The sequence below is a fragment of the Pseudoliparis swirei genome, chromosome 4 (assembly GCF_029220125.1).
Source record: "Pseudoliparis swirei isolate HS2019 ecotype Mariana Trench chromosome 4, NWPU_hadal_v1, whole genome shotgun sequence".
Lineage (NCBI taxonomy): Eukaryota > Metazoa > Chordata > Actinopteri > Perciformes > Liparidae > Pseudoliparis > Pseudoliparis swirei.
In genome coordinates this window covers 1,679,208-1,751,296 of record NC_079391.1, presented here as the reverse complement: position 1 = coordinate 1,751,296, position 72,089 = coordinate 1,679,208, and the positions used below count along the sequence as shown (strand labels likewise).

Here is a 72,089-nt window from a genome sequence, read left to right as displayed (position 1 = left end):
CAGGAAAGGGTCTTTGTTGCAGCAGCGCCCCCGTTAGTCCAGGGGTGACGCTGCTGCTAATGTCTAGTTTTGCCCCGTGAATTAATGGTTCTCTCAACAACCAGAACAGAGAGTCAGACTGTGGGCACCTTTCGTGCTTAAAAGGGGCCACGACTTAAAACACCCTGATAAAAGGAGGCAGCCCACTTAGTTTTAAAAAGCTGGGGTCTATTAAAAACAGAGCAGTATCCAGCCCTAGGTTGTCAGCACGTCTGAGGATGCAGCTGGCCACGTCTCGCCACACTAAAAACCCCGGACTCGTTAAAAACTTCTGAACAAACTGTAATCTAAAAGTGGCCGTCCGGCTGGCCAGGTGGACAAGGCCCTGTCCCCCCTCCTCTCTGGCTAAAAACAGCACCCCCTGTGGCACCCAGTGTAGACCCTCCCAAAAGAAATCTACCATCTTCTTTTGTATGTTGGCTAAGAAGCCCGAGGGAGGGTCTAAAACTGTCAACCTGTGCCACAGTTGGGATGCAATAAGATTGTTTAAAACCAGTACTCTACCTTTAAAAGACATCTGGGGAGCAGCCACTTCCACTTGGAAAGTTTCCTCTATCTTCTCTGTGACGCCTCCCAGTTCTTCTGGACCATGCTCGGTTTCCCAGGTATATTCCTAAATATTTAAAACCGTCCGTCTTCCATATGAGTTTTGTGGAAGAACCGAGGTCGCCACGCCACTCCCCCACAGCGAGGGCTTCGCTTTTCTTCCAGTTCACCCTCGCTGATGATGCCGTGCTAAAATCCTGTACTATTCGATTTAAAAGGTTTACATCATTTTGATTCTTGATAAAAACAACAACGTCGTCGGCATATGCCGATAAAATCATTCCTTTACTAAAACCAGGTAAAACCAAACCATGTAGGCTAGAGCGTATTTTAATGAGGGGCTCGAGGGAGAGTGCGTAGAGCATCCCGGACAGAGCACAGCCCTGCCGGACCCCTCTACCCACTCTAAAAGGAGCACACAGCCTGCCGTTTATCTTCAGCACACTCTCAACATTACTGTACAACACCTTGATCTTAGCTATGAAACCAGCGCTGAACCCAAACTTCCCCAGAACTTTCCAGAGGAAGCCGTGTTCAACGCGGTCAAAAGCCTTTTCCTGATCTAGAGAAATCAGACCAGTATCCATACCCAACGAGTTGGAGACCTCCAAAACGTCCCGAATGAGGTGGACGTTGTCCACCATGGACCTGCCGGGCACACAGTAGGTCTGGTCCCGATGGAGGACCTGCTCCATAGCTCCCCTCAGCCTGGAGGCCAGGACCCTTGACAGAAGCTTGTAATCCACACACAGCAGAGACACAGGGCGCCAGTTACCGATGTCCTGCGGGTTTCCTTTTCGGCAGTAGCGTCAGCACTGCCCTCCGGCAGGACATCGGCATGGAACCAGAGGCCAGACTCTCATTGAAGACGTCTAGGATGTCCCCTCCGAGGACATCCCAGTATTTCTTGTAGAATTCAGCGGGGAGGCCGTCGATTCCGGGGGCGCCCTCCTGCATTCCCTGCAGGGCAGCTTTCAGCTCTTGGGGGGTTATGGGTCTGTCGAGCTCCTCATTAGTCTCCTCGGAGACCTGAGGCAGCTCCCCACAGAGCCCCTCCGCCGACTCTCCCTCCTCCCTATACTCAGTGGCATAAAGGGGAGGTAAACCCCACCGCCGCTTCCGGATCTGGCTTGGCTCCACAACCGACTGCCCTGCGTCCGTCAGCAGTGAGTGGATCACTCGCCTGCCCACTCCTCTTCTCCAGGCCGAAGAAGAAGCTAGAGGAGTGTCCATCTCGCGATGGTCTGGAATCGGGACCTGACCAGTGCGCCTTGCACTTTTACTTGAACAGGTCGGCGAGAGCCGCTTTTTACTTTTTGAGGACTTCAATATGTCCTCGATCTCCTGTGGACTCGCTTAAACTTTCTAGGTCCACTATCTCAGTCTCCAGGTCCTTCATAGATCTGGTGACGTCTCTAGTGACGTTGAAAGTGTGCTGCTGACACAGGAGCTTAATTTCCACCTTACCACGGTCCCACCACTGCCTAAGATTATTAAAATCACTCTTCCTCAGCCTAAAAATGCCCCAAAAATAAAACAACACCTCTCTAAAATTCCTATCGAAAGTTAAAACTGTATTAAAATGCCAATATGCACTCCTGGGTAAAAAATTCCTAATAAAAACATGACATAAAACCAAAGAGTGATCAGTAAAACCAGCCGGAACAATGCTGCACATTTTAAAAATATTAAAATGGTGCTTAAAACATAAATACGGTCTAACCTGGCTGAGGAGATCCACCCTCCCTAACGTGGGACCATGTGTACTGTCGGCAGTCCGGATGCATCCTTCTCCACACGTCCACCAGGCCGTGAGAATGGACCAGCCTCCTCAGCACCTGCTGTGAAGCTGGATGTGGCTCTGTGTGGTTTCTGTCATTAAAATCATCCTCTGTGCAGTTAAAATCCCCCAAGAATAAAAATCCTCCGAGGCACAGTCATTTAAAACATCATTAACTTTGGATAAAACAGCTGCCTCTCTGTCCCAGTTGTTGGAGCATAGATATTTATAAAACCACGTTAAAAGGTCGAACCGTGCTTTCACAAAGAACAGCCTCCCTCCACGATGTGTTTGACCTCCAGTGACCGAGGGCTGAAGGCCCTGGAGAAGAGGAAGCCCACTCCTCCGCTGAGGTTGGTGTTGTGGCTCAGAAGGACTTCCCCCCCCCACTCCCTCCTCCAGTCCGCCTCGTTGGTGCTGTCGCTGTGCGTCTCTTGTAAGAAGAGAACATCGTTGGCCTTCATCTTGTTAAATTCATAAATAGATGTTCTCTTCTTACTGTCCCTCGCTCCATTTACGTTTAAAACTCCGACTCTGAATGTGTTCATTAAAAGAAAAGAGTTTAAAAAACAAATAAAACTTAAAATCAACAAATCAAATAAAACCCACATTGGAGCTCTCCACCTCCTCCTGCTGGATGCACTCCTTTACTTTGAGTAAAATCTTTTTAATCCTAAAAACCTCTTGCTTTTCAAACTTTTTCTTTTTCATATAATATCGGCAAGACTGTACAAAGGTCACGAGGTCAGGGAAGTGATCCCTGACCTCCACTTTCCTTTTGTTTTTTGTTCTGTGTAAAAACTGGCTTATTTCATCCACTGTGTGAAGTTTTTGAGTTTGACTGCTTGTTAAAATTAGAGGAGAGTCGCTGTCGTCTGCCCCCTCCTCATCACTACTGTCCTCCACCGGCCCCGCCCCTTGGCTCCTCCTCCTCCTCCACCCTGCTGGCCTTGGCCTCGCTGCCGCACTCTGGCCGCTCTTCTTTCTTTGGGGCCCCTTTCTGCCCCCCTGCTTCCTCCTCATCCATCTCTACCTGCTCCGCCCCCTCTTCCTCTGCACCGTCCTCCTCCACCTCTTCGCCTCCACCCACCTGTCCTACCCCCTCAATGGGCTTCTCACCACCCTTGTCCTCGTCTTTATTTCCCTTTTCCTCCTCTTTCCCACTTTCCTCTTTATTCTCCACCCCACTCCCCATTTCCACCTCTAAGCCCGTGCCACCATCACCACCATCACCAATATTTTTTGTTGTTTTTTTAATCTTTTTTTGTTTGTTTTTTTCCCCTTCTTTTTCTTTTTTTCCTTCTTCCTCCCCACTTCCCACCTCACCCACAGCCTCTACCCCACTGCTCTTGGCAGATCCCCCCACATCCCCTCCATTTTCTTGGTCCTCACTGCCCTGTCCAGCCTCCCCACCCTCTTCCCCCCCCTCGCCACCCTTACCCCCATCGCCACCATCACCACCACCATCACTCACTCCCTCATTCATACTCACCACATGTGTGTCGGGTGCAGCAGCAGTGACGCCGCTCGCCGCGCCCTCCGTTGGAATCGGCGGCCCCGCAGCCGCAGCGCCGGCCGCCGCTTCGGCGGCGCCTCCTCTCAGAGACGCCGCCGCCGCGAGCCCCGCAGCCGCGGCAGCGGCAGCCGCCTCACCTGCTGTTCCCCACGCTGGTGCAGCGCGGCGTGACGCGCCGGACGGACCCGAGCCGCCCGGACCAGCTGGTGCAGGGTCGCCTCGCTTCGAACAGACTCTCGCGGTGTGCCCCTCCTCCCCGCAATGAAAGCATTTCATCGCCGATGAAGACGCGTAGACGTTATAGTTAACATCATCTACTCTGACGCTGAAGCGCAGGTTTAACTCCGCGCTCCGGTCGTCGAGTATCATATAAACCGATCTACGGTAACTCATGATATGCTTCATCGAGCTCTCCTTGAACCCCGATGAGATCTCTCTCATCGGGGAGACCAGCTTTCCGTGCCGGGAGAGCTCTCTGCTGAGAAACTCATCGGAGATGAGCGGAGGGACGTTTGAAACGAGGACTCTGGTGGACGGCTGATCCAGCGGAAACACCTGCACAAACAAATCTCCCACCGAGAGACCCTCCTCTACCACGCGGCTTACCTTCGCCACCTGATCCAGGAAGATCACGACCGAGCCGTTCATCTTGGCGGCGGACTTCACGCTGCTGAACCCGACTTTCTTCCCGACTGCCCGAGCCAATTCCTCCACGCTGCACGAGGAGTCACCGGCAATCTTCATACCGTGTCTCCTCGTGAGCAGCGGGGGGGGAATCGGGCAACATTTCCGTCGCCCGAGCCCGGTGAGGCACCGGCAGCGGGAAGACACCCAGAGAAAAACCCAAATAACCACCAAACAAATTAACCTACTGTGAAACCAACTAATAAACCACATAAACTAAATACACACAACTATGAAAGAACAGAAAAGAGAGAAACACACAGACAACGCTCCACAGCTCTCACACACACCCTGTCGCTCTGACGCTCAGCGTGAACTGAGAGAGAGAGAGAGAGAGAGAGAGAGAGAGAGAGAGAGAGAGAGAGAGAGAGAGAGAGAGAGAGAGAGAGAGAGAGAGAGAGAGGGGAGAGAGAGAGAGAGAGAGAGAGAGAGAGAGAGAGAGAGAGAGAGAGAGAGAGAGAGAGAGAGAGAGAGAGAGAGAGGAGAGAGAGAGAGAGAGAGAGAGAGATTTTTTGATTTTTGAAAAACACTTTATTTACATTTTTTCCATCACAACGTTTTTCTACAAATAAAGTGTTTTAAAAATCAGGTTATTTAAAATAAAAGCAAACAAACAAAACATTAAAAACATTAAAAAAGAAAACATGTTTTACCGAATAAAAAGTGGTGCAAACTCCAGCTCCTCCTCTACCACAGAACAAACAATATCTTTAAAACACCAGCGTTGTTTAAAAGCATCCAGGTCTCCAATGTGTTTGTAAAACCTGAACTCCAGCCAGAGTCTGGCTCTGATGTTACAGAGCCACACTGCCTTGGCCTCCTGCCCCTCTCTGTTTTCCACCCGGGACTTCCTAGTTAAATAAATTGCCATTTTTGCTTCACCGGATAAAAAATTTAGGAGCTGCCACTTTTCCTTTTCTGTTTTTGTAGGCAGCTCCATGATAAAACCTTCTGTAAAACCACATTAAAAGACTAAAACCACTGTTAAAAGAGCGAAGAAACTCAAAAGTCTCTTACACTCGTTAAAAACATGGTAAATAGTCTCCCGGAGGTCACAGAAGGGCACTGGCTCAGGACAGCGGGATTGATTACCGAAATAAAAGCGTTGGACGCGACAGCACTGTGTAAAATCCGCCACTGGAGGTCAGCGGTCCTTTTCTTTAGGGGAGGCTTGTATAGGACCCCACTGCGGCCAGGGCCTCGATGCCCAAGTCTCTCTGACCACACAGTGGGCGGTCTGTTGCACAGTCTGGACCTGTTGATGCTCTTCACGAGGTTAAAATACAAAGTCTTCTTGTCTGCTTTGTTCAGTGTGCAGTTTTCTGGGTGGCTCGTTCTTAGCAGGGGCGGTGAGTCCCCTAGCCCCGGGCTGAGGGAGATGTCTGGGAAGGGTCTGCAGGGTCCGGCTCTGCTCTCTGCTGGCTGTAGTCGTTGAGGAGGCTCCTCTCCAACCCGGTCAGCCTCTGCCTCCACAGCTCCAGGAGCCTCCTCGCCACCCGGTCGGAATGCATCCCCAGCAGGGAGCCCAGGGCCGGGGTCGCTCAGCGTCGGCCCCACTGCATCCACCAACTGCTGCAGGAAAGGGTCTTTGTTCGCAGCAGCGCCCGTTAGTCCAGGGTGACGCTGCTGCTAATGTCCAGTCGTGCATTATAAATTAATGGTTCTCTCAACAACCAGAACAGAGAGTCAGACTGTGGGCACCTTTCGTGCTTAAAAAAGGGCCCACGACTTAAAAACACCCTGATAAAAGGAGGCAGCCCACTTAGTTTTAAAATGCTGGAGTCTATTAAAAACAGAGCAGTATCCAGCCCCAGGTTGTCAGCACGTCTGAGGATGCAGCTGGCCACGCCTCGCCACACTAAAAACCCCGGACTCGTTAAAACTTCTGAACAAACTGTAATCTAAAAGTGGCCGTCCGGCTGGCCAGGTGGACGAGGCCCTGTCCCCCCTCCTCTCTGGCTAAAACAGCACCCCTGTGGCACCCAGTGTAGACCCTCCCAAAAGAAATCCACCATCTTCTTTGTATGTTAGCTAAGAAGCCAGAGGAGGGTCTAACACGGTCAACCTGTGCCACAGTTGGGATGCAATAAGATTGTTTAAAACCAGTACTCTACCCTTAAAAGACATCTGGGGAGCAGCCACTTCCATTTGGAAAGTTTCCTCTATCTTCTCTGTGACGCCTCCCAGTTCTTCTGGACCATGCTCGGTTTCCCAGGTATATTCCTAAATATTTAAAACCGTCCTTTTCCATATGAGCTTTTGTGGAAGAACCGGAGGCCACGCCACTCCCCACAGCGAGGGCTTCGCTTTTCTTCCAGTTCACCGCTGATGATGCCGTGCTAAAATCATGTACTATTTGATTTAAAAGGTTTACATCATTTTGATTCTTGATGAAACAACAACGTCGTCGGCATATGCCGATAAAATCATTCCTTTACTAAAACCAGGTAAAACCAAACCATGTAGGCTAGAGCGTATTTTAATGAGGAGGGGTTCGAGGGAGAGTGCGTAGAGCATCCCGGACAGAGCACAGCCCTGCCGGACCCCTCTACTCACTCTAAAAGGAGCACACAGCCTGCCGTTTATCTTCAGCACACTCTCAACATTACTGTACAACACCTTGATCTTAGCTATGAAACCAGCGCTGAACCCAAAACTCCCCAGAACTTTCCAGAGGAAGCCGTGTTCAACGCGGTCAAAAGCCCTTTTCCTGATCTAGAGAAATCAGACCAGTATCCATACCCAACGAGCTGGAGACCTCCAAAACGTCCCGAATGAGGTGGACGTTATCCACCATGGACCTGCCGGGCACACAGTAGGTCTGGTCCCGATGGAGGACCTGCTCCATAGCTCCCCTCAGCCTGGAGGCCAAGACCCTGGACAGAAGCTTATAATCCACACACAGCAGAGACACAGGGCGCCAGTTACCGATGTCCTGCGGGTTTCCTTTTTTTGGCAGTAGCGTCAGCACTGCCTCCGCAGGACATCGGCATGGAACCAGAGGCCAGACTCTCATTGAAGACGTCTAGGATGTCCCTCCGAGAACATCCCAGTATTTTTGTAAAATTCAGCGGGAGGCCGTCGATTCCGGGCGCGCCTCCTGCATTCCTGCAGGGCAGCTTTCAGCTCTTGGGGTTATGGGTCTGTCGAGCTCCTCATTAGTCTCCTCGAGACCTGAGGCAGCTCCCACAGAGCCCCTCCGTCGACTCTCCCTCCTCCCTATACTCAGTGGCATAAAGGGAGAGTAAACCCCACCGCCGCTTCCGGATCTGGCTTGGCTCCACAACCGACTGCCCTGCGTCCGTCAGCAGTGAGTGGATCACTCGCCCTGCCCACTCCTCTTCTCCAGGCCGAAGAAGAAGCTAGAGGAGTGTCCATCTCGCGATGGTCTGGAATCGACCTGACCAGTGCGCCTTGCACTTTTACTTGAACAGGTCGGCGAGAGCCGCTTTTTACTTTGAGGACTTCAATATGTCCTCGATCTCCTGTGGACTCGCTCAAACTTTCTAGGTCCACTATCTCAGTCTCCAGGTCCTTCATAGATCTGGTGACGTCTCTAGTGACGTTGAAAGTGTGCTGCTGACAAAGGAGCTTAATTTCTACCTTACCACGGTCCCACCACTGCCTAAGATTATTAAAATCACTCTTCCTCAGCCTAAAATGCCCCAAAATAAAACAACACCTCTCTAAAATTCCTATCGAAAGTTAAAACTGTATTAAAATGCCAATATGCGCTCCTAGGTAAAAATTCCTAATAAAAACATGACATAAAACCAAAGAGTGATCAGTAAAACCAGCCGAACAATGCTGCACATTTTAAAAATATTAAATGGTGCTTAAAAACATAAATACGGTCTAACCTGGCTGAGGAGATCCTTCCTCCCTAACGTGGGACCATGTGTACTGTCGGCAGTCCGGATGCATCCTTCTCCACACGTCCACCAGACCATGAGAATGGACCAGCCTCCTCAGCACCTGCTGTGAAGCTGGATGTGGCTCTGTGTGGTTTCTGTCATTAAAATCATCCTCTGTGCAGTTAAAATCCCCCAAGAATAAAAATCCTCCGAGGCACAGTCATTTAAAACATCATTAACTTTGGATAAAAACAGCTGCCTCTCTGTCCCAGTTGTTGGAGCATAGATATTTATAAAACCACGTTAAAAGGTCGAACCGTGCTTTCACAAAGAACAGCCTCCCTCCACGATGTGTTTGACCACCAGTGACCGAGGGCTGAAGGCCCTGGAGAAGAGGAAGCCCACTCCTCCGCTGAGGTTGGTGTTGTGGCCCAGGAGGACTTCCGTCTCCCACTCCCTCCTCCAGTCCGCCTCGTTGGTGCTGTCGCTGTCGTCTCTTGTAAGAAGAGAACATCGTTGGCCTTCATCTTGTTAAATTCATAAATTGATGTTCTCTTCTTACTGTCCTCGCTCCATTTACGTTTAAAACTCCGACTCTGAATGTGTTCATTAAAAGAAAAGAGTTTAAAAAACAAATAAAACTTAAAACCAACAAATCAAATAAAACACACATTGGAGCTCTCCACCTCCCCCTGCTGGATGCACTCCTTTACTTTGGGCAAAAACTTTTTGATCCTAAAAACCTCTTGTTTGTCTAATTTTTTTCCCCTCATGTGGAAATGGCACGAGTGTACAAAGGCCACGAGGTCAGGGAAGTGATCCTTGACCTCTACTTTTTTTTCCCTTTTGTTTTGTGCAGAAACAGCCTGATCTCATCATCTGTGTACAGCTTTTGCGTCTGACTATTTGTTAAAAACAGAGGAGAGTCGCTGTCCTCTGACCCCTCCTCGTCACTACTGTCCTCCACCGGCCCCGCCCCCTGACTCCTCCTCCTCACTTCCACCCTGCTGGCCTTGGCCTCGCTGCCAGCGCTCTGGCCACTCTTCTTTCTCTTTGAGGCTCCTTTCTGCCCCCCTGCTTCCTCCTCGTCCATCTCCACCTGCTCCGCCCCCTCCTCCCCTGCACCGTCCTCCTCCACCTCTTCGCCTCCCCCCACCTGTCCTACCCCCTCAATGGGCTTCTCGCCACCCCTGTCCTCGTCTTTTTTTTCCTTTTCCTCCTCTTTCTCACTTTCCTCATTATTTTCCACCCCACTCCCCACTTCCACCTCTAAGCCCGTGCCACCATCACCACCACCACTATCACCAATATTATTTTTTGTTTTTTTAATCTTTTTTTGTTTTTTCCCCCCTTCTTTTCTTGTTTTCTTCCTCCTCCACCCTTCCCAGCTCACCCCAGCCTCTACCCCACTGCTCTTGGCAGATCCACCCACATCCCCTCCATTTTTTTGGTCCGCTTTTCCTTCTTTCCTTTCCTCTCACCGCTCCCAACTCCACCCACAGCCTGCCTTTCACTGCCCTGTCCAGCATCCCCACCCTCATCCCCACCCTCACCACCCTTGCCCGCATCACTCCATCACTCACTCCCTCATTCATACCCACCACATGTGTGTCGGGTGCAGCAGCAGTGACGCCGCTCGCCGCGCTCTCCGTTGGAATCGGCGGCGCCTCCTCTCAGAGACGCCGCTGCGAGCCCCGCAGCCGCGGCAGCGGCAGCCGCCTCACCTGCTGTTCCCCACGCTGGTGTAGCGCGGCGTGACGCGCTGGACGGACCCGAGCCGCCCGGACCAGCTGGCGCAGGGTCGCCGCGCTTCGAGCAGACCCTCGCGGTGTGCCCCTCCTCCCCGCAATGAAAGCACTTCATCGCCGATGAAGACGCGTAGACGTTATAATTAACATCATCTACTCTGACGCTGAAGCGCAGGTTTAACTCCGCGCTCCGGTCGTTGAGTATCATATAAACCGATCTACGGTAACTCATGATATGCTTCATCGAGCTCTCCTTGAACCCCGATGAGATCTCTCATCGGGAGACCAGCTTCCGTGCCGGAGAGCTCTCTGCTGAGAAACTCATCGGAGATGAGCGGAGGACGTTTGACACGAGGACTCTGGTGGACGGCTGGTCCAGCGGAAACACCTGTACAAACAAATCTCCCACCGAGACCCTCCTCTACCACGCGGCTCACCTTCCCCACCTGATCCAGGAAGATCACGACCGAGCCGTTCATCTTGGCGGCGGACTTCACGCTGCTGAACCCGACCTTCTTCCCGACTGCCCGAGCCAATTCCTCCACGCTGCACGAGGAGTCACCGGCAATCTTCATCCCGTGTCTCCTCGTGAGCAGCGGGGGGGGAATCGGGGCAAACATTTCCGCCTCGCCCCGAGCCCGGTGAGGCACCGGTAGGGATGGGCATCGAGAACCGGTTCTGTTTTAGAACCGGTTCCCAGTGAACGGATTGTTTGGGATCGTTAGCCAAATTCTTTAACGGTTCTGCTAACGGTCCTCTGTGGCGTTGCGCATGCGCGAACTTTTTTAGTTTCTTCAGACTGCAGCAAACATGGCAACGAGGCAGAAGCGCTCTAAAGTTTGGCTCTATTTCACACGACAAAATGACAACTACGCCACTTGTAACGTGTGTCAAAAATCTATTTCGTCGAAGGGAGGAAATACAACTAATATGAATAAGCATTTGAACACAGCGTGGAATTAAATGACAGGAATGTCATGTGTTCGATGCAGCAGCTCAGCTAACGCCGGCGCTTCATCTCTTTCTGTCCAAGGTAAACTCCTCCAAAGTGATCACAACCACTCACTGTGTGAAGCCATTTGCCTTTATTGTGTGTAGTCGATCAAGTTATCTTCTGTCCCGTCGTTTGAAGCACACATTTGAGCTCCGGCATTGGTCTCCCATTATCGATCACTTCACGCTTGGATTGGAAGTCCAGTTTTGTCTAATGTTTGATCGTAACGGTATTAATTATTGAGGCGGTGTTATCAGCAAACGTTCGCGTTGTCGTGTTAACCCATTATTAAACTGAGCATATCGATTTTTAATCCATTATTAAATTTAGCATATAGCTACGCTAGCTTAGCTACAGAATCTTCCATTGTCACCCTACATTGAGGCAGAGGTAGTGTTTGCCTCCCCTCTTAATGTGGCTTTATGTCAGCTCAGCAAATTCAGCGATTTTGTTAGTGCCATTTGTTTCATTGTGTAAACCAGCTTTCACTCTATAAATAATCTCCATTGCCATCCAATTTAGCTGATGAGGTTCAGAGTCAGACCGGTTCAGAGGCTGGTAGTTTGTCTGGGTCACAGGCTACAGCACGTCTTGTACACCTCCTCATATCTTTGTGTTCAGGCATCCTCCACCCCATCTGAGAGAGTGTTCTCCACGGCTGGAGACACAATAAGTCCTGAGAGATCGCGTATCCTCCCGGAGAAAGCAGACATGCTTATTTTTCTGCACAAGAATTGTTGATGATCCATACAATTGATGGTGCACACTTGGTATTTGCCACTGCTAGTTTCATTTTTGGCAGCTCAGTTCATATACCCTTTTAAAAAGGAAGGAGCACTGTAATTTCTAGGAACATGTTTAAATTAAACAGAATACATTTTATTTAAGTTATGTAAGTTTTATTTTAAGTTCAAGAGTAATATCGTATAAATGTTTTTGCTTATTTAAAAAAAGTAAATGTGTATGTATACATACTGTGTGTGTGCAGCATTATATAAAAGAAAATTAATGTGAATAAACCCGTTTGTGCTCTTTTTTTCACCCCTTGCCCAAAAGAATCGATAAGGAATCGAATCGATAAGCAGGAATCGATAAGGTATCGGAATCGTTAAAATCTTATCAATTCTCATCCCTAGGCACCGGCAGCGGGAAGACACCCAGAGAAAAGCCCAACTAATCACCAAACAATTTAAACTACTGTGAAACCCAACTAATAAACCACATAAATTAAATACACACAACTATGAAAGAACAGAGAAGAGAGAAACACACAGACAACGCTCCGCAGCTCTCAAACACACACCCTGTCGCTCTGACGCTCAGCGTGAACTGAGAGAGGGAGAGAGAGAGAGAGAGAGAGAAAGAGAGAGGACTGAGTGAGCAATTGGCTGCTCGACAACTCCTCCTGACCTGTGTTCTCTGAGGGTGAAGCACACCCGTCCGTATTTTACCAGCACAGATTAGATTTGAGGGAATCGATGTAAACTTGAAAGAATTTGCGATTCAATAAATCGATTATCCTTTAAAGGTAAATATGTCGGTCCGTCGGGCCGTGTGGCTCCGCCTCCTCCACAACTACACCGATCACTTTTAAAGGGACAATATGCCCGAAAGGGGAAGTCATGCTCAGGGGCCGCGGCGTTGTGTTCCTCGACTCAGTTGTTTTATTCTTCAGTGATCTAGTCTTGATCGAGTCAATCTGATCCATATTTACTCCCACATAATGTTGTTGACGGTTATATGTAAATGTCCACGACTGTCATATGAAGAGGAGTTCATGACGCTCCATGAGAACCAGGACTGGAACGCCATGGATCCAGTTTAACAATATTTACCGGCAAGAAGTTGAACTAAGAATCCCGATGGTGGGTTGGTAGTGATCCGGGCTACACAGGTACGAGCTAAAGCTAAAGCTAGCCAGTGTTGCCGGCTAACGGAGGTAAAGACGAAAGAGAGACTTCTCGGCCAATCAGCTGTCCTCAAAAGTTAATCCTTTGTTATTCAGTCATGCATCACCTTCTCGTTTGGCTAAACGTATGCTATCAAAATGGAGAGGTCAAGGTCACGACCCCGGGTCACTACGTCACTTCCGGTCAGACTACTAAAAAAGTCCCTTCACAATAAAAGTCCCGTCTGTTATTCTCCGGATTAAAATCACGTCACGGGCTCCAACCGGCTTCCACATTCCTGAAATACTAACTAACATTCATCCCCATGCGACATACATATAAACATACATATAAACATCACCTCTTATCATCACATACAGTCAATACAGTAAACAGTGCATTTTTAATGCTCTATAGTAAATCCATAATACAGTCATAATAATATTCTCCCTAATTCTTCCTGTTATAATATATTTCTGTATTAATTTAGAGCATAAGACTTCCTCTGTACATGTGCAAAATTAAAATAAACTATTACAACTTAACAAATACTACACACGCCTTTATTGTTTATCCTATTTCCTTTGTTGTAAACTTTGTTCCAGGTTATCCTTGATGTGTAAAGTATGTTCACATGAGTCTCATAGATGCAATGTTCCAATATGATGGATATAATAACATTATAAAGGAAATTTAATTTGCATGAAAAAAAAGTCCACAAACTCTGAATTTATAATGCATCTTATTTCACGTATTATTGCATCATATTTTTCAATCATGATATCTGTGAAAGTGGATCTGACCAATAGCCTTGAAAGTTAGCTGCTGTGTGTGTGTGTGTGTGTGGAGTAATGGCGCCTCCTTCTGGCCAAAAAGTGCTAACAACAAGCTTCAGCCACGAAGGCTAATTCTACATTTAATATATATATATACATATATGTATACATAAATACATATATACACATATATATACATACACATATATATGTATATATTTATAAATATATATATATATATACATACACATATATATACACGTATATACACATATATAAAGTTCCACAGAGACATCAAAGAAAAAAGAGACTGTATGTAAAACTGTGCAAAATCAGGCTTTATTCTTCTTCTTTTTTTCATCATCATCATCATCATCATTGTCGTCAACATCATCTTTGAAAGCGTCACTCACCGGAGAGAATAGATTCTCAAAGAGACTCAAAAACTGCCAATCAGCTATCAGCCAATCAGCTATCAGTCATCAGCAGTACGACGAGCCAGCTGCACACGTCCACTTCTTTCTGGACGATGCATTGCAACGACGTCCAAAGTCTTTTCACCCGATTCTCTCTCGGCGCCTCGAAGTCCGTCCAGCAGTCAGAACCTTCGGCTCCGGAGGAGCCAGAAGCCTCGAGTCTCTCGTACAGACACGGCTGAGCTGATGGATTTTACATCTTGTCCATAAATTGTCCATTTCTCCAGTTTAGGCAAACGTTGAATAAGTGCAATGTCTAGTATAATGTCGAGAAAACACAAACGCACATAAGTACATAAGTACGTACAGTACATGACTAACTGATAAACTTGAGTAGCTATACAAGGGTTGCCATTCTCAATAGAGGTACACATTGATGACAGCCGGGGTCCGTCCAGGGGGGGGGGGGGGGGGGATGTGAGCTCACCTGCACTGGATGCTAGATTGTTTGGTAAAATGTTCCATGAATCTGTACAGTGGCTTTTTTAAAGTTGTGATTTCATTTTAGAACGTAAAGAAAAAGGGGACGAGTACGTTCACGAAATGCTGACACGGAGGTTTTTTGAACATAGGCAACAGATATATAACATGTGCACAGATTAAATCCACTGCTGTTGATTTATTATTTTTATATTTGATGATAGTTCGATAGAAGTCATCTTTGTCTGTTTGCCACTTGTAGACTGAGAGGGTTTGAAGGTGCGTGACTCATGAGAACTGCCTTAATTATGTAAAGCAAATTGGACATTTGATAATGTTATCAAAAAACAAAGTGCCTGTTTATATAACGTGAGAAAAAGCCACACCTCGCTTATTGGGGAACAAGGACACAATGACAGAGTAGTGCTGGCCCCTCAGGTAACGATGTCACCGACCTTAATTCATGTCATCAGTCAAATCATATGAAATAAACGGATCAGAGACGCAATCAAATAACAAACTTCTGTGTGCATATAAATCCATCACTTAGTTGTCGCAAAAGGGATCTAATTATTATTTGGAATGATTATTTTTTAAGTAGATTTTCACAAAATTTAAATAATAAATAGATTAATGGGGAAAAGAAAGGAGAAAGCCCAGTCTCACCAGGGTTTGATGTGTGTTTGATGTGTGTGTGTGTGTGTTCTTGTACGTCTATGCCGGTGGGGACTTCAAACTGACTGCACACATACCCATGAGGTCTCATGTTTAGGTGGGGACCTAAAATGAGGTCCCTACGGGCAAACCCCTCCCACAAGCTTCAGAACAGTGTATAGACACGCCCCATGCTATGTGTCTGTGTGTGCGTGTGTGTGTGCTCTTGTACGTCTATGCTGGTGGGGACTTCGACCTGACAGAACACATACCCATGGGGACTCGTGTCCCGGTGGGGACCTAAAATGAGTTCTCCACAGGCAAACCCCCCCCGTGAGCTTCAAAACAGTGTATAGACACGCCCCTTGCTAAATGTGTGTGTGTGTGTGAGCAGGCTGACTCTAACCAGGTTGAATCTGAACATGTAATGTGTAACAAATAAAGGGGCGAGGAACCCGAGAGGACCAGAACACACCGACTTTAGAAACAATGTGCTTGAGAGCTCCCGCAGCCTCCGCATCGAGGCCTTGCAGTCAGCTCGCCCCAGAACATTCTCCGTCCGCCCGCCCGTGCGCCTCCTCCTCCGCCAGAGAGACGTGTTGGAAAAGCCGCCATTAGCTGGAGTAGATCTGGGTCCCGATCACACGCATGATCTCCTTCTGCACCTTCGGCTCCTGGGTGTTGATGTTGGCGTCTCCGACCTGGCCGTCCTCATACCTGCACACACACATACATGAGTATGCTTTTCTTCAACTTTTCATCAAGAGCATCAGGTTTCATCGCCTCCTCCTGCTCACTGCCTCAATGTGTTCTACTATTTGCAGACGGCGTCGTGAGGCCTTATTGTTAAAAATGTTTGTGAACTTGTTTCTCACGTGAACACGTTATTTATAACTCTAACATGCTACATGTGTGCGTGCCTTCTGGTTAATTTGTTTTCTCCCCCTTTAAATTACAATCCAATAGCCAATCATTATACTTAATGATACAACCCCCGGGCACTAGGACCTGGGGGAGGCTGCTGCGCTGGCTTTCTCACTCTGCCAAGTAACGTCTCTCAACGACAGCCAATGAGGTGAGCTCAAAGTAAAGGATGCACGGAGTGAACCTGTAAGTCCAGGTAGTTACAGAATGTGGCTATATATACAGGACTGTCTCAGAAAATTAGAATATTGTGATAAAGTTCTTTATTTTCTGTAATGCAATTAAAAAAACAAAAATGTCATGCATTCTGGATTCATTACAAATCAACTGAAATATTGCAAGCCTTTTATTCTTTTAATATTGCTGATTATGGCTTACAGCTTAAGAAAACTCTAAAATCCTATCTCATAAAATTTTAATATTTCCTCAGACCAAGTTAAAAAAAAGATTTATAACAGCTGAGTGTTTGTCAAGGCTCAGGAAACCCTTGCAGGTGTTTCGAGTTAATTAGACAATTCAAGTGATTTGTTTAATACCCTACTAGTATACTTTTTCATGATATTCTAATATTTAGAGATAGGATATTTGAGTTTTCTTAAGCTGTAAGCCATAATCAGCAATAAATCAGAATAAAAGGCTTGCAATATTTCAGTTGATTTGTAATGAATCCAGAATGCATGACATTTTTGTTTTTTTAATTGCATTACAGAAAATAAAGAACTTCATCACAATATTCTAATTTTCTGAGACAGTCCTGTATATATATATATATATATATATATATATAATAAATCTGTACTTGTTAACTAGTGTTATCTGTTAACATTTAGCTTTACTTGAGGCAAATGAAAGAGGATAGCTAAAAACTATCTCCATTGAGCGAAAGAGTGAACGAGAGAATTCAAAATACAAGAAATAACTATCGATATCTCTCTATTCTTTGCCTTAGTTTATATATATATATATGTTCAGATATATATATATATAAACTATATATATATATATACACATATATTATATGTATATATATTCTTTAAACAAAACTATAAAGGTGTCTCAAAGAACGTTAGAACATGGTTCTTTAAGGCAACATTTCTGGTTTCACAAAGAACCTTTCAATCTAGGGTTCTTTAAAGAATAATTTCCATGAATAGTTCTTCGAAGAACCTATAAAGGTGTCTCAAAGAACCTTTAGAAATGGTTCTTTAAGGCACTATTTCTGGTTCCACAAAGAACCTTTCACACCAGGGTTCGTTAAAGAACCATTTCCTGACAGAGTTATTCAAAGAACTTATAAAGGTGCCTCAAACGAATTGTTCTTCAGTAGGTGATGGTTCTTCGTAGAACCACAAAGCCTTTTAAAGAACCATTTAAGAACCGCCATGTTTCTGTGAGTTCCTGGTTGTTTTTGGAAGCAAGGGGAATCACAGCGATGTTAGAACAGGCGCTGTTAGGTCTTCCTGTTTTATTCTAATCAGATCAACGTTTCCTTTCAGTCTGAAACACACAACCACACGAGCTGAGCACCAGGACAGAATCAAATTATATTTAGCCCAGATTTAAATTTGATCGCGGGGCTCAACTCAAAATCTAATTTCCATTTCAGAAGACATGATAAAAGACTTTGCCATCTGGTGAATGCCTGCGTCCAAAAGCCATGACATCAGCAGCCAGTGTGGACGATGTCAAGTGTTCTTTGCAGTTTTCAACATCTCACTGAAAGGCTTCGACCCGGTTTAGTGAAGCGGTAACGCCGCTCAGGCGCCACTCGTTCTCGGCTAATTTGACGGAAAACTGCAGTTTATATCACAATTCATCATTAAATCATCTTAATTCATGTTTCGGCTTTGCAGGAAAAAGAATAAGGGAATGATTATTTTTGACCGATCATGCATTACTTATGTAGAAACTACCACGATGTTGTAAATACTCACACAAAAAAGAAGCGAGTGCACACGTGGTCCGATACCGGACACACCCAGATGTTTCCATGTTTCTGCAGATCCTTCGACGTGATGACTGTGAGGGAGAAGCAGAGATGGAGGTTTACTTTACAGTTATTCATTATTATTAATAGTAGTGTGTTATTATACTATGTTATAAGCTGTAGAGTTAAAAAGGGCTTGAACTCAGTTATTATTATAATAATATAATAATTGCTTTGACTTTTTAAACTGCACATTAATACGCCGGTCGCATTATTATTCCTTTGATTTAGTTTTTAATGTTAAGTTTTAAGTATTTTCTTCCTGTTCTGCTTTTTTCTGTAACTGCCCTCTTTAGCTCAATTATAGCTATATTCCCTATTTTTATATTAGTATGTATGTCTATATTCCCTATGTTCATATTAGTATATATATAGCTACATTCCCTTTTATTATATAAGTATATATAGCTATATTCTCTATTTTTATATTATTATATATAGCTATATTCTCTTTTAATATATTAGTATATATAGCTATATTCCCTATTTTATCATATTAGTATATATATATAGCTACATTCCCTCTATTATATTAGTATATATGGCTATATTACCTATTTTCTATATTAGTATATATAGCTATATTCTCTATTTTTATATTAGTATATATATATATATATATAGCTATATTCCCTATTTTTTTAGCAGTCAAAACAAATGTCAAGGACTTCATATAAATCTGTTTTATAACTATAGACTGCTCAAATAATCTGTGTAAATAAATAAACTTCTGTTGCACTGGGACTGTAATCCATACAATAATATCTTTTTTTGTCATGAAATCAAATAAAGTAATGCAGCATATGTACTATTATCTCAGCTCCCACACACAACTCCTCCTGCTGGTGATTACCTTCACACAGAGCGATGCAGTTCAGATTTCGACTCTGCAGAAACCTGGATTGTATTGGACGGCTCTACAGAAGAAAGAGAAAGTTAAAAAGAGTAACATGACTGAATTATGCTTATGATGGTGCATCTGGAACCAGTGAGGATTACAAACACTCAAAGGAAGTGTAATGAGTAAAAGCATTGTGAGGACACATTTGATTATTACGAAGTGTTGTAAATCGACTCTCAAATCCATGTTGATTTCTTTTTTCATATCTTCTTTGTGTGTGATGGGAATCGAGATTCAATATTAGAAAACTTGTCCGTGTGAGGATGTAAACTGCACACCTGTGGTATGGTGTTCATGCGGTTGTAGCGCTGCACCAGTTCATCTTTGGTGGGCATGCGGTGCTGTCCTTTCCCCATTCCTGCAAGAAGCAACACACACACACACACACACACACACACAGCAAACGACCTCGAGTCAGAACGACCTCGAGTCACTGGAGCCGTGAAAAGCGTTCCTCTTGTGGTCTCGAGCTGCTTGTGCAGACGTCATTAAAAAGAGCTCTAACCTTCTCATGGAGGTCATTCAGAAACAACGCTGCAGCGTCTGCAGACGAGCTGACGCAGCAAGCAGGACGCCGGTTTATTTTAATTCTTCTAATAAAATGTGAAATCAACTTGAGTCCTTCTTTTAAATCACTTCTTAAAACCCATTTATATAGAATAGCTTGTAAGTGATGTCGTCCTTTTATGCAGATCTTTGGTTCCCCTAATTTAGTTTGTCTGTTTAAAAAAATAATTTATTCATTTATTTACAATTTATTAATTATGTTTTTGTTATTTATTATTTGTATTTATTTTGATTTTGAATTTTATTTTATATTTGTATCTTACCATTCTATTTGTTTTGCCTTTACTCTCTGTTGAGCACTGTGTACACGTTGTTGTTAAAGGTCCTATATAAATAAAGTTATTATTATTGTCATTAATTGGGGCGACTGTAGGTCAGAGGTTAGCAGGTCCGTCTTTCAATCGGGGGGTTGGCGGTTCAATCCCCGCCCTAGTCGATGTGTCCTTGAGCAAGGCACTTAACCCTGAGTTACTCCCTGTAGCTGTTCTACGGCGTATGAATGTAACATGACTTCATCTAAATGTAATCTCATGTATTTGAGGTATGACAAGAGCAACTGTTGCTGTTTTTCTTGCCACCTTAACTTATAATACTTAAGTCCACCTTAAAACCATTGCTTAGTGTTAACAGGTAAACACGGAACCTGCAGGTGACGTAAGGAGCACCATCCCCGTGTCGTGGGACAGCGTCGGAAATACACGAGGGCAAAGGGCAAAACGGCCCCTAAGAAATATCAATTTGCCCCTTTTAGCACAAGACGAGTGTAAATGTCTCTCGAGTCCCATGAACATGAATCAGTATAACACACCAACACACACCAACACAACGTGACCCACACTGACCCACACTGACACACACTGACCCACTGGCAGCTCCACGCCACACAGCCACACCGTGATGAACACGAGCTCAGAGGAGAGACGAAGGCCCGAGGAGGAGCGCCCGCACACGGACACACAACACAGAGCGGCGGCGGCATGGAAAGATCCCACATGTGGGAATGACGGGGAGTCGAGATGATGAAGATGACCGGGCCATCTTACACAAACAGAGCGACATGGTGGGGGGGCGGGGGGGCGGAGTCATTCCTACCTGAGTATCCAAAAGAGATGCTGGAGATGGGGCTCAGATAGATGCCCTTTCCATACGCTGCCCCATGCAGCTTTGGGTTTGAAAAGAGCGGGAAGGAAGGAAGGGTCACTGAGCAGTTGCAGAGGACAACGCACACACACACACACACACACACACACACACAGACACACAGACACACACACACACGTGGACTCACACATACAGTGTGACGCGTACCAGTCTTACTGTCGTTATCTCTCAGGACGTATAAGTCGCTGATTTCTATGTTTCTTTTTACAATTTAGCCACACACACACACACACACACACACACACACACACACGCACACAGAAAATCCAAAGATGGTGGATTGCAAAGTGCCAAAGAGAGGAAATGTAGTTGTGTTATTCTCGTGATCTGAAACAACTCAAATAAAACCTGCATGTTTTCTCCCTGCAACATCACGGCGTCCAGAGAAGATCACGTGACGCTCAGTGTTCAAGAAACGGTGGCATGAGGCCATGAATGCTGGCTTGGTATGAGGAAGAGGAGGATGAATGATGATGATGTCGAGCCTCCACACAAGAATGTCCCGAATGAGGGAAAAGGAAAAGGACCACAGGTGCAACGCGGAGACGGTTTGATACGCCTCGGCGACCCGGAGACGGGAGGAAGAACAAAGAGCACCTCGATGGATCTGGGGAATGAAATGTGAAGAAGATGAAGGTCGGGGACTCGGCACATCTGGAAGAAATGAAAAAGGAACAATAGGCGAGCGTCTTCGTGTGCGATGGTCGGAGCTGGAGGCGGACGACTCGGCCCCGCCTCCTCTTGTGAGAGACAATGACTGAGAAAGAGGGAGGGGGGGGGGTGTCAATGCTCAAGGTGAGATGGAGAGGAGGAAGAGGAGGAGGAAGAGCAATGAGGCGAGATCAAAGTTCCAGAGAGAACAAAGACGGCCTGATCGAGCGACGTCTCAGACGTCCTGGAGTTTCCACGTTTCTGTGTTTCTGCAGCTTTGTGTACACGAGACGACATTCTTTACTTTTCTTTTGTTGTTCATCGATCTTTTACCGACCTGGGTCACAAAGTGCTAAAAAACAAAACACAATATAAAGATCCAGAGGGACGCGGATTAAAAAAACTGGAATAAACTTGAAAAAAAAGTGTTCTGCTCCTATTTTTAACCCTCCTGTTACCTTCAGATGTACCAACATCTTTTACCCTCGGAGTCAATTTGACCACAGCAATGAAAACCTCCAGAAAATTATTAGAATTAATATTGTTTCCCAAGTTTAAGTGTCACTTTATGTTTGTTTGTTGACTACCTAAATAGCCCTTTAAATAAATAAAAAGTTGATATTTCTTATATGTTTTACACAGTGAAAAACAGTCTGGGGTCAAATGTACAAATTGTGTTCAGGACATTGAAAACATATCATGTGAATTTTAGGTTTTTCCAGTTGTCCCCAATAAATTAGGAAAAGTCATGAAATATGAAGCAAACAAAAATGATGTCAATCATATTTTTGGAGACGTTAAACATGGAATGGGGTCAAATTGACCCCAGAGGTCACAGGAGGGTTAAACTATATCGACGGTCCTCGTTTGGTCACTCGTACCCGTATCAACGAACTAAAAATGATCTGATTTCAACCCGAGTCTGAAAATATAACAAGAGGTGCTCGTGACTGACCTTTCTCGGGAAGCCACACCCACCCGGAAGTCGATACTTACTCCCGTGAGGCGTGTCCTCTGCATCCTCCGGCTTCAGACCTGCAGCCTACTCTGTGCTCTAGGTGGTTCTGACCCCCGACAGGGCCCACAGGAAGCCTCCCGGAATCACACGGCAGACGCCACGCCCCCCCTCCCCCGTTGTCCCACAACCGGAAGAGGCGTGCCGTCTGCCGGAAACAGACAAGCAGCCGCCGTCGTCCGGGAGGAGCTCCCCATGTGCCCCGCTCGCTTAAGGAACATGCTAATCGCGAAGCTGACGGAAAGGGAAGCTGGCATCCATTAACTGCAAAAATGAATCAGCCGGAGCGCCGGCCGGCTCGGCCAGAGGAGCCGGCCGGCGCTCCGAGAGGAGACGCATCGTAAAGTCCAGCCGGCTGCCGGGTTCACGTACCTGCAGCTTGGTATACGACGCATTGACTAGTCCATTTCTCAGAACAGAGTGCCAGTTCTCTATGTGGGAACCACTAGAGCAAGTGTAGAGAGAGAGGAGAGAGAGGGGGAGAGAGGGGGAGATAAAAGAGCTGCTGTGTGAGCCGGATACAGTTCACAATAAACACAACGCTCTGTTTCACATTTATTATGCATATTCTTCACTGTTTAGTTTATTAGCTGGGGCCCCGTTAGCTCACGCCTTAGCGGCCGCTAATCTTCCCGAGCTACACAGTAAGAAGACAACGTGTAATACATGTAAACATATAATACATATAAACATGTAATACATATAAATATATAATACATACAAACATGTAATACATATAAACATGTAATACATATAAACATGTAATACATATAAATATATAATACATATAAACATGTAATACATATAAACATATAATACATATAAACATGTAATACATATAAACATATAATACATATAAACATGTAATACATATAAATATATAATACATACAAACATGTAATACATATAAACATATAATACATATAAACATGTAATACATATAAACATATAATACATATAAACATGTAATACATATAAACATATAATACATATAAACATGTAATACATATAAATATATAATACATACAAACATGTAATACATATAAACATGTAATACATATAAACATATAATACATATAAACATGTAATACATATAAATATATAATACATACAAACATGTAATACATATAAACATGTAATACATATAAACATATAAACATGTAATACATATAAATATATAATACATATAAACATGTAATACATATAAACATATAATACATATAAACATGTAATACATATAAACATATAATACATATAAACATGTAATACATATAAACATGTAAACATATAATACATATAAAACATATAAACATGTAATACATATAAACATGTAATACATATAAACATATAATACATATAAACATGTAATACATGTAATTCATATAAACATGGAATACATATAAACATGTTTACATGTATTACATGTAATACATGTAATTCATATAAACATGTAATACATGTAAACATGTTTATATGTATGACATGTAAACATGTCATACATATAAATAAAACATGACGTGAGACAAACAGTAACGAAATAGTACAAACAGAACAATAAAAAAATAAATGAAGTGCAGTCGAGGACTATGATGTATATAGATGTGTATATATATATATACAGGACTGTCTCAGAAAATTAGAATATTGTGATAAAGTTCTTTATTTTCTGTAATGCAATTAAAAAAACGAAAATGTCATGCATTCTGGATTCATTACAAATCAACTGAAATATTGCAAGCCTTTTATTCTTTTAATATTGCTGATTATGGCTTACAGCTTAAGAAAACTCTAAAATCCTATCTCATAAAATTTTAATATTTCCTCAGACCAAGTTAAAAAAAAGATGTATAACAGCTGAGTGTTTGTCAAGGCTCAGGAAACCCTTGCAGGTGTTTCGAGTTAATTAGACAATTCAAGTGATTTGTTTAATACCCTACTAGTATACTTTTTCATGATATTCTAATATTTAGAGATAGGATATTTGAGTTTTCTTAAGCTGTAAGCCATAATCAGCAATAAATCAGAATAAAAGGCTTGCAATATTTCAGTTGATTTGTAATGAATCCAGAATGCATGACATTTTTGTTTTTTGAATTGCATTACAGAAAATAAAGAACTTCATCACAATATTCTAATTTTCTGAGACAGTCCTGTATATATATACCAGTAATTTAAACCAAGAAACATCAGATGGCTAAAGGATTGAGATAAATCAAGTGTTTGATGCCCTGAGGTGTGCTTTTAATATGTTTTTTTAAATTCCAATTTATTACCCGTATGACTGTTTGAATCATGAATAATTACTCTTTACGCTAAATCCCTGTACTTTACCTTCAGTGTTTTACTGTTTGATATTGCGGAAGTATTTTGTAGAAAACCCACAATTAGACCTTCTCTTCTTCTGCTTCTCTTGTCATCTATTTATACAATTTGTGGCAGGATATTTTTTGGGGCATCATCATGGTAATAAAAAAGAAAATAAAAAAGTAAAGTTGTAGATCCAAGCTCCGCCCATCAGGCTGTCTGAGTCACCGGAGAACGATCCCCAGTCTTCCAAGGCAGAGAGCGGCGTCACGACGGCTGTTTTTTTTAACCGGTCTTGAAGGCGGCGTGAAGGACTACGACGGTTCTCTCGGTCGCATAAAGACACGGGAACAACGTGTTCGCGAAGCAGCCGGTACGTCCTCATCCAACGGACTCGAGTTTTTCTATTTTTAAATGTTTCTACATTTGACATTTCCTGGGAGACTGGGTGTTAGCTGGACACGGCGAGATGGGTCACGTGTATCTCAAATATTCAGCGACGCCCCCCCCCCCCCCGCGGTGCAGATCTCCATCCCCCATATTCCTTGGCTCTACATACTGGCTGAGCGAGCTGGTTCCTCTGGCCAAGACGACGCTCTCTGCTCTGCGCTATTGTTTGTTATGGTTACATTTTTAAAAAGTGCTGGAGGCTCCTCCACGCCGACGGCTGTTCCCCCGAGACGCGCTCGCGAGTGTTACGCTCAATGATGCGTGCGTGGAGTGACTGAGCTCCAAGTGATTCCTCAAATAATAATAGAATAACTGTTTTTCTGACGCAGCTGTTATGACCCACAGTGTCAAGGGGATTCGTAGTGTAGTTCACCTCCCTGCCTGAGGGGGTGCTGTGTGTCATACGGTGTGTTTTTCTTTCTTTCAGATAATTGGACGGCTATATAGGAGGGAACCTGTGTTGCCGGCCCTTCCTCTGCAGCTTCGTGGGCGGTGGGGTTAGTTAGCGCGTCGGTCGGGGTGAGCGGCCCTTTAGTTTAACCCTGTTTTCTGCGAGGTAGGGAGGTATTCTTTAGGTGCAGCTGTTCTTTCTTTGTTCCTTTTGTGGTCTAGGGAAGTTAGGTGACTTGCACAGATTGTGTCGTTTGTTATTTTGGGCCCGGCTTCACCCTGAAGAATATTTGGCACTAGTGTTCATGAATAAAAACCTTTTGTTGACTATAAGCTGCCGCATTGGTCCTGATTTGTGAGGTGGGGAAACCCGTATTTCTGTCACGCTCAGGCTCCCCCAGGCCGGCCGTAACACAGCCTAAATGACTCTTTTAAAACTCTGTAGCTGTATAGCTTTACACCGTCTGCGCTTCAACGCAGTGATCTAGACTTGGATGCTGCGTCAGCCGACAGGAGGAGCAGTGAGGACTCACTGGAAGGCGAAGGTGCTGCCGTAAAGCTTCTTGGCAGTGCGGAAACGAGCCTCCTTGGCCGGGGGGCTGCTGAGCAGCAGGAACTGGTGGGAGGTGTGCATGAATTTCAGTTGCTATCACAGTGAGATCATAAGGCACCAGTGATGGAGAGAGAGAGAGAGAGAGAGGGGGGGGGGGGGTAGAGAGTGAGCAGGAACCATTAGATGACATCATGCAGCAGTAATAAAATGCTAATTTGAGCAAGAAAAGAGACGCTGGAGGGGAAGTGGTTGTGGCTCCCTACCCTACTCAGAGGCAGCTTGACGATGTGAGACCTGTTACTGGAGATGATCCTGCAGAAAAAAAGATGAGGTGAAAGCAAATGTAAAATACTGCCACTGGGCTAGAGCCCTGGTTTATCACAGCAGACAGTTTGGCTTTTTAAAATAGTAAAAACAATGGCGTTGACGATGGTTCCGTCCTATTCAAGTGGGACAATCAGGGGCTTCAGCTCCTCAAAATGATTTCACATTATTGGATTTTAAAGTTTTTTTAAATGAAACTATTGTTTTCTCAAATGGACACATTAATATAATATAATCCACGGGCACTAGGACCTGGGGGAGGCTGCTGAGATGGCTTTCTCACTCTGCCAAGTAATGTCTCTCAACGACAGCCAATGAGGTGAGCTCAAAGTAAAGGATGCACGGAGTGAACCTGTAAGTCCAGGTAGTTACAGAATGCGTCAATATATATATATATATTATATTTATATATATATATATATTGGAAATATATATAATATAATATATCGGTAATTTTTAATGATTTTTACCTCCTTACATTTAGGTTTATAGTTAGAAACCGTCTCCAGTGAGCGAGCAAATTAGAAATACAAGTAATAACTATCGCCATCTCTCTGTTCTTTGCATTAATATATATATTATATGTTTTCTCCATTGAATGATATATTTGACACTGAACCAGTTCATCTTTATCTCAGTGATGATGTCCTGAATGAGCATAACATATCAAATTCTGTCTCCGGGGTCCCAAAAGACAAACATAGACATAGTATCGCTCCCCTTGGGGCTCAGCCCCCCCTTTCCTGACGAGTCATCAGGGCTATGGAACCAGCCACATGGAGATCAGCCATCAGCATCTACAGCTGTGAAATGTCAAAATGTCCCCCCTGAAAAGTCCTGTTGGCCTCAAGCATCACTGTTAATGATGATAGCACGAACACGGTCGGTCTGAGACTCCAATGAGGAACAGATCCTCCACTCACCATTGGAGCAGAGGGTGGGCCAAAGGGTCCAGCTTGTCCATCTGCTTCTTGATCTCCAGATACGAGCCCTGGAAAAAAGGAAAAGCACACAGGAGCATGTGTTGTGTTCAGTGATCAGGGATGAAGAGTTGAGATCTCGACTTATTATATGAAGCTATACACAAAGAGGTACACTGATAGGTGTAATAGTACATGCAGTCGAAATGCAGTGAAGCCACAGTGGGTATGAATAAGTAATAGAATCGATAGAATAGATAACCTAAGACCTCACTGATCCAGCAAAAACACTCTGTGGGGGAACAGTTAATATAAATAAACTAAAACCATGACACCCTAAACCATCTATAGATGCAGTGTTCCTCCTCCTCCTCCTCGTACCTGGGTCATCTCCCGAATGGACATGACGCTGTCCAACGCTTTCTGCAGTCTCTCATAATTCTTCTTCTGTGTTCATCGGTTGAGCCGAACATCCATGGTGGTCAGTGAGAGAGGGAACAACATACAGACATCTACAATCACTTGTATACGATAGTCACCGTTTACAAATCATTCCTATCCATTTGATGCAATTTCGAGCAACCTTCAGTTTTCAACGCAGTCGGTTTGTTTGATAAACTGAAATGTGTGTGTCTCGGTTTTGTTAGTCGTCTCTATTCTAGCAGTGAGGATGCTGACCTTTGGGTTGAAGGCCAGAGTTTTGGGGTCATTGGGGTCAACGACTGACGGGTAGGGCTCGAAGATGATGCTCTTACGGGGAGACTCGAGAGCAGCTCTGCACATCGCCACCAGTAGGTCCACCACCTGTGGAGAGAGGGATTGTACATGGACATGTTTGACCTTTATGTGACTTTAAAAGACTGAAAAACACAACTCAGTTCCAATAACGCATAGACATACAAAATAATACAAAATTAACATTGTTTGTGTTTTTTTACATATATTCTAGGCCTTTCTTCTTAAAAATAAATACAAATAATCAGAATTCAATCACATATTATATGTGTTGTTGTTGTGTTGTCACCTCTGCTCCGGTGGCCACTTCCTCTGCCGCTCCGGACATGACACCCAGCGTGTAGAAGGAGAAGACGCACAGCTCCCTGGTGCACACAGCCGGCTACAAATACATATATATATATATGTATATATATAGATATATATATACACAAAGAGGGATGAGAATACACTAATTTCAACGTGAACTACATATCTACACACACACGTAATGACACACACTCTTTATCTTTCTCCCCAACAACAACAATAGTGGAAACATTTCATAAACGGTAACGTTTCTTAAACCGAGTATATATATATATATATATATATATTATTTTCCCCGTCTCCGATACCTTCAGCATGGATCCGTTCTGAAAGACGTGCTGCTCGTCACACACCACGCAGTACTCGTTGAGCGTGGGGATCCTCTGCTCTGAGTACTTCATTATCTGTTTGGAGAAAAGCGATGTTCCCAGTCATCACTCCTACACAGAACAACGGTTCTCAAAAGGTTCTTTAACAGGCTTCGTGGTTCTTCGAAGAACCATCACCTACTGGAGAACCATTTATTCGTTTAAGGCACCTATATAGGTTATTTGAAGAACTCTTTAAGAAAATGGTTCTTTAGAGAACCCTGGTTTGAAAGGTTCTTCGTGGAACCAGAAATGGTGCCTTAAAGGACCATTTTTGTAAGGTTCTTTGAGACACCTTTATAGGTTATTTTAACTATTTAAGAAAATGGTTTTTTAAAGAACCCTGGTTGGATAGGTTCTTTAAAAAAAAAACAGAAATGGTGCCTTAAAGAACCATTTATTAAAGCTTCTTTGAGACACCTTTATAAGTTCTTTGAAGGACTCTTCAAAGAATTGGTTCTTTAAAGAACCCTGGTTCGAAAGGTTCTTCGTGGAACCATAAATGGTGCCTTAAAGGACCATTTTTAACGGTTCTTTAAGAAACCTTTATAGGTTATTTGGAGAATAAATTGAGGGAATGGTTCTTTAAAGAACCCTGGTTTGAAAGGTTTGTTTAGGAACCATAAATGGTGCCTTAAGGAACCATTTGTTGAAGGTTCTTTGCGACACCTTTATTGGTTATTTGAACTCTTTAAGGAAATGGTTCCTTAAAGAACCCTGGTCTGAAAGGTTCTTCGTGGGACCAAATATGGTTCTTTTATGGCATCACTCTGAAGAACCATTTTCGGTTCCAGACCTTAATTCCTCTGTGTGTATGTGAAGAACCGCCATAGAGAAGAACAATAAGGTCTTAGGCGGCAGAATTGGGCACAAAAACAACAAATTGTTTTCTGCCATCGTGACTGGAAGCTGTTGTGATGTCGTAGAACAACAATGGACTGACCCCCCCCCTCCCGTCCAGGTGGTCTGACCTGCACTAAGAAGCCATACTCCAAGGTAGGGATGTTCTTGCAGTGGCCGCCCGCCTGGGATGAGAAAAACAATTCAATCAGCTGCCTCGTGGTAATCTGCGCAGGGGCCCTGGCCGCCGGCACCGCCACAGTCTGATGGGTCAAGTGAAGACAAAGCATTATGGGTAACGGCGCAGCAGCGAGCCATGTTACGGGTCAAAGGGGGTAAGGGAAGGGCTCAGTGCAGGAGGCAGGTGACTGAGGAAAGGAGTCAGAGTGAACCGCAACAGCCGATTAACAACAGAAATGTGTCGGGCCATGAAAACAGAAACTTTTTGGAGTGGTATTAATCATTTTTAACAAAAAAATTGTGTAAAGTTTAGTTTTAGATAAGATAACAGCAGGTGCTCAGCAGTGAGCAGTAAGAAAAAAGGTTTTAAAAAACGTAAGAAAAATACAATCGCAATTTTTGGTTTTCAAAAGGATTATTTATAAAAGAATTGTTGAGGGTTATAAGTGTGATTGAAACGTATGTATATGGAAGATGTTTGTATATATTATTTGTTTTTGTACTTTTCGTTATTTTATATCAATTTTTTGATTTATTTGATTCTAATAATTTAGGATAAGAATATATACTTAAAAAATTGCCTCTACCTTTACCTTTTGGATGATGTATGAGGATGTATATATATATTACTTTTTTTCTTATACATTTTTTTCTTATTTAATATTTTTCTTTATTTTATATAAATGTTCTGATTGATTTGATTATAATAATTTAGGATAGGAATATATAAGCATTCTTTGCCTCTACCTTTTACCTTTTGGAAGATGTATGAGGATATATATATATTTATTTATTTATTTATTGTATTTAGAATTTTTCTTTATTTGATATTAATTTTCTCATTTATTTGATTATAACAATTTAGGATGGACTGGCGGCCTGTCCAGGGTGTCCCCTGCCTTCGCCCTATGTCAGCTGGGATCGGCTCCAGCGCCCCCGCGACCCTAATGAGGATAAGCGGTATTGATAATGGATGGATGGATGGAGGATAGGAATATATAAGCATTTTTTGCTTCTACCTATACCTTTTCAGTCTTTCTGTTTTGTATATTATACAGAATAATATCGTATTTCATTGCAACGATTGACTGACTAAAATACACAACAACAACAACAATTCTTCATATTCCAGTTGACATGAGATGAACTGACCTGGCTGTTGGGGGGGTAGCTGAAGAGCTCCCCTTTGGGGTTCTTCATGGTGCAGGAGATGGAGCGGTTCATCAGGCGGGTCACTCTCAGCTCGGGGACGCTCAGCTTGCCTTTCAGCACCGTGTCCTGGATCAGAGGGAAACTCGGAGACCTACAAACAACACAAAGAAACACGATGCCTGTGCGTCACTTCATCTGACATTTTGTTTTTCACCGGGAGGAAAAACAAGCTAATTGTTGTCGTTGTCGCATGTGTTTGTAGAAGTTACGTATCGTGGAGGCCAAATCAGGAATGTCAGAATTTATCATTTTAATGAATAGTCTTTGAATAAATATGAATCCTCAATAATACCATTGGCATCTCATCAGTAGTACTCTCACCTGGTAATGCATTCACAGTCAGTACCTGGGTTATTTCATCATGGGTGAAAGCAGTGGTTCTCAAATGGGGGCACGTGTCCCCCTGGTGGTCCGTAAAGGTACTGGAGGTTTTTAAAATATATACAGGACTGTCTCCGAAAATTAGAATATTGTGATAAAGTTCTTTATTTTCTGTAATGCAATTAAAAAAACAAAAATGTCATGCATTCTGGATTCATTACAAATCAACTGAAATATTGCAAGCCTTTTATTCTTTTAATATTGCTGATTATGGCTTACAGCTTAAGAAAACTCAAATATCCTATCTCTAAATATTAGAATATCATGAAAAAGTATACTAGTAGGGTATTAAACAAATCACTTGAATCGTCTAATTAACTCGAAACACCTGGAAACATATTTTCAAATGTTTGATTTTGTTTTGCTGTTATAAATCTTTTTTTTTACTTGGTCTGAGGAAATATTCAAATTTTATGAGATAGGATTTTAGAGTTTTTTGTTTTTTAAATTGCATTACAGAAAATAAAGAACTTTATCACAATATTCTAATTTTCTGAGACAGTCCTGTATATAAAATGAGCATTTAAATGCTTTAAAAAAGTAATTTATTAAATAGTCAATACAATATAAGTGATTCGTAAACTGAATTAAATATATTGTATATTACACAATGTTCAGTGCTCAGCACCTTCTCCATGTGGGTGTGACACTCCGGCCACCACAGCCCGGTGGTGAGAGAGGCCGGCCGCCATCGAGAGGTCAGAGGTTCAAATCCCTGAGCACCCACAACTGTCAACGCGTTGCAGAGTGAGACAGAGAAGGGCACCCCTCCATATTAGTCTGATTCCTTTTCCTTGTGAGTCTGATTCCTTTTCCATATTAATCTGATTCCTTTTCCATATTAGTCTGATTCCTTTTCCATATTAGTCTGATTCCTTTTCCATATTAATCTGATTCCTTTTCCTTATTAGTCTGATTCCTTTTCCATATTAATCTGATTCCTTTTCCTTATTAGTCTGATTCCTTTTCCTTGTTAGTCTGATTCTTTTTCCATATTAATCTGATTCCTTTTCCTTATTAGTCTGATTCCTTTTCCTTGTTAGTCTGATTCCTTTTCCATATTAATCTGATTCCTTTTCCTTATTAGTCTGATTCCTTTTCCATATTAGTCTGATTCCTTTTCCATATTAATCTGATTCCTTTTCCTTGTTAGTCTGATTCTTTTTCCTTATTAGTCTGATTCCTTTTCCTTGTTAGTCTGATTCCTTTTCCTTATTAGTCTGATTCCTTTTCCATATTAATCTGATTCCTTTTCCTTGTTAGTCTGATTCCTTTTCCATATTAGTCTGATTCCTTTTCCTTATTAGTCTGATTCCTTTTCCTTGTTAGTCTGATTCTTTTTCCTTATTAGTCTGATTCCTTTTCCTTGTTAGTCTGATTCCTTTTCCTTATTAGTCTGATTCCTTTTCCATATTAATCTGATTCCTTTTCCTTGTTAGTCTGATTCCTTTTCCATATTAGTCTGATTCCTTTTCCTTGTTAGTCTGATTCCTTTTCCATATTAATCTGATTCCTTTTCCTTGTTAGTCTGATTCCTTTTCCTTATTAGTCTGATTCCTTTTCTTTATTAGTCTGATTCCTTTTCCTTGTTAGTCTGATTCCTTTTCCATATTAATCTGATTCCTTTTCCTTGTTAGTCTGATTCTTTTTCCATATTAATCTGATTCCTTTTCCTTATTAGTCTGAGTCCTTTTCCATATTAGTCTGATTCCTTTTCCATATTAATCTGATTCCTTTTCCTTATTAGTCTGATTCCTTTTCCTTGTTAGTCTGATTCCTTTTCCATATTAATCTGATTCTTTTTCCATATTAATCTGATTCCTCTTCCATATTAGTCTGATTCCTTTTCCTTATTAGTCTGATTCCTTTTCCATATTAGTCTGATTCCTTTTCCTGGTTGGTCTGATTCCAGGGGGGGGGGGGGGGGTTCCAGTGGGAGAGAGACCTACTTGGGGATGGGGGAGAAGATGCTGAGGCCGGCGCGGAACTTCTTGATGGTTCCTCCGGCTTTGAACCAGCTGTGTCTCTTCTCCTGCTGCGCCTTGAGGAACTCATTGCTCAGGTGCTTCCACTGCTGCGACGTGAAGGTGCTCAGGATCCTGAGAGAGGAGACACAAGCAGGAAGGGAATCACGCCTATTCTTTTTTTTTCGTTGATATGCATCATTATTTTAGATTATCCTCCTTCGAGTTCTCTGTGGTGGACATGTTGGTTTTGCATCTCTTCTTTTACTCATTTGAGTTCTCCTATCAAGTCCTGGTGCACTCTCAAGAGGACATCCTGTATACATATATATATATATGTCTATATATATAAAACTCTTAATCGGTGGGAAATCACAAAAAATAAGAATTTGGAAGACATTATTTCCCCTCAGTTCCCAGGAGGTTGTTAGAAAACTAGAAATGTAAAAAAAAAAAAAAGAATCATCTGGGATTTGTATTTCTGTGCTTATGCAACATCTGACGTTAAACGATGAATAATGACTATGAAACACATTCAAATACATCACATGACTTACTTTTTGAGCTGCAGGCCCAAGCTGAAGCCTTCTTTATTGGAGGGCTGGAACACTTCGACCGACGGCTCTGAGTAGAGATGACGAACCATTACACAGTGCACAGATACACACTCTCTCTCTCCCTCTCTCTCTTCTACAGCACACACTGTACTCGCCTCCTACGCTCACCGAGCGGCACAAATACCTAAAACAACAACATCCACACTGACACCGTTACTCACCGGGTCCATCGAGGTACTGAGAAAGAGAAAAGCGCAGTCTCAAAATAATGGGCTCTGTTCTGATAACTTTCCACGCTGTGGCAACCTCCTCCTGAGTCAGACACACACACACACACACACACACACACACACACACAGAGTTAGCGTGGTAATTAGGGCCATTTCTCACCGCATGAATAAATGACAAGGGTACGATGCATTATAAATGATGTGTAACTTTGCAAACATGTCATCGTTGGGATAATTACGGAGGCCGACTCACGTCTAAGAAACCGATGTTGATGTGGAGATCGATGTCCATGTCGTCGATGGTTCCGTACTCCCTGTTCAGAGGATACGGTTGCATCATATATATGTATATAATACACTACCACTCAAAAGTTTAGGAATATGTAGAAACGTCCTTATTTTTCAAAGCTGTTTTTTCCAATGATGAGAACATTAAATGAATCATAAATACTCTCTACATAGTTAATGTGTACATGACTATTCTCTGGTGTTTAATGAAGTCTCTACATAGTGTGTAGAGGCCCATCTCCAGTGTTCTGATGGTACATTGTGTTATCGCCTTAGAAGACTAGCGGAGGGGTAGAAAACCCTTTAACCCTTTTTATGTGAGCGCAGCTGAAAACAGTTATGCTGCTGAGTGAAGCTATAAAACTGGCCTTCCTTTGAGCCACAAGAAGAACTACATTAATATTTACAATAAAAATCATTATTTCTAACCTCGTCAACGTCTTGACTAGATTTTTATATTCAATTTTCAATTCATTTGATAAATAAAAGTGATTTTTCATGGAAAACACAACATTTTCTGGGTGACCCCAAACTTTTGAAAGGTAGTGTATATCTACACATGACAACATATAATAATATTAAGAAAGAAAGACAAAAGTGGAGTGTGTGTGTGTGTGTGTGTGTGTTTGCTGTACCTAACAGACACAGCGCTGTCGGTGTAGATGTCCTTCACTGCCTCGATGTCTGCGTCCAGCTGCGTGTGGCGGTACAGGTCAGCAGCGCAGCTCCCCTGCAACAAGCAGGATGCACAGCACCCTCCGATCAGTTCAAGCACCCTTGGGTGACGCCACCTATCACGTTGCTAGCATGTTCATGTATGTATTTATTTCATTGGAGATGATGCAAATCGATCGACATCACTGTAAATGAGCCAGCGTTAGAGAGAGGGCGAAGTTCACTGAGTCATTAAAATGACGATAAAACACACGACACAGCAAAAAAATAACAAATGATAAACAGCTTAAAGTGAGGAGAGAAAGAATCAAGCAAAGTCGGATGTGTGAAATAGAGGCTATTCATATAAATACATGTTTAAAAGCAGGCACGTGCACAGATAGACCTCTCGTGGTGCTCAATCTCCTCCCCTTTTGACCTGGATGAGAAGAGTGCCCTTTCTGCTGGAGACACATTGTTTCTTCGTTTATAAGTATTTAAGAATACAAATTACTCTCCGTCATCAATTCCCCCCAAATGTGTTTTGATATCTGACGGGAACTTTATTTGAGTTCTTGTGAGAATTTCGCCCCGACATGCCCCTCCCCCCTCTCGCCGTGCCTCTCCTCCTCGCGCCGCACCCCTCCCTCCTCCCCCTCGCACGTTTATTATATGGCATTTTTCGCTCCTATCTGTGTTTATCTCTCATGTCTCACCACACAATGTGTTGCAGGTGTTACTTTACAATTACTTGCTAACTTCATGTAGCAGCGATCAACAGATAAATCATTTTGGTGATGGGTGACCTTTTTTGGGGTTTAAGTAGCTGCCCCCCAACATGTCTTTGCACATGTCTGTTTAAAAAGACAATAAAATGAAAAGACGTGACAGAAGACGGTTCCAAGTGAAGACAGGAAGCCAGGTGAATGACGGCAGCATGCATGGGCGATCGTAGAATAAACGCAAAGGAACCGTTAAAGTTGTTGTAAATTAAACGGAGGGATGTTCAAAAAGTTGACTGGCGGAAAGATGATGGTTTCCACCCTCGTTCAAGTATGTCCCTTTTTATTCTTAACCTATCTATTCCCAACATGTGTCTGAAAGATGCCTGTGGTGAATGGGGGCGGAGCTTTCCACAGCCGGGGAGACCATCAGCATTGTGAGATCATTACCTTCGCATTGAAAATGCGGAAGGTTATGTTTTGATCGCCGTGTATTTATTTATTTATTTGTATGCGTGTTCCTCGCATAACAAAAAAAAAATTAAACCGAATCGCATGAAATTTGGTGGAATGATTGGTTATTATCCGGGGACCAGTTGATTAGATTTTGGGATCAATCGGGTCAAAGGTCAAGGTCACGAAAAGGTCAAAATCTTCTTTTTACCATAGCACGGTCAATTTTTATCCAATTGGCAACTAATGCCAACATGTTCATAATTCAATGCCCAATCTTGTGATATGTGAAGTTATGCGCTCTACCGAGTGCCTGTTCTTGTTTAAAACTGGATTAACGTGGATATTGTGACGATGATGCTCAGTGAATGTTTCAGTGAACCACGTCTCTATTATTTTTAGCTACACTTCAATATCTGTTTTAATTACCTAACTATTTGAGCTGTTTATTCTTTTTGTTTCTACCTCTCGTGTTCAATAGCATCCAACTGTAGGAAATTATATTATACATTCAATGAGCGTCGAGAAAATGTTTTTTTTGCCTTGTATTGATACCTGAGGTCACAGTGGGTGAGAGTACCACAACTGTATTCTACATTACAGGTACAAAAGTCATATTCACTATTATCAGTTTGCAAATGAAGTCAAAGCTCAGAACGTCGACATATTCTCACACTTATATTCTAACTGAACATCCTTCTTCAGACTCATATGGATGTGTTGCAGTGAGGCATTAAGAGGGTCATGTCAGCCAGTCCATCTGTTCTGCACTGCTAACGCAAATGATCTCAACAACTATGCACCATAAGGCCATGACATGTGGTCAGAATATCCCCAAATGACCCCAAATGACCCCTGAGTTATTGTCTGGTGCCCATATCAGATCAAAATCTACCTTGACCAATAAAACCCTGAGAACTAGTGTCTGGTAGTCTGTGAATCTTGCAGTTCACAGTTAAATATATTATTAACCTATATATATATATATAAATACATATATGTAAAATATATATATATTTATATGTATGTATATATATATATAAATAAACATATGGATATATATTGGAAATATATATATATATATATTACAGCAGTATATATTGTCATAAACACATCCTATCAGCAGCTCTTTTACACTTGTTGGGAAATAAAATGATAATTGGTAAAAACAAATGTTTAACTACATGATATTTGTGTAATGTGAAGGTAAAAGATGATCCAGATGTTATCGAGCACCACGACGGACACACACCAGATCAAACACACGTATCAATATCGTAAGTTGCCGTTTTACCTGAATGCCATACAGGAACTGCTCCGACTCGTTCTCCCCGTCCGACTCCTCGTCCGTCCAACACTGGCCTTTGATGTCCTGTTGTGTGGAAAAGGCCATTATAGTGGAGATGGGGGGGGCAACCCCTCTCTCTCTCTCTTTCATCTCTTTCTCACATCTCTCCCTATTTAGACTCTCGCTTTATATAGCCTCTAAAAAGAGAGAGAGAGAGCGAAACGAAGAGGGCGTGCAATTTATTTCTAAAAGAATTCAAACCTTCAAAAGAATACTCGAATGACAATCAGCGATGAGTTAATCAGTGTTTTATGTCTGTGTGTGTGTGTGTGTGTGTGTGTGTGTGTGTGGATAATAACCACATGTCACGTCCAGCACCCGGTTGCATGAACCCACATGTAGTCTGAACTTCAGCGATGTCGTTTAATCTAATGAACCCCTTTACGACACAGCACAAACGTGCATGCATTGATGAGCCAATAGGATCGCAGCGGGCATTGATGAGCCAATAGGATCGCAGCGGGCATTGATGAGCCAATAGGATCGCAGCGGGCATTGATGAGCCAATAGGATTGCAGCGTGCTCACCATTGTTTCTGCTGTTCATAAGGCTCACTCAGACAGGTTTGGGCCTTTGAGTACTGGCGACCATCGCAGCCTCTTTCCAGGTTGCAGAACAAGAACAGGAAACAGGAAACCCCGGAGCTCTTCGGCCGCCCCTCTCTCTCTCTCTCTCCCTCTCCCTCTCCCCCTCTCTCTCTTCAATTGGAGCTGCACAACCTAGGGAGGAAATAGAAATAACAATTCAGTGATGGACGGAAAAAACATGAAACAAAAGAGGCCACCTCCAGCGATGCCATGCTTTGTACGCGGTGCCCTCCTCTTCCTCATCTTCCTCCTCCTCCTTTTCTTTAAATGCTCGGCACTTCACCTCGCCACGTATCCTAGCAACAGCCATCTCTGCCTCCTTTCAGAGTGGCATTAATCACCGTGGAGAGAACGTGTGGGAGAATATGTGTGTGTGTGTGTGTGTGTGTGTGTGTGTGTGTGTACGTTCAGTATCCGTTTCCTTGTTCATGTTTTGAAACCGGCGCTCCGACCGGTCGGCACGCCGTGTCGTCTGGAAACGCTCAGAGGAGTCGCCGTCGGTCTGAAGCGCCTCGCCGAAGAAACGGAGAGAAGAACAAATTGTTTTCCACGCCGTGAAACTTCAGGTGTTAGAGTAAAGAGAGGAACCACAGGAACATAAAGGTTCTGTCATGGTTCTTTAAAAGGCTTTGTGGTTCTACGAAGAACCATCACCGACTGGAGAACCGTTGTTTCGATTGAGACGCCTTTATTGGTTCTTTGAAGAACTCTTTAAGGAAATGGTTCTTTAGAGAACCCTGGTTTGAAAGGTTCTTTTGGGGAAGCATAAATTGTGCCTTAAAGAACCATTTTTTTAAAGGTTCTTTGAGTAACCTTTATAGGTTCTTTGAAGAACTATTAAGGAAACGGTTCTTTAAAGAACCCTGGTTTGAAAGGTTCTAAGTGGAACCAGAAATGGTGCCTTAAAGAACCTTTTTTTAAGGTTCTCTTTGTGGAACCAGATATGGGGTCTTCAAGAACCATTTTTTAAAGGTTCTTTGCGACAGCTTTTTAGGTTCTTTAGAGAACCTTTTCCCTAAATGGTTCTTGAAAGGTTCGTTGGAACCACAAATGGTGCCTTAAAGAAACATTTGTTAAAGGTTCTTTGCGACACCTTTTTAGGTTCTTTGAAGAACTCTTTAAACAAAAGGTTCTTTAAAGAACCCTGGTTTGAAAGGTTCTTTGAGGAACCAGACATGGTTCTTCTATGGCAGGGGTGTCAAAACTTTTTGCAACTAGGGCCAATTGTGATAAAGTAAAGACGCCCGGGGGCCAATAGTTCCTTTAGACATTTTTTAAACCACAAAAGTTACATGAAAATACACTGTTATAAAACAATTTATTTTTACTGTCACAATTACTTTTATTTTTTAAATGACAATGTAACCACATATAATATAATCAAGTCTGCCTTTCATTCAGTCAGACAACAATGAAAAAGCTGTATATAGAATACCTTACATTTCTATGAGTTACATAACGTTGCAATTAACCTGTTTTGCACTGAATACCTTTTCAAGATAATATCAATAAAGTGCAACCTGTGAAAAATTAAACAAAATAAGATCAAATATTTGGGCATGAAGAGTTTACTGAGTGTTAGTGACAGTGCATATCATTTCATCTTTTATCTTGATTCGGCCACTCTCCATAAAGCTCAATGTTGAGCTCTTGTTTTGAAGGGCAACAGCTGGAACGCTGAGGTAACACCTGGCAAGTCTCCAAGAATCTCGTCTGTCGCGCATGCGCAGCGTAACCGGTTAACGTCGTAACGTACACATTTACACGAAAGTCGGCGACAGTCATTTCTCTCTGGCTTAGTTTTATGTCCGTGTAGTTTGTAATATGTGAAGTTCTCAAACAAGGTCTTGAAATAAAAGAATCTGCATTTCCCCTCGCGCCCCACCTCGTCTCTTGAACCCGGAGCAGAGAGCGACTCTGAGACGACGTGTCTTCACCACCGTGGGAACGCAGAGGTATCGGTTTGCTGTTCCCGCGACATATTGGACGCTCTCTGCCGGCTGGTTGGAGCGTGCTCACCTGTATGCAGGGTTGCCAGGTCTGTGTGACAAAACCAGCCCAATGTCCAATAAAACCAGCCCAAAAACCAGCCCAATATCAGAACTCAAAATATGCCCGTGCCAAACCATATACACTGCTTTTAAAGTCCAACAGCATTGCTATCATTGCCAAATGTATTGTAATATCTACAAAGTAACACCAAATGTTTAGTATGCCAGCATTAAAAGCAGTTTTCCCTAAACAGTTATTTCACCTAGGTCCTAAAATGGCCTTGTGTAATTAGATACAGTATATTATCATAATTAAAATGTGTGTATGTGCTGATCTGGAGTCAGTTTGGTAGGATTTGGGTATAAATAAATTATTTCATTTAAAATATGGATTTTTATTTAAAGATATTCATGTAATTTGCATGCAAAATAGGTCGACCCGAACCAGCGGACACAAAATTCAACCCACGGCAACACTTCAAAAGTAGCCCAATTCCGCGGGAAAACCGCAGACCTGGCAACACTACCTGTATGTGCGCACCTGTCTGTGCGCATGGGGGCGGAGCTCCGCCGCGATACCGAGAGCCAGGAGAAGTGTGAACGCCACCACGTAGAGACAGAAATGACATGCCGCTGTGTCGATACGATCAATAATATACGACCGTTTAGTTGAATAAAACAACCTGACATTACTTATGTTGTAATCTGGCGCTATAGAGAACATGTCAGTGGGGCGGACCCCCACCCTGTTCTCATGGTATGGGAAACACTAGTAATTCCCACCGCTCCTGAACGCGGCGGCCCTCAGTCAACTTTTCTCCTTTTTTTTGCCGTCGCCATGGCAAATAGGTTTGGAGAAGGGTTCACGCCACGGATGCAGAGCCAGATACATTAGAAAGGAGGAATTACGTCTTTCAAGTTTTTATGATTTATTTATTCTAACAGATCTGGCGGGCCACAAATAACACATTATATGACCGATGTCGCAGGCCGTATGAAATCTGACCGCGGGCCGGACTTTGGACACCCCTGTTCTATGGCATCACTCTGAAGAACCTTGTTCGGTTCCAGATGCTCCTCCACGGTTCTGCGTGTACGTTGTTGAATAAAGGATCTAAAGAGTCGTTTCTCATGGATTCTGCATAACAACAACAACAGTTCCCTTGAAGTGAACACGTATATAATAATAATATATAACACGTATAACAACAACATGTTCTGATCGGTCCTGATGACAGAAGAGAATATCTGGATCTTTATTCCGAATCCAGAGACACATCCTGAACTCTGTCAACAGCTCTCTGATGTCACCGCGGCGGCACACGGCCTCACGGCGTGTGTCATACATGTAAACAACGAGTCATACATGTAAACAGCGTGCCATACATGTAAACAATGAGTCATACATGTAAACAACGAGTGATACATGTAAACAGCGTGTCATACATGTAAACAATGAGTCATACATGTAAACATCGTGTCATACATGTAAACAATGAGTCATACATGTAAACATCGTGTCATACATGTAAACAACGAGTCATACATGTAAACATCGTGTCATACATGTAAACAATGAGTCATACATGTAAACATCGTGGCATACGTGTAAACAGCGTGTCATACATGTAAACATTGTGTCGTACATGTAAACATCGTGTCATACATGTAAACATCGTGTCATACATGTAAACAGCGTGTCATACATGTAAACATTGTGTCATACATGTAAACATTGTGTCGTACATGTAAACATCATGTCATACATGTAAACAGCGTGTCATACATGTAAACATCGTGTCATACGTGTAAACATCGTGTCATACATGTAAACATCGTGTCATACATGTAAACATCGTGTCATACATGTAAACAATGAGTCATACATGTAAACATCGTGTCATACATGTAAACATCGTGCCATACGTGTAAACATTGTGTCGTACATGTAAACAATGAGTCATACATGTAAACATATTGTCATGTAAACATATGTAAACATTGTGTCGTACATGTAAACATCGTGTCATACATGTAAACATCGTGTCATACGTGTAAACATCGTGTCGTACATGTAAACATTGTGTCATACATGTAAACATTGTGTCATATATGTAAACAACGAGTCATACATGTAAACATCGTGTCGTACATGTAAACATCGTGTCATACATGTAAACATCGTGTCATACATGTAAACAATGAGTCATACATGTAAACATCGTGTCATACATGTAAACATCGTGTCATACATGTAAACATCGTGTCATACATGTAAACATCGTGTCATACATGTAAACATCGTGTCATACATGTAAACATCGTGTCATACATGTAAACATCGTGTCATACATGTAAACATCGTGTCATACATGTAAACATCTGATCATACATGTAAACATCGTGTCATACATGTAAACATCGTGTCATACATGTAAACATCGTGTCATACATGTAAACATCGTGTCATACATGTAAACAGCGTGTCATACATGTAAACATCGTGTCATACATGTAAACATCGTGTCATACGTGTAAACATCGTGCCATACGTGTAAACATTGTGTCATACATGTAAACATTGTGTCATACATGTAAAAATTGTGTCGTACATGTAAACATTGTGGCATACATGTAAACATCGTGTCATACGTGTAAACATCGTGTCGTACATGTAAACATCGTGTCATACATGTAAACATTGTGTCATATATGTAAACGAGTCATACATGTAAACATTGTGTCGTACATGTAAACATCGTGTCATACATGTAAACATCGTGTCGTACATGTAAACGAGTCATACATGTAAACATCGTGTCATACATGTAAACAACGAGTCATACATGTAAACATCGTGTCGTACATGTAAACATCGTGTCATACATGTAAACATCGTGTCATACATGTAAACAATGAGTCATACATGTAAACATCGTGTCATACATGTAAACATTGTGTCACGTGTCGTACATGTAAACATCGTGTCATACATGTAAACATCGTGTCGTACATGTAAACATCATGTCATACATGTAAACATTGTGTCATACATGTAAACATCGTGTCGTACATGTAAACGAGTCATACATGTAAACATCGTGTCATACATGTAAACAACGAGTCATACATGTAAACATCGTGTCGTACATGTAAACATCGTGTCATACATGTAAACATTGTGTCATACATGTAAACAATGAGTCATACATGTAAACATCGTGTCATACGTGTAAACATTGTGTCATATATGTAAACATTGTGTCGTACATGTAAACATCGTGTCATACATGTAAAGAGCGTGTCATACATGTAAACATTGTGTCATACATGTAAACATTGTGTCATACATGTAAACATCGTGTCATACGTGTAAACATCGTGTCATACATGTAAACTTGGTGTCATACATGTAAACATTGTGTCATACATGTAAACAATGAGTCATACATGTAAACATTGAGTCATACGTGTAAACATCGTGTCATACGTGTAAACATTGTGTCGTACATGTAAACATCGTGTCATACATATAAACATTGTGTCATATGTGTAAACATCGTGTCATACATGTAAACATCGTGTCATACATGTAAACATCGTGTCATACATGTAAACAATGAGTCATACATGTAAACATTGTGTCATACATGTAAACATCGTGTCATATGTGTAAACATTGTGTCGTACGTGTAAACATTGTGTCATACATGTAAACAGCGTGTCATACATGTAAACATCGTGTCATACGTGTAAACATCGTGTCATACATGTAAACATTGTGTCATACATGTAAACATCGTGTCATACATGTAAACATTGTGTCGTACATGTAAACATCGTGTCATACATGTAAACATCGTGTCGTACATGTAAACATGTAAACATAGTCATACATGTAAACCATACATGTAAACATCGTGTCCTACATGTAAACATCGTGTCATACATGTAAACAGCGTGTCATACATGTAAACAACGAGTCATACATGTAAACAGCGTGCCATACATGTAAACAATGAGTCATACATGTAAACATCGTGTCATACATGTAAACAACGAGTCATACATGTAAACATCGTGTCATACATGTAAACAATGAGTCATACATGTAAACATCGTGGCATACGTGTAAACAGCGTGTCATACATGTAAACATTGTGTCATACATGTAAACAGCGTGTCATACATGTAAACATTGTGTCATACATGTAAAGAGCGTGTCATACATGTAAACATTGTGTCATACATGTAAACATTGTGTCGTACATGTAAACATCATGTCATACATGTAAACAGCGTGTCATACATGTAAACATCGTGTCATACGTGTAAACATCGTGTCATACATGTAAACATCGTGTCATACATGTAAACATCGTGTCATACATGTAAACATCGTGTCATACATGTAAACATCGTGTCATACATGTAAACATCGTGCCATACGTGTAAACATTGTGTCGTACATGTAAACAATGAGTCATACATGTAAACATTGTGTCATACATGTAAAAATTGTGTCATACGTGTAAACATTGTGTCGTACATGTAAACATCGTGTCATACATGTAAACATCGTGTCATACGTGTAAACATCGTGTCGTACATGTAAACATTGTGTCATACATGTAAACATTGTGTCATATATGTAAACAACGAGTCATACATGTAAACATTGTGTCGTACATGTAAACATCGTGTCATACATGTAAACATCGTGTCGTACATGTAAACGAGTCATACATGTAAACATTGTGTCATACATGTAAACAACGAGTCATACATGTAAACATCGTGTCGTACATGTAAACATCGTGTCATACATGTAAACATCGTGTCATACATGTAAACAATGAGTCATACATGTAAACATCGTGTCATACATGTAAACATTGTGTCATACATGTAAACATCGTGTCGTACATGTAAACATCGTGTCATACATGTAAACATCGTGTCGTACATGTAAACATCGTGTCATACATGTAAACATCGTGTCATACATGTAAACATCGTGTCGTACATGTAAACGAGTCATACATGTAAACATCGTGTCATACATGTAAACAACGAGTCATACATGTAAACATCGTGTCGTACATGTAAACATCGTGTCATACATGTAAACATCGTGTCATACATGTAAACATCGTGTCATACATGTAAACAATGAGTCATACATGTAAACATCGTGTCATACATGTAAACATTGTGTCATACATGTAAACATCGTGTCGTACATGTAAACATCGTGTCATACATGTAAACATCGTGTCGTACATGTAAACATCGTGTCATACATGTAAACATCGTGTCGTACATGTAAACATCGTGTCATACATGTAAACATCGTGTCATACATGTAAACATCGTGTCGTACATGTAAACGAGTCATACATGTAAACATCGTGTCATACATGTAAACAACGAGTCATACATGTAAACATCGTGTCATACATGTAAACAATGAGTCATACATGTAAACATCGTGTCATACATGTAAACATCGTGTCATACATGTAAACATTGTGTCATACATGTAAACATCGTGTCATACATGTAAACATCGTGCCATACGTGTAAACATTGTGTCATACATGTAAACATTGTGTCATACATGTAAAAATTGTGTCATACGTGTAAACATCGTGTCATACATGTAAACATCGTGCCATACGTGTAAACATTGTGTCGTACATGTAAACAATGAGTCATACATGTAAACATTGTGTCATACATGTAAAAATTGTGTCATACGTGTAAACATTGTGTCGTACATGTAAACATCGTGTCATACATGTAAACATCATGTCATACATGTAAACAGCGTGTCATACATGTAAACATCGTGTCATACATGTAAACATCGTGCCATACGTGTAAACATTGTGTCATACATGTAAACATTGTGTCATACATGTAAAAATTGTGTCATACGTGTAAACATTGTGTCATACATGTAAACAGCGTGTCATACATGTAAACATCGTGTCATACGTGTAAACATCGTGTCATACATGTAAACATTGTGTCATACATGTAAACATCGTGTCATACATGTAAACATTGTGTCATACATGTAAACATCGTGTCGTACATGTAAACAACGAGTCGTACATGTAAACATTGTGTCGTACATGTAAACATCGTGTCGTACATGTAAACATCGTGTCATACATGTAAACAATGAGTCATACATGTAAACATCGTGACGTACATGTAAACATCGTGTCATACATGTAAACAACGAGTCATACATGTAAACATCGTGTCGTACTTGTAAACATTGTGTCATACATGTAAACATCGTGTCCTACATGTAAACATCGTGTCATACATGTAAACATCGTGTCGTACATGTAAACAACGAGTCATACATGTAAACATCGTGTCGTTCATGTAAACATCGTGTCATACATGTAAACATCGTGTCATACATGTAAACATTGTGTCATACATGTAAACAACGAGTCATACATGTAAACATCGTGTCGTACATGTAAACAGTGTGTCATACATGTAAACAACGAGTCATACATGTAAACATTGTGTCGTACATGTAAACATCGTGTCATACATGTAAACATCGTGTCATACATGTAAACAACGAGTCATACATGTAAACATCGTGTCGTACATGTAAACATCGTGTCATACATGTAAACATCGTGTCCTACTTGTAAACATTGTGTCATACATGTAAACATCGTGTCCTACATGTAAACATCGTGTCATACATGTAAACAGCGTGTCATACATGTAAACATCGTGTCGTACATGTAAACATCGTGTCCTACATGTAAACATCGTGTCATACATGTAAACATCGTGTCATACATGTAAACGAGTCCGATCAGCGAGGCTCTCATGCTGCGCTGCAGATTTCACGTCGCAGCATCCAGAATGCAAAGTCCACCCCGTAAAGATAATGAAGAATCTCTGCAGCAGCTGAAGTCCTGAAGTCCAGATCCAGACGGACGCGCTCGGCGCCGCCACAGAGCCGCCTCTCTATCGGAGGCCGATGTCATTAACCGGACGCCCGCTGTTCATCCGCTCTTTGTTTGCCGGAGTAACAAAAGGACTCATTATCTCACGTTTCTATACACACAGAATCCATCGTGCGCCGCGGCCGCCCGTCACGCTCGGCTCCTCCTTTGTCTGAAACCGTCCGCACGGCGACCGCATCCTATTAAAAATAATAACATAAAAGACCCGTGTGTCGCGTGACCATCTCCCTCTGCATGTGTGCTGCCGGCCGTGTCCTCATCACCCCCCCCCCCCCATCACCGCCCCCACACCCCGCCATTCTCATGTAGCCTCTGTCGTCTCACATACCAATGGTGATGCCGTCAAACTGCCCCCCCCCCCCATCCCCCCATCCATCCACACTTACCTCCACAGAGGATGGAGAGACTCGGCTGCCGTCCTTGCCTCAGCTGCCCCCCCTCTTCTTAAAGGGCACACCTGCTCCTCCCCCCCTCTCTCTCTCTCGGTGGCTGTATTCCACTGAAATGATAAACGACAGCGAGCCCATTAAAAATGGGATTTTGGAGACGCGATTCCCCTCCGAGTCCACAGCGTCCGGCTCTTGCTTGCGGTGTGTGTGTCTGTGTCTGCGTGTGTGTGTGTGTGTGTGAGCCCGTGTGTTTATCTATTGCAGATCTCTGCCGCTACTGCCGTCTTATATTTTTTGCCTGACAACACTGAGGAGTCTGAGCATGCTCAGTGAGACCAGACGAGGCGGTCATGTGACCTGCAGCTGACTGCACTGTGCTGAGAGACGAGAGGCAGGATGGAGGAACAATGTCTGCTTGTATATGTGCATCTGCATGCAAGTGTGTGTGTGTGTGTGTGTGTGTGTGTGTGTGTGTGTGTGCGATTGCATAAGTCAATGTCTATTCCTGTGCAATCATGCTTTGGAGGTACAGTTGATATTCAAAAGCTTTTGTGTCTTGACTTAAAGGAATTACATTTTTAAAAAGCAAGTAACCCTAAATATCATTAAAGCTATATATTTGTGCTTTACATTTTAACTTCACTGCATAAATATATGCATATATATATATATGTGTGTGCTGCATAAATATATGTATACATATATATGAAGACTAATAACTAAATTTTCATTTTCATTATTTTTATTCAATTTTATTATTCCTACTCCTTTATTTATACATATATTTATATTTATATATATATATATATATATTAAGAAAAATATATTTCAATAGAATATTATTTATATATAATATTCAAATTATATATTATATATATATATATATATATATAAAAAAAAGAACTTGATATTGATATTATTTATTTTATAAATTTTTATAAAAGTGTACATTCCAAAAAATGTATTATCTTCTGACCGTGACGCGTGAGTGCGTGGTGCGGCGATGGCCGGGTCTTCTTCGGTCTTCTCACATCTATCTCACATCTATCTCTGGAAGGTCAACAGCACTAATAGGATGAGTGTGTGGCTGTGTACTGAGGAGGGGAGGAGAAAAGATCTATTCATGTATGTATTTGATACACAATAAGCCGAACTATAAGAGCTCTGGCCCTGATGGCATTTTATAAATACGGGAAAACACGTCGACATCATGCACTACATGTAGTACATCAACAGTGAGCACATTGTATTTCATAAGGTGAAAGAGCAGAACTTAAACTTCAGGACAAATTATTTCTACCAGTTTCATCTCGTTTGGATCACCAACAACAAAATCATAATTTGGTTCACATTACTGTTATTTCACATTTTTCGTTATAGTATTATGATGAATGGAACCAATACGATACGTTACTTTAGGTTTTCTACGTGTGCCTTAATAAAGTTATACTATTTTCACTTATTTTGTTTGATCGTTTCCCCATTTGAATTGATTTTATGTTTTAAACACTAATTCAGAAATTGCATTTTTAATAATGCTATACCATGACACAAAAAGGAAATACACACTACTACTCCTACTGCTATGCTTAACTACCACAGAACATTAAAGCCTGAGAAGTCCACATGGCTATACACTGTTTGATTAGTGTCACGCCATCGTTGCCAATCAGCTGTGGTATACCAATGGCCGACAGTAACTATTTGCATATTGTTTGTTCATCCAGGGAAGAACACCAGACAGCAACATCTCAAATATTTCCCATGATGATTAATTCTGATGTTGTGATAGACAAAAACTAAACACAAACAACTGTCTATTTTATTTCGTGGGGTTCAAATCTAAACATCAAAATACATACAAAAAACCAACACTATAATGTTAATTTGTATTTTTTCTTGACTCCCTGTGTCATGTTTTAAAAGCATAACAAAAACCAAACAAATGTGGTTCACATTTAATGGCTCAAAAAGTAAAGAATGTCTAAAGTGATTCAGTCTCTTGGGACTTGTGTGCAGCGTCTTTATCTTTATCCACCTGTATTCAGGACCAGCGGGCCGGTTCATCTCCTGCAGGGACACAGAGCAACAATACGGTAATCAGCATTTTAAAAATCTGTATCGTAAACATACCATTAAACACATGCAATAAAACAACTGTTATAAGGTCATAATCTGAAAAAAATCACTCATTTACTATTTACAGCTTGAATATTTCTATAAATGGGTTAACATTCTCTCTGAATCACTGCATAGTGTTATACATTACATTACATGTCATTTAGCTGATGCTTTTATCTAAAGCGACTTACACAATCCTGTTACATTCATACACTGTAGACGCAGCTACAGGGAGCAATTCAGGGTTAAGTGTCTTGCTCAAGGACACATCGACTAGGGCGGGGATTGAACCTCCAACCCCCTGATTGAAAGACGGACCTGCTACCCACTGACCCATACAACAATTTAACAACATTACAAATAAAGCCCTACGCTGTATTGCCTTATTTTTTAAAGAAAATACATTAAGTTTGTCTTGTTACTGCAGAGGGCATATGTCCAAAAATGCTCCATTCATATCTATTTTAGTTTCTACAGGAACCGTATTATCAAACATTGTGCCTAATTTCACTCATTTTACTAAGTCGTCCACATATAACACGCATGTAATCACTAAGCACAACCGTTCAAGCATAAGATGTGTGAGTTTCATCAACTTACCGTGGTTAGTTTAGTTGTTAGGACCGAAATTGTAGAGTCGAGCTGCAAAGAAAATCAACCTTGCACCTGGTTTCTGCTAATTAGTCATTTGCCACAGAGGCGGGTGTAGTGACGTAGGAGGATCTCTGCTGATTGGCTGGGTGAAGTCCATATGATTATTGAACTCAGAAGCGCGGGAAGGACACCGTTAAAATTATTTATTCATGTTATTTTTATTTATTTATTTATTTAATTTATTTATTTAATATAATTCATTTATTTTAGTTATTTTAGTTATTTTATTTTGTATTTGTTTTGGGTAAAGAGAGACCGATTAATACTCCAGAGCAGAGGGTGGCGGTAATGCACCAAATATATGGATGCCAAACGCCGTTAAAATAGACGAAGAAGAAGAAGATGAAGAGGATGCCGTTAGAACAGCGTGCGGAAGGGCCCATATGTGGTCGCGCGGCTCCTAAAAGGAGGATAAATACGCGTCCGGCCAGGGCATTGGAGATCCGGACCTCTGGTCCCCCGAGTTCAACGGCAGTTTCATCTTTATAAGCGGATGTTAAACGAGACGAGGTGGGTATCCTCGACATGGGATGTGACCTGTGTGACACCTGCGCCGTGACACAGCTGCCTTTCTAAACCTTTTGTTGTCTTTAATTTGTATGAAGCGTTATCTGCCGTTACGTCCGGTGTTACGGTTTGAGAAGCGACCGTGTTAACTGGCGACTTTAAACCGAACGCGTCCGTTGTTGCTAGTAGCTTCAACGGCCGTTGAAAATATGAAGAAACACGTAGCTATACCCTCGTGAATGCCTCATTGTTTAATTTGCATAGTATATAATAGTATATGAGGGTTTAACACTGTAATTCATATCTAAACCAACAGGCATTCACGAGGACAGCTATACGTGTTCTCTATCCTATTTTTCGAACGGTCGTCGTCACCACGGCAACAACGGAGGCGTCCGGTTCAAAGTCTCCAGTTAACACGGTCGCTTCTTAAACCGTAACACCTGCGAGGTGGCAAGAACATTAATATGTGATTCGCTCACTGCTAGTTTGCTTTCCACGTGTGGTTAACTATCTAGCGTTGCATTACGTCATGTCTGAGGATAACTCCTGGACGTGTTTGATGAGCGTAACGTTAGAAAGGCATGTTTAGTCCCGCTATGCTGGTTTTGGTATTTGTCTTATAAACGTTGTCATTTCAAAAAAGCAGTTAGATGGATGAACTAAAGTCGTTTGTCAGATATGTTCTGCGACGAACTCACGAACACTTCTATGTTATTGCGTTGGTGGTTAAACGCGTTTTATTATTTCAAAAATCGATTAAATTAAATCTGATGCATACGGTGTTGAAATTTGGTGAATCACTTCCGGTTGTGGGTGTGGCAGCTTCGTCTTCTCGGTCTCCCATTGGTCATTTTCTGTGACGACGCTGTCGATCTGGAAACGTGACCTTAGGCGCACATATTTGACGTGCGTGTGCGTGTGCCGGTATATTACTTTTTAAACATTGAGTCAGATTGTAATTTTAGTGTTGCTATATTTCTACTTTTAAGAAGCACATTGGCAGGTAAACAGGTTAGGAAATGTACGCCTGGACTCTGTCATTGAGCATGTAAACAAAACCAACACCAAGGACGCTCTACTTTTAAAGTGTAAAGTGTATTATGTTTCATATATCCAAAAAGTCACATTTCATAAAACCGGTGTAGGATTTGGCGCCATCTAGCGGTGAGGTGGCAAATTGCAACCATCTGAGATTTCGTGAATATGTGGATGACCAGAGCCAGTGTTTGGTTGGATATTGCAGAGACATGGCGGTTGGGCATGGAAGAGGACCCCCCCCCCCCCTCATATCTAGATATGATCCGCATTTCTAAAAAATGAAGCACACTTTCTCTCCCTTTTGGTTCCTGTGTGTTTCTCACGTCTCTCTCTCTTCTCTCGGTGCCTGCAGCAACGAGTGTGACGGGCCTCGACGAGGACGGCGCGGCGTCTCTGATCACGACGCGGGATGAAACCCACGACGCGGCCGAGAACTCCTCGCCTCCTTTTCAGGGATGCACGGTCGCTGAAGGTCAAGTCCTACTGGCCAAAGGTCAACCTGCTGTCGCTGTGGTAGGGATGTATACCGCGGTGCTGAAGGGCGAGCGGCCCGGAACCCGTCGGGTCTCCGAGCCCGGAGGCGCGGTGGCCACCACCGGACCCCTCTGCCTCGCCACAGGGGTCAAAGGTGACCGAGCATCTTGCATGTTGATTTCTCCCTTCCTCCTCCCTCTTCCTCCTCCCTCTGCTTCGCATGTTTCTCTGGTCCTCCTCCTCCTTTCCTTCGGCTATGATTGGTGGGTTTTGACTTCCTGGCAGAGGGAGAGATTAATTTAATAGCAGCCTTTTCTTTTCTCTTCTTTCCCCTCACACTCGGGCAGAATTGTGCTCTGAGGCTGCTGTGATCACAGATCACTGTCATGAGGATATAATCGGGTTCAGTTTGAAGAGGTCTCTCCTCTAATCTGATTGAAATGGAGACCTCGGCTCTGCGTGTTTTTATATAATATGCTTCATGGCTATTAACTTTGCAGGCCTCTAACTTGCTTCCATTTATTCTTCGCGCTCGTGTTGCTTTTTGATATCGATTCTTTCCCAAAATATTTATCCATCGCAGACCCTCGGACACCTGCGGCTTGTTATTTCTTTCTCTGTGGCATGGCTCCCCCCCGACTGTGGTCACATCCGACCCTCCGTGTGTTCATGTGTCCCGATGCTCCCAACAAGGAAATACCTGGAGGGAATATTTGCTTTTTTTTTTCGCGTCAAAATCTTATAAATGAAATGATGTATTGCACAATTTAAAAATAAACACGCCAACAAGTACTGTATATCTAGAGGTATAAAAAAAAAAAAGAGACTCATTTCACTTCATGAAAATCTTCCACGATGTCTCCAACCCCTTGTTTTTTCTGTGTAGCAGGAGGGAAGTCTGAAGTTGACCTTCCAGAAACGAGGTCTACCTCCTGAAGAGGCCCCTGGAGGTCGACGAGGGCCCCCAGGCCCGGCAGCAGCACCTTCACGAGCTGCAGAGCGCCTCGGACACGGGCCGGCCGGCATCACCACGCCTCAGTGCAGCTTCCAGACGGGTGTGTTTATGTTTTAAATGCACCAAATCCCATAAGACCTGTGAGATGGTCCTTCCTCTTTCCACCACTAGATGGCAGCAAAGTGTCGTTTCTTGTGACGTGGAAGACTGCAGACCCATCTCCTGAAGCCATGACATAAACATTTACAGATTAGAAACGTATCATCTGACCTTTTTATGAAATAACTAACTGTGTCAGATCTTTCAAAAAACTAATTTCATGCACAAAGATCCTAAGAATGTAAATAACCTCATGGAAGGTTTATTGTTTTGGGTCGATTGCCTGCTTTGTATTTGCCTTTATTGTTTTTGTACGTATGCCGAGGCGATATTGATGTATTGTTTGAAAAGACTTCATGCTACTTTCCCTCTAATAGATAAATCCGACTTTCATTTTGAAAAGGTAAAAGGAATCGCAGACAGTACGGCTATGGATCATGTTACAGACGCAATTATATATATATTTAAAGTATAAATAAAGCTTTACTGTGGTGATAGTTTACAAGTTTATTGAATGTATTTTGACCCAAAGGAGGAAAATAATCAAACTAATAAACTAACTAATACATCTGGAGGGGTCGTCACGTTGAACCGGTTTAGTTCTCAGCTCGCGAGGTGTGCTTCCTCTGCAGCGCCTCCAGGCCTCACTGGTCAGATGAGGCTGAACGGAGGACTGGACAGCCGCTGGTGAAGAGGAGGAGGCCATCCTCCTCCTCCTGCAGCCTCCCAGTCGGGAGAGGATGACGATGAAGAGGACTCTGCAGAACAAAAGGAGGACAGTGGTCCTGAGGGTTCGGGCCGAGTCGTCTTCAGCCGCCTCAGGGGGCTCGTCTTCATCGGATGATTCTGACTCCAGTGACTCGGACTGAACACGACACGAATATATAATTATACATTTATTTAAAGAAATACATATATATATGGATTTTCCAGAACTTATGTTACTATTTCTAACAAAACTAAATGTTGCGTAATAAAAACAAGAATTATAACGTCAGTGTTTGTTCACAAAGGTCACACGGTCTTTAGTTTTGAGACGCGTTGCATATCAGACTTTAAACACATTATAATAATATACACTTTTATTAATCCCCAAGGGGAAATTAGTTCTCTGCATTTAACCCATCCTTAGTTATTAAGGAGCAGTGGGCTGCGGTGAAGCGCCAAGCAACTGGGGGTTCAGTGCCTTGCTCAAGGACACTTCGACTTGCAACTAATGGGGAGAGCGGGGATCGAACCCACAACCTTGCGGTTGCAGGACGGCCCTCTTACCCCACTGAGCTACAGCCGCCCCACATTAACATGCCGGTCACATTATTATTTGTTTGATTTAGTTTTTAATGTTAACTTTTGAGTATTTTCTTATTTTCACATATTTCTGAAACATAATTATGCACAATTGCAAAAAAGACGACATTATTGTAATTGTCAGAATTTAATTTTATTAAAGTGAAACTACATCAACAAGCTCATCGAGATGTGTGTGTGTCACGTGATTCATTGCGCATGACCACGGTTGTCAAAGTCTCGACAGGTAATCCTCCACTCCTCCTCGTGGTGGCGCTCTCTCTGTCCCTCCCTCCTCCCTAGCAACTGTTTATCGCGTCTCATAGCAACCAAGTGACAAGTCGGGGCTTGTCTGAGAGGCTCAGGATGTGAACTTCCTCATTCTGCGGACGTCAGTGACTGGTGAGTGACTTTAATGCTTTATGACTTTATTATTGTTCTTTAAGTCAAAGGTTGACACCTGAGTTGACCCGGCTGACAAGTTGCATGAGTTAAAATGCAGCCAGGACTCACTACTTAATGATTAATAATTTAAATAAATTAATTCGGTTATCTAGAGAAACATCCACATGTTTAAATGTCTCAAGTCAAAGTAAGTAACGTTTTGGTTTGAATTCTGTTAGTGAAGGAAACAGAAAGTGGGTGTAACCCATGAAACATGACTTCTCTGTGTAATTTGATTTTTAATTTATTAAGTTTCCAGAGAAATACACCAAATAAATGTAGTGTTGCAAGACATTATATTATATGGTACAACTTTAGTTGAAATAAAAACAGTTCCTTCAGGAAACTACTCAACATCTCTCGATTATCTTCAGTAATTCTGATTTCTTAAGACAATTATCTTTTAAATGTATATTTGAGGTGCTTTGTGCTGCACAAGCCGGGTGCCATAACGCTTAATTTAGACAGAAGGCAGACATATCTACAGTCAATATCTCAAAGTAAACAATTCAAAACCATCTGGAGGAATACACGTCAATACAGGGAAGATGATTATGGGCTGAAAAGGGGAAGATATTGAATGTTTGTGTGATTTTCTGTTTGTTTCGGTCCAGTTTCTCTTTTCTGTTTCGCGTCGACTAGTGTCCTGTTTCCTGGGACTCGTGGAACACATTGACCCGTCTGTTAAATAGTTATTTCCGAATCAGACAGTGAGCTGGGCCTGGAGCTTTGCATTAGTAGATCAGTGTATGATTTATTGGAGTATCAATATGCATTAGTCGTGGGTGTCTTGCCACAGATATTAGTCACAAAACGAGAGATAACGAGGCATTATATTGTCTATACTTGTGATTTCAGTATTTTAGGGGAGCTGTCTGAGAATAAAGGAAATTAAATGAACAAGTGAACAGAAAGTGGTTGAGGCCTCTGCTCCCTCCACACAGAGCGGACACTGGCCCTTTAAGAGAGGACGTGCATCTGTTGGATAGGGTTTAACATTAAATTCCATTAGGTATTACATTACTACCACAACACAATCAGTATAAGACACTCACAGTACAACAATAAACCACATTTGAACCCAAAATTATTAAAATGCGATGATAAAAATATAATGGGAAGACGTGTTCCCTCGTAATGCCAACAGCGCATGCGTCATTTGTTCCAGGTATATGGGAAAAACGCGTCAAAGACATCTAGCCCGCGTCATACCTGGATCTCCAGCCAATGAGAGGGCAGAGGCCGAAGCACGTGTTCCAGTCGGAACTAAAAGTGCTCGTTGAAGTTGCGACACGGAGCAGAGTTGTCGTTGCACTGAACACCGACAACAAGCGGGACGATCTCAAACGGATCAAACCATTTAGAGGAGGATTAATGTTCAAGAAGCGAGCTGCACATATTCTCTCTCTGTGAATTATGTCTCGGTGTTAGACCTCAGAGTTCACGGCACTTTAACAGAGTTGAACCCACAACCTGCTGTCGCTACAGTATCACCCTGAACTAGCTTATCCCCCCTCCGGGTGGTGGACTTCATCTGACCCACAACATCCGGGTTCCTAACCGAGTGAAATTAACCGCCGTGATAACGGCTGTTTGAATTCTGTGTGTAGTCTCTGCTCAGGAAAGGTGCTTCTCTGCTTCTTTTATTAGATAATTTAGCATAAAAACACGTTTGTTATCAAAACAATATTTTCATAGCACATAAACCTTTTATTTATTTTCTAATGGTAGTATGACATTGTTATGGCACACTTAACTGATGTTTTTCTGACGTTTGCATGGTATACTTTAACGTATTTAATATACTTTGACATTTATATGTCATTTTTATGACATATAAATAAGTAATTTCCAACCTCCTCACCTTGGTGACAGTTCATCTGCAACTAAAACAAAAATAAAGTTATCAACATTCTGATCTGAATACATTTATAAGTTAAACTGTTGGACACGTTCAACATGTACTGACATACAAATGGATAGAAGCACTATTAAATGATGGATGGTTTAATTCTCATTCATTCGAATGTTTATTAATTAATAATTGTTATTAAGCTTCTTTTTTAGGAAACACTAAAGTATGGCAAACTGCAGGTACAGTAAAGTGAATAGTAAAGAATATTAAGAGAAAGATAAATTGTATAGCTATATTCATTACTAGAATAAGATAAAATACGAGATAAAAAATAATGTCATTAAATATATTTGATGACATCGTCATTGCGACATATTTTCCTGCCAATTGTCACACGTAAATACGCGTCTGTGTGTCTCGTGTTCTTCTCCTTCAGATGAAACTCGTTGCCGCTCCGACTCTCATCCTGACGTCACCATGGCAACCGGGCACCAGGGTAACCAGGGACGACCCCGGTTCGGCCCGGGGGACCGTCTGCTGGCCGCGTTCAGGTGAGTGTCGTCCGTCTGGCGCTGCACACAAACATGGAGGCGCCACCTGGAACCGAACATGGTTCTACAGAGTGATGTCACAGAAGAACCATTTCTGGTTCCACAAAGAACCTTTCAAACCAGGGTTCTCTAAAGAACATGTCCTTAAAGAGTTCTTTAAAGAACCATTTTTTGAAGGTTCTTTGAGATACCTTTATAGGTTCTTTAGACACCATTTCTGGTTCTACAAAGAACCTTTCAAACTATGGTTCTTTAGAGAACCATGTCCTTAAAGATTACTTTAAATAACCTATAAAGGTGTCCCAAAGAACCTTTAAAAATGGTTATTTAAAGTACCAGTTATGGTTCCTCAAATAACCTTTCTAACCAGGGTTCTTTAAAGAACCATTTCCTTAAATAGTTCCTCAAATAACCAGAAATGATGCCTTAAAAAATAATGTTTTGAAGGTTCTTTGAGACACCTTTCAAACCAGGGTTCCTCAAAGAACCATTTCCTTAAAAATTCCCTCAAAGAACCTTCAAAAAATGGTTCTTTAAGGCCTCATTTCTGGTTCCACAAAGAACCTTTCAAACCAGGGTTCTTTCAAGAACCATTTCCTGAAAGAGTTCTTCAGTGAACTTATAATGGTGCCTCTAATGAATAATAATCTCCAGTAGGTGACGGTTCTTCTTGCATCGAGGAGTCTGTTTCACGATGTGTAAACGCGTTAAGTTGAAAAAAACTAAACTTCCGCGTCGTTTTATTTGCTCTCCGCATGTCGTCCCCCCCCCCCCCCCCCCATTCATTCCTCCTCTGTGTGGCTGGACCAACTGATCCAGGACCTGCTCCAGAGATCCCACCCAGGCGATCGAATCCAGACTGAGGTGTTTGCTGCTCACGTTCCTGCAGCACCACAGGGACCACGCCGGAAACGAGACCACCGGCGGTATGGAGACGCATTCAAGGACCCTCAAAATAATGGGACGGGGGAATGAGACTGAACGTGAATGTTGGGGATGAAGGGATGAAGGCTTTCCTCATAACTTACAAAAACATCAACTTTATTCAATATTTCTGAAGGACAGATGCTTATGGCCTTCAGAGTGTTACAGGGTTATCGTCTACAGTAAGAAGCAATGTCAGTGTTTAAATAACAAGAACTTAACCCTCCTGTTACCTTCAAATGTTCTAACATCTTTCACCCTCAAGGTCAATTGGACTGCAGCTATTTAAACATCCAGACAATTATTCTAATTCCAATGAGTTCCCGTGTGTAAGTGTCAGGTACTTAATGTGTGTGTGTGTTGATACCTAAATAGCCCTTAAATATAATAGTGTTTAGAAGTCTGATGTGTAAACTTGTGTGAACTATCAGTGGTTTGCTGGTTATGTTAGGGCCTAAAACCTCTTTGAACATTTAAAAAAAGTCATGTTATACTTATAATGACCTCGATATCATCCAAAACAACCCAAACCGATAAAATACGTCGATAAAATGTTGATATTTCCGCTTGTGGTCAAATCGACCCCAAAGAACACCGATGTGCACGAGTGTGTTCAGGACATTGAAAACATGTAATCATGTTAGTTTTATATTTACCCGGTTTTCATCTTTAAATCAGGAAAAGTCGTGAAATATGAAGCAAAAAACATGACGTCAATCATATATTTTGAGACTTTAAACATAAAATTGACCCCACAGGTCACAGCAGGGTGATGTTGTTGTTGTTGTTGATGTCACATACATCATAGCTCTGGTGTTGTTCACAGACCTGGCAGCAAAGTGCTGCAGCGAAGCCCAATTCTGGTATTACAGGATCCTGGAGAACCTCATCAGTGAAGAACGGAGGAGGCTGGGAATCAGCGACATCTCGGTGAGTCTGCTGCCCCCTTGTGGCCACCGGAGGAACTGCTGTCTGACACACTCGGGCCACTGCATGTCACATAATGAGGGTCCTCGTGACGACTTTGTCCTAGAGCAGGGGCGGCAAACTCATCTTCACCGTGGGCCACATCAGCATCACGGCCGCCTCTTAAAGGGCCGGCGTAGCTGAAGCGCTGTATAAACTACTCGCGAACATATTGTTAAATAACTCTTTGCATTTGATTATTGTTTATTTGAGAGTAGAAATATTGTACACAAGAACATTTCTCTAATATTATAACACACATCCATTTAATGTCTAACCTTCAAAATAAAAGCACAGGATATAAAGGCGATTATACAGTATGACTTTCAAGCCGCCTGGAACCTTTTTTCTTTTTTCTTTTTTTACTCTTCTTGTTCTTGCGGGTTTATTGCCTTTTTGGGGCCTTTATCATATCCCAAAAGTTGTTAAATTGGACATGCATAGCCGGACTGGTGAGTTGATGTCCTCTCTCGTGTTCTCCCTCTTCGGTCTTGAAGTGAATTCCTCGTCGGTGCTTTGCAGGCCATCTTGGAGAAGGAGCTCTTCCAGCGCTGCCTGGTGGCGTGTTGTCTGGAGGTCACCGCGTCCTCCCACCGCCTGCCGTACCGCTTCCCTCGGCTGCCTGGCGTCCTGGACCTGGCCCCGTACGACTTCCTGAAGGTGCGTTTACAAACGCGGGAATATTCAACGAATGAAATGACGGGAGCCAATATCTCAGCGCAGGGCAGGACATTTAGATATTTTTTAGGGGGCAATTTTTGCTGAAAATCCAGGGCCACTTTTTTGAAACTTGTGAAATAACATGTAACCTTTGTTCAAAAATAATAAATATACTTATTTAGGCTTACAGTAAATGAGCAAATGTCGTAAAAATGGTAATAATATGACTATTAGACAATAATAAGACTATTGGACACTAATGACGTCGCCCGTCTGGCCTCCAGGTGATCGAGCCGGTGCTGCGGGCCGACGTGGGTCTGCCCCGCGCCGCCTTCAGGCACCTCGCCCGGGTGGAACGGGAAGTTCTGGAGAGCTTGGCGTGGACCGGCGACTCGCCGCTGTGGGAAGAGATCCGAGCCAACGAGGGCCGTCTGCCCACCTGGCGACAGGTGACACCTCGGGTTCTACGGCCGGTTGTACCTGGTGTCAGAGTTAGATCAGACGAGTCCAGCTGGAAGGTGTCTCTCTATGCACCTTCATCACATCGTGCACCTTCATCACAACGTGCACCTTCATACCAACGTGCACCTTCATACCAACGTGCACCTTCATCACATCGTGCACCTTCATCACAACGTGTACCTTCATCACAAGGTGCACCTTCATCACAACGTGCACCTTCATACCAACGTGCACCTTCATCACAACGTGCACTCAGACTCTTTAACGAGGCTTCCTGTGATCTCAGGTGATGCTTCCAACTCAACCTGAAGACTTTCACCCCGACGGGAATCAAGCGGCAGGTAAAGTAAACGCATCGATTAGAGATGTCATCACATCCAATGTACATACTTTTTAGGGGGCAGTATTTCCCACTGATTTAACTCCAGGGCATTTAAAAATGAATTGGGGCACTTTTTGAAACTTGTGAAATAACATTTAACATTTGTAAAAAAATTATCCATCCATTATCCATTTTAGGCTGACATTTATTTAATCTGACAGGATATGAGCAATAATACTGCCAATAATAAGACTATTAGGCAATAATAAGACTGTTAGACAGTAATAAGACTATTAGGCAATAATAAGACTATTAGACAGTAATAAGACTATTAGACAATAATAAGACTGTTAGGCAGTAGTCTACAGATTCAAAGTGTTTTCTTCGATTTTTTTTAACAGAAAATAAACAAAAAAACATAAATCAAACAATCATATTCAATTGTATACTTATTCGTGGTTATTCTATTTTTTATTTTTTTTAAACAACTATTAATTAACATTTCTACCTTTTTATTTTAAATAATTCTAAAATATATATGTACCTACCTAGCACAGGCAATACAGGTAGGACATATATATATATATATATTTCTTTGTGGTTATTAATTGGTATAATTTTTTTTTTTACAATTATAACTTATTTCTTAGTTGTTTTTATTAATAAATATAGATTTTTGTGTGTACAGTCCAGGCAATACAGATAGGACAGACAAAAAAATAAAATAAAAATGCGATTAAATTATCGTAATTATCAGAGTGCATTATGGGGCATGTGTTGCCCCTCCAGTGACGTCAGGGGCAACATCACATTTCTCAGGGTCAGAGTTGCCCGTTGCCCCGGTGTGTTCACGGCGCGGATGACATCACTGTATTTAAATTGCATGTAATCCGTTCCTCAGTTTGATGCGACATCGTCCTCCTCATGGATTATTATTATTGTAGGTCGGCGTTCCCCGTCGGCCGTGACCAGGCCTCAGAGAAGCTCCGCCTCCCTCCAGCTGTTCGCCCGCAAGGTGATCGATGACATCGTCCTCCTCCAGAGTGACGACACGCGGAGACACAACCACAACGTTTCCATCAAGACACACAGAGACAGATAACTCCTCACAATCCATTCAGTTTACACGACACATGGTGCGTGAGATGGTGACGGATCATTCTTTATGTTTCTGCGTGTGTGAGGTTGTACTAAATATGGGTCTGTGATGATGTTTAGCGTGATGATGTCATCCTCTCTGCCTCAGGGCTGTCGTGATGATGTCATCCTCTCTGCCTCAGGGCTGGCGTGATGATGTCATCCCCTCTGCCTCAGGGCTGTCGTGATGATGTCATCCTCTCTGCCTCAGGGCTGGCGTGATGATGTCATCCCCTCTGCCTCAGGGCTAGCGTGATGATGTCATCCTCTCTGCCTCAGGGTTAGCGTGATGATGTCATCCTCTCTGCCTCAGGGCTGGCGTGATGATGTCATCCCCTCTGCCTCAGGGCTAGCGTGATGATGTCATCCTCTCTGCCTCAGGGTTAGCGTGATGATGTCATCCTCTCTGCCTCAGGGCTAGCGTGATGATGTCATCCTCTCTGCCTCAGGGCTAGCGTGATGATGTCATCCTCTCTCTCAGGGCTAGCGTGATGATGTCATCCTCTGCCTCAGGGTTAGCGTGATGATGTCATCCTCTCTGCCTCAGGGCTAGCGTGATGATGTCATCCTCTCTGCCTCAGGGCTAGCGTGATGATGTCATCCTCTCTGCCTCAGGGCTAGCGTGATGATGTCATCCTCTCTGCCTCAGGGCTGTCGTGATGATGTCATCCTCTCTGCCTCAGGGTTAGCGTGATGATGTCATCCTCTCTGCCTCAGGGCTAGCGTGATGATGTCATCCTCTCTGCCTCAGGGTTAGCGTGATGATGTCATCCTCTCTGCCTCAGGGCTAGCGTGATGATGTCATCCTCTCTGCCTCAGGGCTAGCGTGATTATGTCATCCTCTCTACCTCAGGGCTAGCGTGATGATATCATCCCCTCTGCCTCAGGGCTGGCGTGATGATGTCATCCTCTCTGCCTCAGGGTTAGCGTGATGATATCATCCCCTCTGCCTCAGGGCTGGCGTGATGATGTCATCCCCTCTGCCTCAGGGCTGGCGTGATGATGTCATCCTCTCTGCCTCAGGGCTAGCGTGATGATGTCATCCCCTCTGCCTCAGGGCTGGCGTGATGATGTCATCCTCTCTGCCTCAGGGTTAGCGTGATGATATCATCCCCTCTGCCTCAGGGCTGGCGTGATGATGTCATCCCCTCTGCCTCAGGGCTGGCGTGATGATGTCATCCTCTCTGCCTCAGGGCTAGCGTGATGATGTCATCCCCTCTGCCTCAGGGCTGGCGTGATGATGTCATCCTCTCTGCCTCAGGGCTAGCGTGATGATGTCATCCTCTGCCTCAGGGCTAGCGTGATGATGTCATCCTCTCTGCCTCAGGGCTAGCGTGATGATGTCATCCTCTCTGCCTCAGGGCTGGCGTGATGATGTCATCCTCTCTGCCTCAGGGCTGTCGTGATGATGTCATCCCCTCTGCCTCAGGGCTAGCGTGATGATGTCATCCCCTCTGCCTCAGGGCTGGCGTGATGATGTCATCCCCTCTGCCTCAGGGCTAGCGTGATGATGTCATCCTCTCTGCCTCAGGGTTAGCGTGATGATGTCATCCTCTCTGCCTCAGGGCTGGCGTGATGATGTCATCCCCTCTGCCTCAGGGCTAGCGTGATGATGTCATCCCCTCTGCCTCAGGGCTGGCGTGATTATGTCATCCCCTCTGCCTCAGGGCTAGCGTGATGATGTCATCCCCTCTGCCTCAAGGCTAGCGTGATGATGTCATCCTCTCTGCCTCAGGGCTGGCGTGATGATGTCATCCTCTCTGCCTCAGGGCTGGCGTGATGATGTCATCCTCTCTGCCTCAGGGCTAGCGTGATGATGTCATCCCCTCTGCCTCAAGGCTAGCGTGATGATGTCATCCTCTCTGCCTCAGGGCTGGCGTGATGATGTCATCCCCTCTGCCTCAGGGCTGGCGTGATGATGTCATCCCCTCTGCCTCAGGCCTACAGCCTGATGATGTCATCCCCTCTGCCTCAGGGCTGGCGTGATGATGTCATCCTCTCTGCCTCAGGGCTAGCGTGATGATGTCATCCTCTCTGCCTCAGGGCTAGCGTGATGATGTCATCCTCTCTGCCTCAGGGCTGGCGTGATGATGTCATCCTCTCTGCCTCAGGGCTAGCGTGATGATGTCATCCTCTCTGCCTCAGGGCTAGCGTGATGATGTCATCCTCTCTGCCTCAGGGCTGGCGTGATGATGTCATCCCCTCTGCCTCAGGGCTGGCGTGATGATGTCATCCCCTCTGCCTCAGGGCTGGCGTGATGATGTCATCCCCTCTGCCTCAGGCCTACAGCCTGATGATGTCATCCCCTCTGCCTCAGGGCTGGCGTGATGATGTCATCCCCTCTGCCTCAGGCCTACAGCCTGATGGGGAGGCGTCTGAGGGATCTGAGCTCCGCGCTGAGCATCTCCGACGAGCTGCGGCTGAAGGTCTGGACCTGCTTGGAGTTCTCTCTGGTCCGCCGTACGGACCTCATGGCGGACCGCCACCTGGACCAGCTGCTCATGTGCGCCGTCTACATCATGGCGAAGGTTCGGCTCAGCGCCCTCATGTCTTGACTTGTGTGGTCCTGATCCAGTTCACACACCTGGCCCGTAATATTTACCGATGAAATTACTTAATTAATTATGACATCGCTCCTTCAGGTTACCAGGGTGGAAATCCCCTTCAGGCGGATCATGAAGTGCTACAGGTCTCAGCCGCTTGTCAACGATAACGTGAGTTCTTCAGATTATTCCTGCTTCATGTCGTTGACCCGTAAATAATAATAATAATAATAATTATACTTTATTTATATATCACCTTTAAAAACAAAGTTTACAAAGTGCTCTACAGAGTCAAGGCAAAACAAATAGAATAGTAAGAAACAAATATAACATTAAAAAAGAAAATATATATATATATTAAAATAAAAAACAGACAAACTAAATTAGGGGAACTAACGTTCTGCATAAAAGGACGAGATCACTTTAAAGCTGTTCTATAAAAATAGGTTTTAAAAAAGAAGTCTCACTGTTATCTGAGGAAGATGATTGAAATATTAGACGTGTGACTTCACATGTTACTGAATATTAAACCTGTGTCACACAGAAACATATGTGTTATACATATATATATATATATATATATATATATGTATATATATGTATTCAATAGACATCCTGTGTTCACGAGGAAAAGGCACTTTTTGTGGGTCAGTAGTTATCAATCAGGAGGTTGGTGGTTCAATCCCCGCCCTAGTCGATGTGTCCTTGAGCAAAACACTTAACCCTGAACTTCTCATGTATTAATGTGACATGTAAAGTGTTTTTAAGGAATAAAGTGATTATTATTATTATTACACCAGTTATGAATACTAATCTTCTGTTCTCAGGTCTGCAACAATGTGCTGATGTCCAACGACGTTCATCACCACAGTAAGTCACTATTTATTATTATTATTATTTATTTATTTAGCGAGGTTAAAAAAAAGAATTTCCCCACTGAATGAAATCCAGGGGCATAAACAAAATTTTAAAATAAATAAATAAATTGGGGGCACTTTTTCAAACTTTTTCAAACATTTAACCTTTGATAAAAAAATATACACTCCCGTTCAAAAGTTTGGGATCACCCAGACAATTTCGTGTTTTCCATGAAAACTCACTGTCATGATCTGGAGTTTGTGTCTTGTTTTGAAGTCCTTGTGTCGTCTGTCTCCCTGTGATTGGCTGCCCTGTCCCTGATTGTTTCCTTCTGTGTGATTGCTGGCCCCGCCCTCATTGTGTTCACCTGTGTCTCGTTCCCCGTTGTCCAATCACCTCCTCCTGACTGTGTATGTAAACCCTGTTCTTCTCATCCCCAGTGTGGCTTCGTACTGTTTGGTCCGCGTTTTTCTCGTTCCTGTCTGGTCTGGTCTGTGATTTTTGGAATTAAATAATAGTTTGTGCAGTAATGTCGGCATTTGGGTCCTGCTTTTTGAGTCATGACACTCACACTTTTATTTATCAAATGAGTTGCAAAATGTATAGAAAATATAGTCAAGACATTGACAAGGTTAGAAATAATGATTTGTATTTGAAGTATTAATTTTTTTCTTCAAACTTTGCTTTCGTCAAAGAATGCTCCTTTTGCAGCAATTACAGCATTGCAGACCTTTGTCATTCTAGCTGTTAATTTGTTGAGGTAATCTGTTGACATGTCACCCCACGCTTCCTGAAGCACCTCCACAAGTTGGATTGGCTTGATGGGCACTTCTTGAGGACCATACGGTCAAGCTGCTCCCACAACAGCTCAATGGTTGAGATCTGGTGACTGGCCACTCCATTACAGACAGCAGCTGCCTGCTTCTTCCCTCAATAGTTCTTCACAATGTGGAGGTGTGCTTTGGGTCATTGTCCTGTTGGAGGAGGAAATTGGCTCCAATCAAGCGCTGCCCACAGGGTATGGCATGGCGTTGCAAAATGGAGTGATAGCCTTACTTATTTAAAATCCCTTTTACCTGGTACAAATCTCCCACTTTCCCACAACCAAAGCAGCCCCAGACCATCACATGACCTCCACCATGCTTGACAGATGGTGTCAGGCACTCTTCCAGCATCTTTTCACCTGTTCTGCGTCTCACAAATGTTCTTCTGTGTGATCCAAACACCTCAAACTTGGATTCATCTGTCCAGAACACCTTTTTCCAATCTTCCTCTGTCCAATGCCTGTGTTCTTTTGCCCATACCAATCTTTTCTTTTGATTGGCCAGTCTCAGATATGGCTTTTTCTTTGCCACTCTGCCTAGAAGGCCAGCATCCCGGAGTCGCCTCTTCACTGTCGACATTGACACTGGCGTTTTGCGGGTACCATTTAAAGAAGCTGCCAGTTGAGGACCTGTGAGGCGTCTATTTCTCAAACTAGAGACTCTAATGTACTTGTCTTCTTGCTGAGTTGTGCACCGGGGCCTCCCACTTCTCTTTCTGCTCTGGTTAGAGCCCGTTTGTGCTGTTCTCTGAAGGGAGTAGTACACACCGCTGTAGGGAATTTTCAGTTTCTTTGCAATTTCTCGCATGGAATAGCCTTCATTTCTAAGAACAAGAATAGACTGGCGAGTTTCTCATGAAAGTTCTTTTTTTCTGGCCATTTTGAGAGTCTTATCGAACCCACAAATGCGATGCTCCAGATAATCAATTAGCTCAAAGGAAGGCCAGTTGTATAGCTTATATCTCCAGCATAACTGTTTTCAGCTGTGCTAACATAATTGCACAAGGGTTTTCTAATCAGACATTAGTCTTCTAAGGCGATTAGCAAACACAATGTACCATCAGAACACTGGAGTGATCGTTGATGGAAATGGGCCTCTATACACCTCTGGAGATATTTCATTAGAAACCAGACGTTTCCACCTAGAATAGTCATTTACCACATTAACAATGTAGAGAGTGTATTTATGATTGATTTAATGTTATCTTCATTGAAAAAAACAATGCTTTTCTTTGAAAAATAAGGACATTTCTAAGTGATCCCAAACTTTTGAACGGTAGTGTAAATATACTTATTTAGGCTTACAGTAAATGAACAATTGTCATAAAAATGGCAATAATAAGACTATTAGGCAGTAATAAGACTATTAGACATAATAATACAATGAAACAATAATAAGACTATTAGGCAGTAGATGTTTTAACAAAAACAAACAGAAAACATAAATCAAATAATCATATTCAATTGTATTCTTATTTGTGGTTATTCATTGTTAAACACATTTTTTAAAACAACTATTAATTTATAATTATAATTATTCAATTTTCTTTTTGAATTCTAAATTATATTTATTGATTTTTTTTCCTGTGTGCCTACCTAACCAAGCAATAACAAGGCAAGGAAAAAAAGAAAAAACGCTATTAAATCATAATAATTCTTAGAGGAAGTCATGGGGGCATTTGGTGCCCCGGCCTCTCGTATTGACATCGGGGGCAACGTCATATTTCTTAGGGCAGTGTTGCCCTTTGCCCCGGTGTGTTTCTGACGCTGGGTTGATGACAGACGGCGCCGCCCCCCCGACGCCCGACACGCCGTCCACGCGTTACCCAGAAGCCCCTGGGCGGGAGACGGGGAGCCTGATTCACTTCTACAACCGGATCTACACGACTCGGATGCAGCGCTTCGCCGAGCGGTTCTCCCCGACAGCCGGGGTGAGGGAAGCGTTCCGCCGGAGTCCATCACGGCGTGCAGCATGTGGTCCTGACTCTGACTGTCTCTGCAGGGGGGCTCGCCTCCTTTGTCTCCGTACCCCCGGCAGCGGAAGGCGTCGTCTCGCCGACGGCGGCCGTTCGGCAGCTTCCCCGTCTACGTCTCGCCTCACGCCGCCGCCGCCTCCCCCAGGACCGCCGGGCTGAGCTACTTCTTCAACTCCAGCCCCCCAGAGGTCTGCAGACAGGACAGTGGAAACAGGACGTAGTATCAGTACCTGGAAAAGTCATGGAATTTTAAAATAGTTATTTCCAGACCTGGAGAAGTCCTTAAAAAAAATTGTAATCCCAAAACTTTTGGAAAAGTCATGGAAATGTAGTTATATTCATATAAATATTTTATATTTACACAGTTTGATTAAAAGAATATATATATATATATATAACATATATATGTATATATATATATATGTATGGGCATTGCTAAATTTACTTATATTCCTATTTTTATATTTATATTTTGAAATAAATATTTTATATTTTCACAGTTTGATTAAAAGAATATATATATATATATACATGGATATATATATATTTAATCTTTAAATCAAATTCTCTCATTCAAGGTATATTAATTACTTCACAATATGTTTGGTCATGGAAAATTGGTTTAAAGTCCTTTAAATCTATTGGTCAACATGTGTATGAATGTAGTAAATAATTCTTATACGTTTACACAAGTTTTTTTATTTTTAATTATCATAATTTAATTATTGACTTCATCGTGATTGAGTGACTACGTTATAATGTCCTTCCCGTCTCCACAGTGTCTGCGTCAGATCAATAACATGATCCGGACGGGCCGGTCGGCCACCAGGCGGCGCTGTGGGGGACCAATGAGGGAGGAGGAGGGAGAAGAGGGGGAGGAGGAGGAGGGGGGAGGCGGTCCTTCAGGTAAGAGGCTGCGATTGGACGGCCAGTCCGCCTGGCAGAGGAGACTCAGGGATGTGGTGGAGGATCGCCCAGGACCAGGACCGGGACCAGGACCGAGACTAGGACCAGGACCGAGACCGGGACCAGGACTGGGACCGGACCAGGACCAAACTTCTCCTGTCACAACCTGACCTAACCTGAGCATGTCGTCTCAGGTGTGAGATGAGCACGGAGCAGATCCAATTCAATTCAGTTTATTTGTTATAGCCCAATATCACAAATTACAAACTCCACTCAGAGTCTGTACACAGAGACACATATGACCTTTGACCTTTGACCTCACATCGGATCAAGACTCCCAAGAAATAGAAAAAAAGGTAAGAAACCTTTAGGAGAGCAACAGAGGACGATCTCTCTAAGAAGAATATATGTCATGTGACCAGATGAACAATAGATGTCATGTGACCAGATGAACAATAGATGTCATGTGACCAGATGAACAATATATGTCATGTGACCAGAGGAACAATAGATGTCATGTGACCAGATGATCAATAGATGTCATGTGACCAGATGAACAATAGATGTCATGTGACCAGATGAACAATAGATGTCATGTGACCAGACGAACAATAGATGTCATGTGACCAGATGAACAATAGATGTCATGAGACCAGATGAACAATAGATGTCATGTGACCAGATGAACAATAGATGTCATGTGATCAGATGAACAATAGATGTCATGTGACCAGATGAACAATAGATGTCATGTGACCAGGTGAACAATAGATGTCATGTGACCAGATGAACAATAGATGTCATGTGACCAGATGAACAATAGATGTCATGTGACCAGATGAACAATAGATGTCATGAGACCAGATGAACAATAGATGTCATGTGACCAGATGAACAATAGATGTCATGTGACCAGATGAACAATAGATGTCATGTGACCAGGTGAACAATAGATGTCATGTGACCAGAGGAACAATAGATGTCATGTGACCAGATGAACAATAGATGTCATGTGACCAGGTGAACAATAGATGTCATGTGACCAGATGAACAATAGATGTCATGTGACCAGATGAACAATAGATGTCATGTGACCAGAGGAACAATAGATGTCATGTGACCAGATGATCAATAGATGTCATGAGACCATATTTTATTCCATGTTCCTTAAAACGTGAATGATAAAGTTTTTATCAGCTACAACCTTAATATCATGAATACATAAATAAATCAAATACATATTCTATTGAAGCCTCCTCTCACTTCTTGTGACGTCATCACATGTTTGACCTTTTCTGAGGAAAGAAGAACCTCCACAGAACCTGTTTCACTTTCACCTGCTGAAGTGACATTATATATATATATATATAAATACACATATTTCTATATATATGTCTCAATAGAAATGTATATATACATGTATTACATATATATATATATACATGTGTGTGTGTATATATATTTATATATATATAGATAATTTAATACATATATATTTCTATATATGTCTATATATATAGACAAATATATATTACTATATATATACATTTATATATATATAAATACATATAGTTATATATTTACATTTATATATAAATATATACATATATTACATAGATATATATATACACTACCGTTCAAAAGTTTGGGATCACTTAGAAATGACTTTATTTTTCAAAGAAAAGCAGTTTTTTCAATAAAGATAACATTAAATTAATCAGAAATACACTCTCTACATTGTTAATGTGGTAAATGACTATTCTAGGTGGAAACGTCTGGTTTCTAATGAAATATCTCCAGAGGTGTATAGAGGCCCATTTCCATCAACTATCACTCCAGTGTTCTAATGGTACATTGTGTTTGCTAATCGCCTTAGAAGACTAATGTCTGATTAGAAAACCCTTGTGCAATTATGTTAGCACAGCTGAAAACAGTTATGCTGGTGATATAAGCTATACAACTGGCCTTCCTTTGAGCTTGAAGTTTGAAGAACAAAATTAATACTTCAAATATTAATCATTATTTCTAACCTTGTCAATATCTTGACTATATTTTATATTCATTTGATAAATAAAAGTGTGATTTTTCATGGAAGACACGAAATTGTCTGGGTGATCCCAAACTTTTGAACGGTAGTGTATGTATATAATATATACATATATATATATATGCATGTGTGTGTATATATATATATGGAAATGTATAGATGTATACATATTTATATATATATAATTAAATATAAATATATATATATACATTTATATATATATATACATATATTGTTATATATATATATATACATATATACATGTGTGTATATGTATATATATATATATATATATAATCTACACACAACAATAATAAAAAATTGTTCTTTAAAAGTCTTTGTGGTTCTACGAAGAACCATCATCTACTGGAGAACCATGCATTCATTTGAGACGCCTTTATAGGTTCTTTATGAAACTCTTTAGGGACATGGTTCTTTAAAGAACCCTGGTCTGACAGGTTCTTCTGCGGCGTCCCTCTGAAGAACCATTTTTGGTTCCAGATGACTCCTTCATGTTTCCGTATGTATGACGACTCAGTGATTTCATAACCTCCCATTACATCCATTGTTGGTAACCATTGTTACCCTGCAGATGACCCCCCCCCACAGTGTTATCTGTAACCATGTGTTGTCATTGCTACAGACATAAACTCTCAACCGATGTTGCTTAGGAGACGATCACAAGAATAAAAGCAGCACCCAGCGAGGCGTCCAGACAGGAAGTCCTGCGGTTGCC

General features: G+C 42.3%; 1 protein-coding gene and 1 long non-coding RNA gene across 6 annotated transcripts; one reads left to right on the top strand and one right to left on the bottom strand.

The window, feature by feature from the left end:
• Window positions 1-14,149: 14,149 nt before the first annotated feature.
• On the bottom strand, window positions 14,150-38,404 carry LOC130193078 (protein mono-ADP-ribosyltransferase PARP6). Of its 5 annotated transcripts, none has more exons than XM_056413408.1 (22): window positions 38,292-38,404; window positions 37,711-37,788; window positions 35,223-35,317; window positions 34,553-34,613; window positions 34,291-34,381; window positions 34,070-34,136; window positions 33,498-33,647; window positions 31,108-31,258; window positions 29,907-30,038; window positions 28,876-28,971; window positions 28,548-28,640; window positions 28,202-28,327; window positions 27,905-27,970; window positions 27,527-27,594; window positions 26,543-26,591; window positions 26,260-26,372; window positions 22,955-23,027; window positions 20,848-20,917; window positions 19,467-19,546; window positions 19,141-19,204; window positions 18,235-18,319; window positions 14,150-16,093 (listed from the first exon to the last, which is right to left on the bottom strand). In XM_056413408.1, exons 1-22 carry the CDS (start codon window positions 38,292-38,294, stop codon window positions 15,991-15,993), a joined length of 1,914 nt encoding a protein of 637 aa, XP_056269383.1. In that variant the 5' UTR covers window positions 38,295-38,404; the 3' UTR covers window positions 14,150-15,990. The 5 variants fall into 5 exon arrangements, with proteins under 5 accessions (XP_056269383.1, XP_056269384.1, XP_056269385.1 ...); XM_056413409.1 differs by having other exon boundaries at window positions 27,905-27,967; XM_056413410.1 differs by having other exon boundaries at window positions 29,907-29,960.
• Window positions 38,405-50,892: 12,488 nt separating this feature from the next.
• On the top strand, window positions 50,893-54,085 carry LOC130192657 (uncharacterized). The gene is made up of 3 exons (XR_008831421.1): window positions 50,893-51,026; window positions 52,417-52,692; window positions 53,425-54,085. It is a non-coding gene; the product is annotated as an uncharacterized LOC130192657 (long non-coding RNA).
• The last annotated feature ends 18,004 nt before the right edge of the window (window positions 54,086-72,089 follow it).

Bases quoted from the DNA above. Each gene is read 5' to 3' on its own strand.
- LOC130193078 (XM_056413407.1), bottom strand. From the start codon at position 37,809: ATGGCCTTTTCCACACAACAGGACATCAAAGGCCAGTGTTGGACGGAC. The intron at 19,547-20,847 runs GTAGGAATGACT...TGCTTCTTGCAG, and splicing joins CATCTCTTTTGGATACTCAG to GAATGGGGAAAGGACAGCAC. The intron at 18,320-19,140 runs GTAATCACCAGC...TCTCCCTCACAG, and splicing joins CTGCATCGCTCTGTGTGAAG to TCATCACGTCGAAGGATCTG.